At 37.8% G+C, this 70,962-nt stretch overlaps 6 protein-coding genes and 2 long non-coding RNA genes across 9 annotated transcripts; 2 read left to right on the top strand and 6 right to left on the bottom strand.

Moving 5' to 3' along the window:
- Positions 1 to 6,970: 6,970 nt before the first annotated feature.
- Positions 6,971 to 10,430, bottom strand: LOC145480468 (uncharacterized). Its single transcript, XM_081458721.1, has 6 exons — positions 10,293 to 10,430; positions 10,056 to 10,170; positions 9,642 to 9,749; positions 8,970 to 9,148; positions 7,898 to 8,222; positions 6,971 to 7,014 (listed from the first exon to the last, which is right to left on the bottom strand). Exons 1-6 carry the CDS (start codon positions 10,428 to 10,430, stop codon positions 6,971 to 6,973), a joined length of 909 nt encoding a protein of 302 aa, XP_081314847.1.
- A 7,011-nt stretch (positions 10,431 to 17,441) lies between these two features.
- Positions 17,442 to 25,068, bottom strand: LOC145481737 (uncharacterized). Of its 2 annotated transcripts, none has more exons than XR_014048675.1 (2): positions 23,028 to 25,068; positions 17,442 to 20,583 (listed from the first exon to the last, which is right to left on the bottom strand). It is a non-coding gene; the product is annotated as an uncharacterized LOC145481737 (long non-coding RNA). The 2 variants fall into 2 exon arrangements; XR_014048674.1 differs by having other exon boundaries at positions 23,376 to 24,768.
- Positions 25,069 to 26,056: 988 nt separating this feature from the next.
- LOC145480467 (uncharacterized) lies at positions 26,057 to 27,332 on the top strand. Its single transcript, XM_081458720.1, has 3 exons — positions 26,057 to 26,460; positions 26,896 to 27,045; positions 27,202 to 27,332. Exons 1-3 carry the CDS (start codon positions 26,151 to 26,153, stop codon positions 27,330 to 27,332), a joined length of 591 nt encoding a protein of 196 aa, XP_081314846.1. The 5' UTR covers positions 26,057 to 26,150.
- A 1,264-nt stretch (positions 27,333 to 28,596) lies between these two features.
- Positions 28,597 to 30,149, top strand: LOC145482895 (lactadherin-like). Its single transcript, XM_081461539.1, has 2 exons — positions 28,597 to 29,319; positions 29,975 to 30,149. Exons 1-2 carry the CDS (start codon positions 29,056 to 29,058, stop codon positions 30,113 to 30,115), a joined length of 405 nt encoding a protein of 134 aa, XP_081317665.1. The 5' UTR covers positions 28,597 to 29,055; the 3' UTR covers positions 30,116 to 30,149.
- A 7,929-nt stretch (positions 30,150 to 38,078) lies between these two features.
- Positions 38,079 to 49,790, bottom strand: LOC145482794 (uncharacterized). The gene is made up of 5 exons (XM_081461429.1): positions 49,458 to 49,790; positions 48,133 to 48,813; positions 46,528 to 47,067; positions 44,939 to 45,252; positions 38,079 to 39,236 (listed from the first exon to the last, which is right to left on the bottom strand). Exons 1-5 carry the CDS (start codon positions 49,642 to 49,644, stop codon positions 39,096 to 39,098), a joined length of 1,863 nt encoding a protein of 620 aa, XP_081317555.1. The 5' UTR covers positions 49,645 to 49,790; the 3' UTR covers positions 38,079 to 39,095.
- A 2,538-nt stretch (positions 49,791 to 52,328) lies between these two features.
- LOC145482879 (lactadherin-like) lies at positions 52,329 to 54,007 on the bottom strand. Its single transcript, XM_081461519.1, has 2 exons — positions 53,499 to 54,007; positions 52,329 to 52,469 (listed from the first exon to the last, which is right to left on the bottom strand). The coding sequence occupies exons 1-2, from the start codon at positions 53,904 to 53,906 to the stop codon at positions 52,329 to 52,331; spliced, it is 549 nt and encodes a 182-aa protein (XP_081317645.1). The 5' UTR covers positions 53,907 to 54,007.
- A 9,993-nt stretch (positions 54,008 to 64,000) lies between these two features.
- Positions 64,001 to 66,818, bottom strand: LOC145482925 (uncharacterized). The gene is made up of 3 exons (XM_081461567.1): positions 65,494 to 66,818; positions 64,587 to 64,917; positions 64,001 to 64,220 (listed from the first exon to the last, which is right to left on the bottom strand). The coding sequence occupies exons 1-3, from the start codon at positions 65,662 to 65,664 to the stop codon at positions 64,177 to 64,179; spliced, it is 546 nt and encodes a 181-aa protein (XP_081317693.1). The 5' UTR covers positions 65,665 to 66,818; the 3' UTR covers positions 64,001 to 64,176.
- A 59-nt stretch (positions 66,819 to 66,877) lies between these two features.
- Positions 66,878 to 68,674, bottom strand: LOC145482908 (uncharacterized). Its single transcript, XR_014048832.1, has 3 exons — positions 68,401 to 68,674; positions 67,883 to 67,997; positions 66,878 to 67,382 (listed from the first exon to the last, which is right to left on the bottom strand). It is a non-coding gene; the product is annotated as an uncharacterized LOC145482908 (long non-coding RNA).
- Positions 68,675 to 70,962: the final 2,288 nt, after the last annotated feature.

Below are 70,962 nucleotides of genomic sequence, written 5' to 3'. Positions count from 1 at the left end.
ATGACTCCTTCCGTTAATTCAAAATATTTTTGTTCAACGTTAAAGAAATTTAAAGGGTATGGGTATTGGTCAAATTATAGTAAGTCCAGAACTTAAATTTCTTTTGAGGTGAGCAATATACGACTATGGCGTTCTATCACGTGATAATTACGTCACGAATAAAAACAACAGCCATGCTGGATCCGTCATCTTGGATTTCTTGATCTTTTCCAAACGTCAGAAAGGAAAAATGAAGAAAAAAATTAGGCAAAATCAATAATACAATACTTTGATGTCCTAAAAATGTAAAAATTACTTCATGAATGTTATTTTCTAAAAGCCAAAAAATTCAAGACCTAAGGAAACATTTCTCAGGTCATGCATCAATTTCACCCTGTAAGTCTACCATCAACTTCCGGATACAATGAAATATAACGTCAAATTGGTCTTCGTCTATGGTAATATTTTGATATAATGTCGCAAAGTCTAGCAGCTTTCTCTTGAATACTGTAAAAAGTTGTCAACGGTTAAAGTTGACCCAGGTACCTGACTTCTGTCAGTGAAAAGAGCTAATATGAAAAATAGCTAAGATAATTTTACTTTTTCTTCCTTTTCTAGCTGATGTTGGAGTTGCAGAAGTAATGGTAATATACATTCGCTGATGGTTTGTTTACACGTAAACAATAATAGCAATAATGGCAAAATTAAAGTTACCAAAAAAACCTCATAGCTGGTAATGTTTTGAATAAAAGTAAGAAAAATGCATCGAGAATTAAGCTCTCAAGCTGACCCTGCGAGAGAAAACTGAACGTGATCAGGTTTTCCATATTTCAATTAGAATAGAAGTTTTGCGTTAGTTGAAAACACAACAAAACACGCATTAAGCACACTTAGAAGGTTTGACATTAACTTTCTGGAGGATGCTTGGGAATTTAATCCCGAGAAATTAGTTAAAGTGAGATTTCTAAATAGTATTCAAAAAGCTACCGTGCTGTAAGTAGATTTTTAGTATTTTTATATTTTTGCACTTATTGCTCGAACTCTGAGCGGAATCCGTCTGAAAAGCATAAGTGTAGGCAAGAGCATAAGGCTGTTAATAGTTGCTTTATGCAGTTACGTAGAGCACAAGACGACCAATGCAGGAACTTCACATTTTGGTATGCCAAGATTATTCTTTCCCAGATTGTTTGGGGTGTATGTGGAATCAAGCTCTTGGTAGTCGCTGTGAACCTTAACACGGTTAATAGCCGTTAGGAGTTAAAGATGAAAAGAATTCACAGTGGTGATAGGTGTCGAAAAGAGCATCGATCGTGCTACACCGTGTTGGTGCTAACGCAAGATCGCCTGCATCGGATATACTTTGTTTGACGAAGTCAGCGCATATTGGGAGAACTACGAAGAAATTAATGGCTTTTTAGAAAAAAAAATTAACAGCAAGAATGCTACAATAGTGGTAATTGGAAATCCATGGCGAACGGAAGGCAGAAAAGCCTACAACTATTCTTTTAGACCACCAACGTGTGACACTAGATTTTGCAGGTTCTAATTTTTGCGATTTCTGTTTTTTTTTTTTTTTTTTCCGATCTGCAAATTAAAGTCCTGCAACAATTTTCTCCACAAATGCTTGCTCCACTGGCAAAATTAGTCATACAAACCTCACATGTACAATTTTATTGAGGCTATTTCCTTGTAAAACGTCTATTTAAATAAAAGGATGAAATTGCCCATGGTATACACTACAGTTGCAGCCACTGAAACGTTTACAGACGAGCGGTTCCGAACGGAAAGTGCGAAGTCAGCAAACCTCAGTTAATGGCAGCAATAGGGCTAATATCTATTGTGAGGGGAGAATCTGCCAATATTCATGACCTTAAAAAATGCCAACACTTAGCAGTTAAGTGAAAGTCCAATAACCATGGTAACCACCGGTCTATCTGTATTATCGCGTAACACCTTGTAGCGAGAGCTACCTGAAGTTGTAAGTTGTTAATATTTAAAAGCAGAATAACTGACTGCCTATGATGGAATAGCCTAGAACAGCAATGAGCTCATTGGCAGCCAATAGGGCTTTAGGATTACTAAACGAAATATTAGATCACTTGTTTAGAGTCTAGCATAAATACAGGTGTTTTGCAAATTGTTCTTCGGTTACGCCCCCGGTGGTGGGACGCCGGATACCACTATCCCGTACTGGTTATGTTTCACGTTCTGACTGCGTTGTTGGATTAAACTCTACTGTTGGACCCAAGTTACTGCGTATTCTCTGTCTTCCCGTTGGTTTGCTTTGCTGTAATTGATCCCGAGACCTCTAGGACTCTGACAAACTCCGTCACTGCAAGCGTGTTTCCCTCTGGATTGCTGTAACAAGGATAACAACTTAAGCGGCCCAAAAACCTGTAATCACACTACAATAGGACAATCACATGACTTTTGGAGGGCATATAGTTTATTTGTGGCCCGAGTAGCATCATTTGCGCTCGAGTGGAGCGAGGGTGCAAATGATGCTACGAGGGACAGAAATAAACTATATGCCCTCCAAAAGTCATGTGATTATCATTATTATCAATACACACGGCCAAATCGTACAAATTCATTTAAATTAATAAGAAAAAAATGTTTAACAGAGGTGTAGCATGAAACTATGATATGAAAAGTTGTTGCCACAATACGATCAGCTAAACAAGAGCCAAATAAAATTCCTTTCTGTTTACAATAAAAGTCAAATATGATCTAGTTTTAAAAAGATTAATGACAATGATTAGCAAAAATCAAATGACTGCCTTCTAAGCTCCCGCCATTCCTCTCTGCCGCGGCGAACAAAATGAAATTACAACGAAAACCAAATAAACTCAACTCACTTCTCCGCATCTTTCCAAACGCCGTCGGTGTTCTGCCCTTCCATGAGGTATCGATTAAATTTCTACCTGTCTCCTGACTGAATAGATGATTTGTGTTCTGGTTTCGCCTCGTTTTCTTTCGTAAATAGCTTGGCCTTCGCTTCAAACATTTTGTTGGCAGACTTGAATCCGCTGTTTTGCAAAATGTTTATGTTTCGGCTGAGTGGAGCACAGGTTAGATGGCGATGAATGGCCGATCTAATTCCAGTCAATGCACTTGGAGTAATGCTTAGCCTTTCTCTGTTTTCCCTTAAAGTGCACCTAACCCCCAAATTTTTTTTTCACTAAAACGAATCTAGACTTTATTTGAAGCATTTGGGTGAAGAAATTTTTGAATTTGTTTGACTCCTCTATTTTCTAGGCCCTTTCAAAGTCGCGCTTGAAGTGTTTCACGACCGCGTTTTAGGGAGTCTGGGGCGGCGGTACCTGATGACGTCTACCCAGGAACCAAACACAATGGCGCCTCAGTCAACTCTCTGTATTTACTCGAGGAAATGGAACACAAAACTAATCATTCCGATGTATTTTGGGACTAAAACGTCCAAGTTTTGTCTCAGAATCATTTCTTTTTCGTCACTGGAGTCAGAGTTAAGTTTCGATTCGGAAGACTCCGAAATAAACTTCGATCGAGCACGTTCGACAATTCGACAACTGTGAACTCACTGCTTAGAGCTTTGAGAGCAATTTACAATATTTCAAGCGACGAAGGGGAAGACTTCTTTGCGGACGAGCTGCTTGTATATTAGGAATGGAAAGCTAGATACGAAGTGGAGGAGCAGGCAAACGAAAAGCAGGAAAGAAAACTCAAGGACTGCTTTGGATGGTAATTTCGTCAACTAAACATAAGATTCCCACGCGTGTTTATAGCCCGTTTACATTTGTCCTTAGCGAGAATGTATTTCATCAAGGTGTGATTGTTCTTTCAAATCCAGCTTGTGTTTTACTTTCAGTTGAATGCTTCATGTTTATAAGAGCGACGTACGTGTCGCAGTTTTCGAGACTTGATGACCTCCAAAACATTGGCTTTGATCGATTGAAAATCGTATTGTTTGAACCTGTATTTTTGAAGCTGCGGGAAGCAAGGCGGAAGGAAACATTTCATACAATTACCGATTTCACATTGTCACACGTTTTAAGTCGTAACTCCAAATAACCAATGTAAATTGTTCTCAAAGTTTGCAGCGAAATTCGTCGGATAAGCGAAAAGGATGTGCTCCCTAAGCGGTCCGCACATAATGTTACGCGGTCATATTTTCGACGCTATTGCACAGAATCTTTGTCGCACTGCTGATTTCCAAGCCTTCGAAAACTCTGTGAGTATAACAATTTTGTTATCATGTATTCTAAAGGATTAATCTTCGACTTTCATCTAAATCGAAAGAGAAATAAGTGTTAGTTAGCGGCGTACAGTTGCGATCTATTTACATATCAGTATAACGCTTCTTGATCATGATCGGATCACACAACTTTGTATGTTATAAATACTGCGGGATTGGAAGATATAGATTGTAGGTAGTATTTCTACAAATTGCTGGTTAGCTTTAAGCAGAAAATTTATGAAAATAGCGTTCGAAAGTCTGCGGAACAAGTTCCAGTGAGAGTTCTTCAATGGTTCTCACAGATTTAGTTCGCTTGTTTCGGTTCGACAAAATCAACCATCGTTTACGTCTTTGTTGCACCATTAGCCGATCATCGTCAGTTAATTGTACAGTATATCTTTTTTTTAAATCTGGAATATTGCTGCAACAGCCGATAGCACCTCTGGAAGGCGTTTCTGCGCACTTTTCGAATGTGTATTGCACCATCCTGAAGGAAATGAGAGGATGTGAGATATCCAACCTTCCTGGGTAGACGTCACAAGAGCCGCTAGACCCATTCTCCTCAAACTCGGTCGTGAAACAAAATGGCGGTGTTTTGGAGCTATTTTCGAGATTTCGTCGGGGCACAGAAAATCGAGGATTTAACGGAATCCAAAAATTTTTTCGCAGAACTATTTCAAATAACAAGCAGATTCGTTTAAGCGAAAAAAAATTTTGGGGGTTAGGTGCACTTTAAGCGAAGAACTTTCGCAGAATCTCACTCAAGTCCGTTGGACTTATAAGCTTACTGTTTTGAGATCCACTGTAATTTTTCTTTTCTCGCACCATTTCTCGAACTTTCTTACTTCCCGCTCAGTTGTTTTCTTAGTGTTTTTCGCTTGAGCTTTTTAGTCAATTTCATCCAGTTGTTCGTTGTCGAGTTTTGACTGGAAAAAAAGCTGAACATTTGGGACTTCAAAATATCCAAACGTCAAACGTTCACTACAGAACTACAAAGTGAGTAAGTGCAAACTCATCCACAAAAATTCGCGCCAACTTTAGCATTGAAATGATATCCTTAGGATATCGTTGCTTGACATCTCTGCAGCCAATCAGAATCAGGGCGGCAAATGCATTTTCAGCCCGCGCATTTCCCGTTTGGCCCGAAAAATGGCGCGTTTTACAGAGGGCAATTTGTCATTTGGCCGCGCGTATTGATAATAATGTTGCATAATGATAAATAGGTGAACGACATGAAGATCGTGTTCATGCAAAATAGTGACTTAGATGTAAGCGTTCTCCAATAATATATTTGTGCTATCCAATTAATTGTTATTGTCAATCCGTTGAGAACGCAAAAGTCAGCTGAAACGTCTATAAATAACACCAAAAAAAATTCCTCTAGAAGAGAACGCTAATTTTATAAGCGATACATTTGGTTGAACTAGTCCATTTTAAACTTGTCCACAGTGTTCCGTAGCGCGGTTTTGGTTTATATGTATTTAGGAAGACCCTTGATTCAGACCTCCTTGCAACCCAAAGGGAAAAAAAAAGCAGTCTTTCACTTTCGACCTCAACGTAAACTATCAACCGTTAATTACACAATGCCAAAATGGTAAAATTAATAACGGCTGCAAAGCTTTCAATAACAGACACTTATATTTGCACCTAGCAATGCAGCGTTTGAACTGTAGATATCAATATTAAAGCTTCTAAAGCAGGCTATCACAGGATACCAACAATTTTGAAATAAACTGAATAGTCGAATTTTTCACGACCTCTAAACGTGATAGTTCCAATCATCTTTTGGGTCCCTTTTTGAAAGCTACAAGCAAAAGGTAATTTGTTCGTTTGCCCTCAAACTTGGACGGGAGCTATTTTGACACATAAGCAACAAAAATCTCTCTGCGAATTGTTTATTTCCAAGTATTTAATCTCCTATAGCGATTTTTCTACGGTCATTCCATATTTTTTGAATCCAATTTCAAAAATTTTTTTGTAACTTTTCACTGAAAATTAATATAGCAAGTCTCAGACACGCTTTTTTTAGAGGTCGTTAACAATATGACAATTCATTTCATTTCAAAATACTTTGTATAGATTGATAGCCAGCTCTATAAGCTTTAATTTGATACGGGGTGTAGGTATCTACAGTTTAAACCGGACGCGCTACATTGCTTATACGTAAGACACCTCGAAAGGTAAAGAGTAACCATAGCTGCTCTCATAATGAATGTAACATATACCTTTTAATATACATGTATTAGACTCTGTTTATTTAGTAAAAGTATTCAATTGTTTTATTTTTGTTTGTTTGTTTGTTTGTTTATTTGTTTGTTTTTTCTCAGCCCAGGCTGAATATTCTTATTTTTCTGCCGATTTTAGGCTGAAATTCTTCTTGTGAAAGTTCTTAGATAAGTTAAAGAAAGGGACACAAAGCGATGAAACGTCAGATTATCTGTCCTTTCATGACATTGATGGCGTTGAAGACTACCTGCAATAAGGTCTTTCTAAAAAAAAAATCATTGTATACTTTTCAAAATCCCAGCTGAGTTTATTCTTAAAATGGTTTTAACATTTCGCAGATTTCAGCCTTATAATATATTTTATTATAATATATAGAAAAAGAGTATATTAATTGACTAAAGGTTTAATTAAATTAACTTGGCAATGGGCAATTGTCATGTTATCCGTCTGTTGGTCTGACCAATATAAGAGAACTCCTCATCAGCACACAAATAACTGATACAGTGCTTGATAAGATATAATGACCGATGATGTGCCTTCTTGGTGCCTTCATCTGGCAAAAACGGCTAGTACGTCAGCGATACCAACATCGCCTGGAAAATTAAAATATCAAACAACAATAAATGCATCACTGGCTCTTGACTTCTTAAACTGGAGTTCGGTACGGTATAAAATGGTTACTTTATGGATCGTTAGTCAGAACAACCTAACTTTGAACTACCTCAATCATGGTCTAAAACAAATTATTTAATTTTTGCAGATTAATCAACAATGCCTGGTATTCTGGTATCTCGTTCTATTTACCGGGCGAAATGAACGAAATTTGCATTTGATACGTTCACTCTCGGACTTTATCACAGTAATATTAATAAATCTATTTGAAAATGTTATATCCTCCCACGAGCCAGTCTCACAAAAACGTACAGTCATACCTCTTTGCAATCTATTTAGAAATTTCCTCTTATTTTAACCTCTTATTTTAACCTTTTAACAATAAATGGCCACCTCTTCACAGCGACCAGTAAACTATGTCCCCAAGGCAGTCGTTGGAAAGAGGTTCCACTTTATTTTGCTGTGTGACCCTATCCTAGATCTGCTGACATTTGGCCAGTTATGTGCCTTCCAATGTAAAATGCTTCTCCTAGCCGCATCGTTCTTGTGTTAACTTTCAACAGAGGGTTGTTACCTCGTGAGGCGATTAGCCTCAGGAGAGGACATTATAACTCCTTGCATCAATAGTGCTTAGTTTAAGAAACTAAATAAGTTAAAAAATATGAACTGTTACAAGATAATCAGTTCTTCTTCAACGCTTCCTCGGTCCGAAACTGCGCTTTTCCTTCATTCTGCTGTGATACGTTTGTACTCGCACGTGTGTGCAATTCAGAATGTAGGACTAAATTGTAAGTAAATTGTAATGAATCTACTGAGAGTCACATGCATTACTAGAAATAGTTAACTACGAGACCTTGCACTTACCATAATTCTCCCAAAATACAGCATTCGCCAGCTTGCTGTATTGAATACTTGGTATGGCGACACGAGTTTCCCAAGGGCAAGAAGCAGCGGTAATAACTAACCAACCAACATCAGCATTACAACCTCCGTAGGACTTGCTAATCTCGAAGGAGCGATTCCACCCTCCATTCATGTCAAAAAACAGTAAGTTTGCAGCGGTAGTGAGGTCATTCCATGGAGACGAAATAAGGTTTGCCTGCGAAAACCAGTCCAACCTGTTTGCGCCAGTAGCATTGAGCTTAAGAGAGACAACTTTATTTCCTTTCTCGTACAACACTACACGAACCTAAAATCACAATGTAATGACATCATTCGCGAAACAAAGGGGTGATTGGAACTCCCTCTCTGGGTTTTCGTTGTAAACAGATATCCTTCGGCGTCATCTACAATTAAGGGGATATATATTTTGCTGGAAATACGTGAATTGAAATTAACCAAAACTGATAACAGAATGTAAAACGTTACTCCGCAATGTTGCTCAAGAACACTGAAAGAAAGAACAATTATATTCTGTCCAAAAAGGCAGAATTTCGGCTTAAAGTATACAATGTATACCAGAAAAATTGTATACGGTTGGTATGGCAATGTCAAAAAATAACGTTGACACAGCAAACGCGTCAAAATCTTGCTATAGGATGAATGAGCAACTTCCTCCCCCCGCCCCTTCCCCCTATCTTGCAAGTCTTAGGGACAACGGAACAGCAGTCGGAGTGGGGGGGGGGGGGGGAGGTGGAAAGTTTGGAATATGTTAAGAAAATATCGAACTTAAGTTACCTTTGGTCATGTTCATTGTTTTTTAAAGACGAAATTTAATTCTGTAACTTAACTCTCGAGTGTTCCTCGTTACGTCAACCTTGCTTATTATAGAAAGAAGACTCGAGGACCAGGATCATTGAGTTACTCACAGAAACTACTAATGTCAGTTGCTATCGACCGATATAACAGGAACATAATTATGCAAAGCTCAAGAGATTTATTCAAGTTGTTCTACGATTTATCCCAGCTCCGTTTGATAAGCTACCCTTACGTTTACCTCCTGAGGATTAAATGTTGTCCAGTTCAGAACAATTCGGTTCTTGTAGTGTCCCAGATGCGTTGTAGTTATATCAAGGGCACCACTAACATTCTCTGACAGTGTAAAGGGTGAATTCCACAAATGACCCACTTCTGGTGAAGAAACGCCGCTCACTGCCTTGAATATCATTGTCCAACCTTCACAAACACAATAAAATTGTTCACATGTACAAATTCCTTTCATTTAAATATAAAGTTTTATAAGAATGCCACCAAATGGAAAGGGTACATCGTATACGGGTTATAATTGGTGTTTAAAGAACAAATAATTGTAACCTATTATCTTTAACCCAAAGAAGTGGAAAGCTTTTCTCATTCCACATCTTTTTCTGTCTATGTACTCAGACTGTTTTAACCGAGCTTTGTTAACCATAGAACAGCACAACACAACAGAGCACATCACTCGTCAAAACACCGCATAGCAATTAATTATAACATAACACACATCGTAAATACTAACACAGCGTAGCGGGACGAATGGTAAGTTAAATATTATTAATCATACATAGACGGAAACGTTTGCCACTTGCCGTTTCTCTTCCATGTCCTTAATTTGGACTGAATAAACAACAACAACAACAATAAAGTAAGAAACACTGACCCACGATTAAAAAGGAATAAACTTAATTACCTCCTTCGTCGTTTTTTTGATCGCAGTAAACAGGAAATGGATCCAGGCCGCGGTTAAGAATCTCGACAATTCCAGCTCTTGGGAACGCGTCCACGCAATTATTAACAGCTAAAAATAGATTTATAGTCAAAAAATTATTTTAGTATAAAATAAACCGTAAACACCTGTAATCTGACTTTCAGCTACTTCAGAAAAAGAGAAGCACCACCACATGAAAACTACATGTATAACGCAAATATTTAAAACCCAGAACTATCGCCGATATGTCAATGTTTTGCCATTGAATTGAAGCTTAAGAATGAGATTGTTGTAAGTAGGCTTCTGACCATTGTGGCTGTTTGTTTGGGCTGCTATCTCAACAACTTAAAGAAGATCTTAGAATCTATGCTACACATTACTGTTTCTTTCCTTTACCTTTCTCGCAGTTTTCTCCGGCATAACCAACGTTACATTCGCATAGATATCCCTTGTTTGTAAAACCATTCAAACATATGCCATTATGCGTGCAAGGGTCACTGTTACAAGGGTTCTGGTGAGGTAAACAAGCAGCCGATCACAAACACATATTGACACATTTGGTGTTGTTGTTGTTGGTGGTGATGGTGGTGTTGCTGTTAAAAGAAAGCCAAGCACCAGGTTTGAATTTCTCACCTGTGTAGCCCTGTACATAAATCCCTCTTTTGTTTTAAGATCTTCAGAATGCCTTTTATCATCAGAATTGCTGAGCTCACAAACTATTTTGCCGTTGATTGGTGGGCCAATGTTAATCGAGACGCACTGGCTTTCCATTGTGCATAGGTTCTTACAGGAGGCGACTATTCCAATAGAGAGGTTTTTTATCACATGACCAACAAGGGTATAGCCTTCCACTGGTGTTTTAAACTTTAGAGATCGACACAGACCTGAAAAATTGCACCCGTCAATAGGTTTGTGTGCCAATCCTGACAGTCTTTTTATAGAAGATTCGGGTAAGAGAATGGGAGATAATGGATCAAAACAGGCATGGTCTGGGTAATAAATACTTTTTTTTTTTAAATGCAAAAATGTATTGCAATGTGGTGTGGACAAGACTTTCCTACTTTATTACTTACTTTTTGTATTTTATTTTATTTTTTTAGAGCACGGGATAACTATCAATGAGATAAAATCTTCACTCACTTGTTGTTCCATATATACTGTGTGTTAAAATTCAAAGTTTTAAAAATGATCGAATTTATTGATGACTTTGACGGTTTTGGGAAAATTGGATCTTGATTGTCACTCAAGGTCTTCGAAAGGAAAATACAACAGTTTTCTTGCCGTCAACCAAGTTTCTATCATATAAGCTCCTTCTAAGTACGACGCTACGAAATGATAACTCAACATCAGAGATGTATGTTCCCACACCCCACCATTCTGTTTTAATCATACTTTTACCGCGAAATTGGTTGTTTCTTTCAATCTGGATTACGGAGAGAATCAGCTTTCAATTTCATGGTTAACTCCACAAATATAATTAATAATCGCCAGATGTCGTGAATTGTAAAGATAATGTAGCATACGTTCTCAGCTATTGAGATGATTGCAATTGCAAAAATGAATTATATTTCCTTTTTTCCAGTTTTTGACCAAACGATTTTACGAAGCCAAAGTTCACTTGTTGTTATAAGGGGAAAAGAAAAGTAATAATGCAAACAAAATTAGCAGTTTTCATCAATAATAATACCGACATACGCACAGTTTTATGAGGAATATACATTCCACCCGGTACATGGAATGAATTTACTAACCTTGCTTGGCATCTGTGATACAACTTAACAAAGCCCCGCAAAGAATAATCGTAAACAGGCAGAAGGAATAGTCTATCGTAAAAAACATCACGGAAAACTGCATGTATATCCTTCTCTCATGTTTTATGTATCTGCAAATCACCTGACAATAACAAGAGAGTTGCTATGCTGTTCGCTATGTTTGACTATAGTACATCTAAAGGAGTTTGTTGTTAATTATTTATATCATTTGTTAATTGAATCTTTGGTTAATGGAAAACTTGGCGCAGAGGAGGTATGTGTCTATTTCAAACGATAATAGTATGGGCGCGGAGTGTACTTCTCTCACTTTGTTATGGATAAGAAACAAATTCAAAATACTGAAGTTGTTGTTGCCCAAGAAACAGAAAAACTTTATAAGAAAAACTGTAACTGATAAGAACTAGCGAATTAGCATTAGCCTATTAATTTTCCGGTCTAACGTGGAGTTGTTCAAACAGCGGCTCGGCAAGATATTGAAAAGTGTTGATTTTGAGATTTTAGAAAGAGAATATTGCAGAAATGAAACATTAGGTTATTGGTCAGGACAGGTTGTTGAATTGATATATGACAGAATTTCGTTGATACGAAAAATGAAACTTAATGCAAATTTTCCATATTCTATGCTTAAATATGATGCCTTTTATTATCTCATCTATCGGTTTACATGAAGGAACACATCTGACAGAATAAAATATATATCGTAGCAGGGCTGGAAATAGTATTTGCTGTAACTGAGCCAGTTTCAGAGAAAGTGAGAGAAAACAAAAAGAGATCTGCAGTGGGATCCCGTGACCTCAGCGATACAGCTTTGTTGTACCCCATAGAACTCAGATGAAACTTTTAAGCTAATTCATGAGGGCCATGTTTTATCACACTATAGGCTTTTTATTTGGTAGCCGTTTAGCTGTAGAGCTAATAACTAACCCAAATTTTGTTCCTTTAGCGATATTCTAGTTGGAAGTTTGAATACTTGAATAGTTCTATAATTGGAGAACCGGCTACAGGAGTCGCCCTGTCAGAATGGTGCCTAAAATTGAACAATCAGAGGGTTTCTTCATAATTTTGTTCAATCATCTTAGAGTGATTGCTTCTTTTAACATAAACTTGAAACGTAAGGCTAAATGTCCAAATACCCGCAGAATTACTGTTTTTATCTCTCTCCACACGCCTGCAGGTTAGAGTGTGAAGACTTAAATGAAGTATAATAAACCTCTTGTGCCTGATTTTTGCAACAGAGTGATCGATCTTATTTATAAGGAGAGCAACCCTGGCGAAAATGCCATTATCAAAGTGACCCAGCCACAGTGGAACTCATAGCATACTAGAAAATGCTCAAGTTAAAACAAGTCTGCAATTTTATGTTCTAAACAACCGAATTGCGTTAGCCCAATGACTAAAGCAACGTCAGATTGAGGCATTGAGACAAGCGATGGTTGTTTATGAACTCAGTGTCAATAGATTTAGAGAGAGAGCTTTGAAAAGCGCTGTTTCCAGTATAGATACATGTATATTTGTTTTGTTTTAATTATAAATGCCCCCAATAATTGCAATATTCACGAGGCGCTAAATAGCCTCTTTTGAAAACTGTCATTCCTCGATACTCGCGTCTAGTTGTCAAGAAGGTTCGTTGCCAACTTGTTACCTGATTGATCGAAACTGTGATATAATTTTTTCTTTTGGCAGGCTTATCTGGTGTCTTCCAACATTCACTTTTCATTAATCGTGCAATTAGTCAGTTGAAAGATTAGAAGCTGTTTTGAAATTATGACTATAATGATTAACTTCCAAAGATAATTATTCCAAATATCGTGTGCCCACCGATTGAACTGCTAGTAAAGTCGATTTTTGCTTGCCTTCCTCACTCTAATACAAAATAATGGTAGAGAAAAAGTAATAGAAATGAATTATTTTTAGCGAAGGTTCTAGGCATTCACAGCACTAGACTGACATTACGTAGCATTGTATACCAGTCGTACTCTAAAATTAAAACAACCAGAACAGCACGCTTTGTGTATGACAGGTGTTTAAATTTGCAAGCTGAAACTTCAACCAAATTTCAAATTTTTTAGGAGACGCAACGGAATTTGAGTTAACACTTTTTGCCTTGTAAAACAAAAATTGTATATGATTTGTCTCCTGATATGTCATTTACAAAACAACTGCATGGTTATTTCGTGCACGAATCTACTCAGAGGAGAATGACAAGGCTAACTTCGTATGCCTTATTCCTGATGATCGCTGCGGCTAAAGAAGGTGCGTGGCCACAAATTTTTGCTCTCTGTCTTATATCTCATTCCATTTGGTAGCTAAGAGACAACTTTGCAGCCAGTAGAAAATTTTCCTAAATGTCCAGAGTAAAGATCTATCATCCCCTTATAGTGTTTTGCGGCAGACTTGCAAACCTACTTAGTCAAATACGGTAGCGTCATCTTCCTTGCATCTTTCTCAACATGTAATTGTTCTGTGCTTTAATGTGTGCATAAACGGAACGTGAAGTTTACAAAGTGTCCATGTTAATATTAAATAGTTATTTTTCATCAGCTATAAAACAGGCATTTATCATTGTAATTTCGTCTTGTCTAGCTCATCGTACAGCGTTACTGGCTTACAAGTCTTAAGGACAGTGCCTACTAAATACAAAGGTTTTTGCGCCAGGTTAGGACCTTGCGGAAAAAGTAGATCTTTGCAAGGGCTATCGGAATCCACAAAGAAAAAAGAGGGTAGCCACGCATTTTTTCCAGATAATTAGCCTTGAATCTCAACAAAAATGCTGACATCAGCATTTTTCTGAAAATAGAAAGAGAGGATATTTCTTGACAGCTTTCTTTAGAATTCGCCTTTACATACAGAAAAGCAAACACATTTATAAAGATCTGAAAACTACATGGTAAATGGTAACATAAAAACCATTTTTGGTATGTTTTAACAACAAAACCGTTGCAACAGCACTTTTAGCGCCTCTGACAGCCTTCCTCTGTTTCAGCTAAAATACAGCCTAAATATCTTTTGCTCACAACCAGAAACTAATCAGCTGCTGAATAGGCTTGCCACTTCCATTTCATAACATAAAATAAAGGGGTAACCACGCGTTTTTTTAAAGTTATTGATCATTTTTTAAACTTTTTACGGTGCCTGTTACATTTTTTTTCTTGTCACCTCCCCAGTAAGTAAAACATTTGCGTATCTCGCACTTGTTTTGTTGTTGTCACTATTTTCTTGTTTTCGACCAAATACGGAATACATGTACAGCCGGTTTTAACGCAAACAAGTAGAGGGTGTCAAATTGATATTTCCAAAAGTTCTTTCTTATCCATCTACCACTCACGCATAGCTGCTTTCACCATCGACGTTGACTGTCAACAGAGCTCTGCAAAAGAATATATCGTTCTAAATCTAGAAAGTTAAAGAATGTGCCGGTTTCCAGCGCTGCTCTGCAGTTTACTTTAAAAATCCAGGACATCGTTTAAACGTAGTCATTAATAGTTTAGAAGTTTACATCAAAGAGCTTCACTTTGTCTTCCGACGACTTACCAATGCTATGTATTTTACTTTCCTTTTTTTTTTTTTAAATTTTGTCATGTTTTTAATTCAGCATATAGTCCTTTCTGATGATCATGACTGCAGGAAAATCCAATAGAATCCGCAAACCGTGGATAAGGTTCTTATACATCACGTGATCAGGAGTGTGAAACTTCCCAGCCAAGACATGTGTGAAATAAGATGCTACCAAGAACCAGACTGTGTGTCATACAACTACGGTCCAAAACAAAGTGAGGAACCATCGTGTGAATTAAACAACTGCACTTGTTTGCAAGTCTCTGCTGACGAGTTTGTGTCGAAACAAGGTTATACCTACCGAGGCGTTTTGGTAAGAGAAAGAACTTTAAAGTAATCCAACAACCTATATATCAATCAATCAATCAATCAGTCAGTCATTCAGTCTTTCAGTCAGTTAGTCAGTCAGTCAATAAATCAATCAGTCATTCAATCAAGCAATCAAGCAATCAATCAATCAAACAGCCACTAGTTTGACAAGATATCTTAAAGATTTAAGCCTTAACATAAGTATGTTTAATAACATCTGCCAAAATCAGCATTCATAATATCTAATGTATAAAGTCAGGCAGACAGTAGACACTGATAAAGATAAAGATCAAGTTACACCTTGCTGAAATCTATTTCAGAATTCCTGTGCAAGCAGCTCTTGCCCAAGTCACAAGACATGTCAGACAGGGTTTGGTGACCAAGGATACGATGTGTTTGTTCTCAAGGTTACCAAGGGAATGACTGTCAATTAAGATAACCTGTGTCGGGAATATTTTTTTTGACGGAGTAAACGCATATTAGGAGAACTACAAAGAGATTAATTGTCTTTTAAAAACTGTCAACAAAACGAACAGAACAACAAAAATAGGTCCGCAAAACGTACTTGTGTGGGCTTAGATTTACTTTTATTCCATTCAGTTGGAATGCTAGTTTTAAACGTCAGTATTCGGGAGTTAAAGTACTACAAGTGAATAGGCCATCACTAGAAAGATAAAGGTATAAATTTTTATATATAAGGTAATATTGATTATTAGGTATCAACATTGGTGAGTTGTTATTAATTTCATTGAATACTACTTACAGATATCAAATTAACTTGTACATGTGCTGTCAAGAGGGTTTAATTTGCTGCAATATCTAAGCCAGCTACATAATAAAGTCAGCAACTGAGAATTCAACAGTTTGTCCCAAATAGACATCTTGTCAATGATGTCGATTCCACTGAAGTTCTGCATACGTTTTGTCATGACTGCAAAGAAATGTTGTCACGTGGAATAAGAATAAACAATTTGCATACAAGATGTAGGTTCTTTTGTTGATTGCCAGCTTTAAGATGATGTAAAATGTGGTAAAATGTTACTGTAGATGCAGTAAAAACAATATAAAAAAACATATTGTTCACATAGTTTGCATGCTTCTTTTAATACATGTAGATCCTTGTGAAGTTAAATGTATATGTTGATGATTGACTAGTAGTTTGCATAATAATTTCTGGATAGAAGAGTGCATCCATGTTTGTTTCTGGATTCAATATTAATCTTCAAGTGGCTGTTAGCGTACAGTTGTACAAAGAGTTGTGTAATAGAGCTTCCAACGACCCACGTGAAAAGTATACAGTACAGGTTTATCAGCTGGAACTTGATAAAAAGTCAAATGCTACATGACAAACATCATAATTGTGTGTAAAGAAGTGTTCCACATTGCTCAGTGTGCTTCACTCTGGTTTACTAGGTTCTCATGCTCACATGACCTGGTACAGATGTCTCTCATTGTAGGTGTTATAATTATTTTGTCAAACCCAATACTACTTTGATCGGTTGGATCTGTTTTTAATTCAATTCAAGACTATCACAGTATCTACGAGAACCGCTATCTTTCATGAAAGTACTAGCAAGTAATTATGCCATTGATATATAGGGTGATGTATATCGTTAAATACATATTTCCTATTTTGTTACACCTACGATCCCTTTCTTTACTTGGGCCATTTAAATCGTGGAGAAGAGAGCCGAAAGTGAGAGAGCAGAAATGTTAGTGTAAGGGGTTGTTGACATGGCTCATTTACTAGGAAGATACGAGAGAATGTTTCGTTTGGTTTACATGCAAAACTTCGGTCGAGGTGGTTACCAAACTGAGAAGAAAAACAAGATGAAATTGTCGGCGTTAAGCAGTCGACCGCCTTGACATCGCCATGTTTGTTTGTTTTGTTTTGTTTTCGTGTTTTGTTCCGAGTGGTATTATATAGGTGCTCGGATCGTCCTAGCACAAGGATCTTCTTATCTCTCTGCTAGGAAGATCCTAGCGCTTGTGGGATCCTGGTGCCAGGTAGGGTCTAATGTAAACGGAATACAGAAAAGTTATGGCGCTACTGAGGACGAAACTTCTTCCAAGATCATCCTAAATGCTAAAATCTTCTCCGTGTAAACAGGACTAACATTAAGAACATTAGTTGGCCAACCACTGGAAAAGTTGAAAATTTACAGAGTATGTAAATAACATGTAATTAACATGTAAATAATCAAAAAGAGACTGTAAAGATTAATTTACATGATTTTTCCCCTTTTACATGTTTTGGAGGTTTCATGTAAAAAACATGTAAATATTTCAAGTGAAACATGTAAATGATGAAGAAAACACTGTAAATGTTTCAAAGCAAAGGGCTAAGATCATGTAAATAACATGTAAACTGTGCCTGCAAATACTGTAAATAGCCTGTAAATTTCTTGTGATTCAACCTGGAAACCCGTAAATAACATGTAAATTTAATACAGGGAGGCTGCCATAATACTGTAAATAACATGTAAATAAAAAGGGGAGGCTGTAAACAACATGTAAATAAAAAAAGGGAGGCTGTAAATAACATGGAAAATGAAAACAGGAGCCTGTAAATAACATGTAAATCGAAAAAGGGAGCCTGTAAATAACGTGTAAATCGAAAAAGGGAGTCTGTAAATAACATGGAAATCAAAAAAGGAGCCCATAAAGAACATGTAAATCGAAACAGGGAGCCTGTAAATAACATGTAACTCGTAAAAGGGAGCCTGTAAATAACATGTAAATGGAAAAAGGGAGCCTGTAAATAACATGTAAATGGAAAAAGGGAGCCTGTAAATAACATGTAAATCGAAACAGGGAGCCTGTAAATAACATGTAAATGGAAAAAGAGAGCCTGTAAATAACATGGAAATCGAAAAAGGGAGCCTGTAAATAACATGGAAATCGAAAAAGGGAGCCTGTAAATAACTTGCAAATCGAAAAAGGGAGCCTGTAAATAGCATGTAAATGGAAAAAGAGAGCCTGTAAATAACATGGAAATCGAAAAAGGGAACCTGCAAATAACATGGAAATTGAAAAGGGGAGCCTGTAAATAACCTGTAAATTGAAAAAGAGAACCTGCAAATAACATGTAAATCGAAAAAGGGAGCCTGTAAATAACCTGGAAATTGAAAAAGGGAGCCTGTAAATAACCTGTAAATTGAAAAAGGGAGCCTGCAAATAACCTGTAAATTGAAAAAGGGAGCCTGTAAATAACATGTAAATCAAAAAAGGGAGCCTGGAAATAACCTGGAAATGTAAAAAGGGAGCCTGTAAATAACATGTAAATCGAAAAAGGGAGGCAGAAACCCTGTATGATAAATAACTTGTAAATAATAACTTGAAGAAAAATACATGGAATGTACTGTTTTATTGTAATCAAATATGTTGACCTTAATTATAATAGTAGAAAACATGCAAATTTATACAGAATCAGAAATTTATTGCAATCAGAACAAACTCAGTAAAATTTAAATAGTTTTTATATGCCATGAATAAGGTTTACAATGTACACATTGCAACAAATAAAACATGTTTTCTTTTCTTTCTATCCATAACAAGACGACTTAAATGTAATTTTGTGCATGGCCAAAATATTTTAAAATACCATGACTGAGCTCCTTTAACCGAATTCAAGCACTGTTCAAGAAGACTACTAAAATTCAAGACCTTTTCAAGATTGTGCAAAACCATGTCATATTCAACTCTATTTAATTCATAAATAGTAAAATGATTAAGAACTATACTGTTGTCAGCTACAATGAGTGAAAATTTTGCAATTTAGGCGTATTACTAAATTAAAATTGTTTGCAAATGGATACCTGTCTTAAATATATACTAAATTCACAAAGTCAAATGTAACATAATGATAATACCTTTGTCATAAAATGAATGAATAAACTGTTTTTTTCTTACTAAGTAATTAATGTAGGATTAAATTAGCCTTAATAATTATTATGAAAAATGTGGGAGGCACGATGGCCTCATAGTTACATGTAGTGAGCTCAACTCCTGATCGAGCGGTCTGGGTTCAAGCCCTAGGCAGGTACATTCTGTTGTGTTGCTGGGCAACACACATTACTCTCAGTGCCTCTCCACCCAGGTGTATAAGTGGGTACCAGCGAATTTAATGGTGGGGTAACCCTGCAATGGACTGGCATCTCATCCAGGGGAAGTACAAATAGTCCTAGTCACTTCCTGCTACAGAAAGCGGGATAAGCTCCAGTCTGTTGGGCCATGTGGCTCATATGCAGACTTTACCTTTACCTTATTATGAAAATTACTGCAATGTAAGTGTGAAATATTAATCAACTTTTTTCATAGAGTGAATTGTTCTTTTGAAATAACAGAAAATAGGGAGAAAAAACATTTACCACAAGATAGAGATTGACATTTTAAATTCATCATAAAAACATTCATGCCAAAGGAATACTACATTGCATAACATAAAACAAGGCTTCTGACATCTTTTAGGCTATGTTTACAAAGTCACAGTTTCCTTCTTTTTCCAAAACTGTACAGAATCCAAACAGGACAAACATTTTGGACCCCTGACAAAACATTCACTGTAAACAATATTCAAAATTTTACTTTTTCTTTTTGTGATAAAAAAAAACTGTACTGTAAAAAAAAAAATTCATAGGGACCTGTTGAAATTGAAAGGCCTATCTAGTACCATAGTTCCCATAACACATCATAAGTTAACAAATTATTGTTCTGGTACTACATGTATGTAAACATAGCCATTGCTTTTTATGATGAAATCTTATAGCTGCTGTATTGAACAATAAGTATCAACCTAGCAATCTAAGATATTCAAATTTAATGCTAATTCACTAACACAGGTACAGTGTAGGTGATACTTCAAAGCATTGAAAATAATGTTTAACGTGGTTGAATTTATGCCAGAAAGTGTTGAAGGTCACCATGTTAGACTGTAATGCACCAGGGGCCCATTTCTTGAAGGTCCCAAAAAGTTTTCGCACCCAGAAAGCCATACCAAAATCTGAAATCTTATGCTTACAGAGCTGTTTTATTCGCTTATTCTCAATATGAACAGAGGTTTCCTTCACACAAGAAGTTTCAGGCATATACAGCTCTTAGTTTTTAGACACAGCTCAATTAAAGATGGCTTTATGGGCCCAAAAAGTTTCCAGGGCCTTCAAGAAATGGACCTCGGACCCCTTATAGAGTCATAGTTACTGTAGACTTCTCAGTGGCTGATTTTTTCCTGATCAAGCATCAATGCCAAGGAGTATGCATGTATTGACCACTCTCAATTTTACTTCATCCTACAAATAACATAAAACATTTTGTTAAATAAGATAAGTTATGTCTGAGTATGAATCAGCAAATTCTGTGTATGATATCAATCAGCGAATTTTACACTGGAGTTATTATTTTGTTTCTTATCATTCCAATTTATACTGTGACATTTGAAATCAGACTGTAGCCGGTCATGTTAACCAGCCAAAGTAATTTTAGCTCGGTCACGTCTCATTTCTGACTGGTCAAGATATTTACGAAAAAATCAAGTACACGTTATGTGAGCTAAATTAAACCCACAAATATAGTTTGTTTGTTCCAGTCACTGCTAGACCGTTTAAAGATTGGCTTAATATTTTTCTGAACAGATTGAACCCCAGTCGCTCGAATGGCATTCCTATCGATCTTGAACGCATGACAAACAGCAAGCGAATGGTCTTTAGCCGTTCGAACAGATACATGTATGCATTGGTGTATGTTTTCATTAGAGGTCATGATAAAAAAGAGATAAAAACTCTCAGATTTACAGTTGGGGATTTGATTGTTTATTCAAGAATGAACAACGTGACCGTCTCAACATGACATGACTGGTCAACATGACCGGCGATTGAAGTTTTTGGCCGGTCAAGTCACCATTCTGGCCAGACATTGCCCGTTGACCGGCCATTATTTTGAGCCCTGAATATTCATCAATCAAACAGATCATACATCTACATCTGTAGCTACTGTGTGACAAAAAATTTGCATCTCTATTTAGAAGGCACTGAATGTCAGAGGATGTAGAAGAACTAAACTCAAAATCCATGGCAGTAACTATTCAATGTTCACTATCTCCTACATTGTAATAATCATGGACAATAAATCAAACTCCTATCAAACAATGTTTAAATAATAAGTCAAGTTATTTGCAGGCACAATTTGATTGTTTCTTACGTGCACTTATGCTCTATTGGTGGACAAAGGTACAGATGATGTCATAAAAGTTTGTTTTTGTTTCTTTGTTATGTATTACGAAGCAGACAGATTCTATGTTGTTGTGCATCTGTTCAGTAATAGATCACAGAAGACATCAAAATGTGGTAAAAACATCAGTGACACACACCTGAAAAATTCACAGATTCTGTGACACACTCTAGTAATGGCTTATGTGACTATTTTTTGTTTTTACCACATTTTGATGTCATCTGTGATCTACTCAAGGCAGGAAAAAACCCAGGTCTGATTTCCTCAGCCAAGTAAATTTTGCTCTTGGGCAAGCGAAAATAGAAGTTCAGTGGCCCAATTTCCAGTCATTCCATTTCAAAACTTAACACCTAAAGATTAGTTAATTATTAGGTTGAAAGCAAGAATTAGTTTGGAATCCGAGTGTACTTCATTCGCATTTGTCCTCTGATTTCCTTACTGGCCACCACACTGGCAACTAATATTTAAGTGGGGCAAGTGAAAACTGAAATTGACTGGCCCACTGGGCAAGTGACTTACATTTTTTTTTCCTGCCCTGCTACAGATGCATGAACAGATGCATGACACATGAAACCTACATGTATTTGGTATGAGCCCAATTTCGTACAAGTAAAATGTACAGCTGTGACAGGGCTCTAAAGTGCTCTCTGGTCATCCCAGGGTAAGGTAATCGATTGAAATTGATCCATAAATTGATATGAATCAATAAATTGAAATTAATGTAAGTGTTATCAGTGCTATCAATCAATTGAAAGAAATTCGTACTCACATGCTAGAAAAGTTTCAAGTTATCAGTTTGATTTTACCAAATTTATCAGTCATTAGAGAATCAATTGAAAGTTGGTCTCTCTTTGTTAGTTCACCTAAACTGTAGAAAAATTGTCCCTCAACACAGTGTTTGATTGCAACTTTTTTTATGTAGATTTCAAAGGCAGTACCAAAAACCCCCAAAACATAGTCCCTGATACATGTATGCCAGCAAAATATTCTGTTTACGAGATACAATGTTATGTTTTTATGCAGTTGTATTCATGATTTCATATTTCACTTTAAATCTTTTGTTCATTTCTTTCTTATTAAATGTTGCTTAAAAGATAAGCTAGCATCAGCAAAATTGATAATGCTTATTGAAAATTTGATCACAATCGATGACTCATGACAAATCCTTTTATTGATTTCTGATATCATTGACTAATTTCTATTGATTGTTATGAAATAATCGATTGACTATACTGTGTCATCCAAGACAAGTAGATTTTCCTGCCTGGGCAAGTTACTCTTCCTTTTTTTCAAGTCCTGTGTAGTTTTCACGACAGTTTGAGGTACATGTATACCTCTTCATAAAGTATCATAGTATTTTTTTTGTGAAAGAAAATACCACAACATTTAACTTACTACAGTATCAGCACCAGTGGATGCAATGTCCATGTACAGTTGTGTATAACAGCATATTGTAACTTGCATGTAGGTACAACTGTAGACACTTGAGTAACTTCAGAATACTTACTCTAGCATAAGAGAAATTTCTCTGCTGAAGATGGCACATTACATTTTAGCTTACTAGCATTCACATCAGAGGGCAACATAACCTTACAAGAGCATGCATCAGAAAGAATCATGAGGTGCATATAAGCCAATAACAAATGTCGCATGCTCATGCTCAGTTATCGAGAACAGATAATAACAGATAATAAAGCTCTTTATGTACGGCAGGTAAACATCACCAAAGTCGATTCCACAAGCAATGTAACTTCTCCTTGATAATGACACATTCACAACCAAAGGCAAAACGAAATGTATACGTATCTTGACGTTACTTTACTCTGCTCGTTCAATTTATGCAAAACTTGCTTACCTGTTGTTTTTGTTGCCTGTAATCGCTATCTTCAACTTCTGGGTAACGGTAAACTTTGCCTTGAAACCGTTCACGGTGACGAAGCGAAGGTAGAGTGGATTTTGGCCCGCTAAAACAGAGCTCGAGTTCGATGCAAGTTCCAACGAACTGCCAAACATGGCGGGAGAACCGAGAGAACCTGGTACCTAACATGAAGACCGCTGATTCCTGCTTGTTGGAGATCGGGCAATCACAAGGCTGGTATGCTCTTATAAAGGGACTGGGATAACAGTGATGGCAGTGAAAGTACAAAACGGTAGAAATCACCAAAACAAAACAAAACAAAACAAAACAGAACAAAAAACAAAGAAACAGTGAACATGCAAGGGCAGACTTAGTTGTATTAATCTTACTTGTAGAATGTGCATGTTTCGGAATATTTAACGCTCTAAATCGATGATATTTCGTTCATTCTCAGCGGTTCAGGGGCACAACTGTGACCTCGAACTTTCGCGATATGAGAAGTTTAATGTTTGTTGTTTTCGGATTGTTAAAAATGTCATTTTGGGTACCGAAAAAAAGTCAGCTATCATTTTCGGAAAGGCGATAAGACCTAACGTTTTCGGGAAATGGACAAAAAAGCCCTAATAAGTTCGAGAATACTCAAGCTCCTCTAGAATAACCGAACAGATAAATTTTTTTTGCGCAACCTAAAATTAACCTACAGATCTTTGAAAGTACACCAGATAGCCTAAAACAGCGTTGAAAAGCATTCGAGAGGAAACGGTCGCTGGGTGTTCCTTATGATTCCCTGCCTAACCTAACTCCGCGTCAGTTCAAACTCGATCACCAGGGCTCTTTCCGTCTTGAACTCACACAACACGTGACGCTTTCATGGTCCTTCATGAATAAATACGTACGTGTCCGAGAATGAATTTTTCTCTTTTCTAGAGACGTAAGCTTGGGACGCCTGCATGTGCAGTAACAATTCTAGTTTTATTTTGTCGTTGTGGATGCGCGGAAAGTTCACAAGAAGACAGCTTCGTTAGTGCGGTGTCGCACCCGTGCAACTTCTAGGTTTTCCATTTACATGGTTTTTACGTGTTTCTTACAGGCCCCCTTTTTTCATTTACATGCTTTTTACATGTTTCTTACAGGCCCCCTTTTTTCATTTACATGCTTTTTACATGTTTCTTACAGCCCCCCTTTTTTCATTTACATGGTTTTTACATGTTTCTTACAGCCCCCCTTTTTTCATTTACATGGTTTTTACATGTTTCTTACAGGTCCCCTTTTTTCATTTACATGGTTTTTACAGGGTTACAAACATAACATTTCCAGACTTTTTACAGCATTCGCTTGAATTATTTACACGTTCCTCACATGGTTTAACAAAGCAATTTACATGTTTTTTACAAAGCCAGAAACTGTAAAAGTGCGTAAAATATTTTACAAGTTTTTACATGTTCTTCAAATGATCATTGTCGACAAAGACAATGTAAATCACTATTTACAGAACATTTACATGCTGTACTAAAAGCTGTAAATTTCCTGTAATTTTATTTTACAAAACCCTAACATGTAAATTGTAATTTACAAAGAATGTAAATCAAGATTTACATACTGTAAATTACAATTGACATGTCCATGTAAATTTTCAACTTTTCCAGTGAACGCCAACTTTTAAAACAGTACGAAAAAAAAAAAAAAAAACATAAACGCTAATCCGAAAGGTGAAGAATTCCACTCGATTGTTTGACTAGTTTACCAACCGTAAAACTGATATAAAACAAGCGAAATAATCTCATGAAGAATTTGATTTCAGTGACACTCGACCATACATGTGTACGTGTAAAAAATGAATACTGACAACCTACATGACAGGGGAATAAATTAGACGAGATCTTCAACTTCCCATTTTGTGATCACACTCCATTAAGCTAGTTCAAAGACTTAAATATTTTCCGATATGATTAGAAACCCTTACGCCAAAAGCTAAGCTCAGGAATGAGAAAACTAAAAAAAAAAAAAAAACATATTCTTTTCAATTTCTTGCAACATGTGTACTTAAAAGAAGTGTATGATTGATCGATCAAAACTGATTGCCAAGGCTACTGGAGACCTTCAGCGGTGACTTTCACAGAATCTCTTCCACTCGCGTTGCTTTTAACTGAAAATAATAGTTATAACAATAATAATAACAATAAAAATAATAATAAAAAGAAAACGATAAAGCTAATAAAATGTAGCATCGATTTTTCAGAGAATTTTTCGCACTAGCGTCGCTTTTAACATAGCAATGATCAAAAAAGTGGGACAAAATCGCAAAGTTTACATAATGTAGAATCAAGGAAATAATTATTTTAAAGATTTAAATTGATCTATGTGTCAGTGTACGCAGGCCTTCAAACGCAAAACTGACGATGTTTGCTGCACTAAAATGCCTGCCTATGTATTCGCGTGTGCGACCAAACAAATTGCACCATGTCAATTACCTGCATGATGGACTTTAAAAGTGTGTCAAGCATTTCCGATCTTTGTACCATGAAAGGGCCTAAGTGAGGAAGTATTTAAAATGCCAGTTAAGTGCAACAGTGATCGAGGAACATTTTGGCAGAGTTTTGTGAAATCGCTTAAATCTACGAGCCCTATCAATTCGCTTTGCTACTAAAGGTTTGCAAACTGAACGAAGCTTGAGCTTTATGAGTGTCTTATTTACATTAAGTATTTTATATTTAGATTTTATATTTAGATTAGTCTCTCCTACAGTTACAAATTGCAAAATAGACCAGGAAAATGCTGTGGACTGTTCCATGTTTCTTCTTCTTCGCCGGCTTCTTCATAGACTGCGTATCTGCCGGTGAGCAATGCAGAGAAGTACGAAGCATAAATGGGATGGCTCTACAGGGATTCGTCTTTAAAACTTTCTCCGTAAGAGCCTTTCACGAGTGTGATATCAGTTGTGAAATGGAACTCACCTGTCAAAGCTATAACTACGTCGTAGGGGAAAATTCGTGCGAACTGAGTAACCGCACCAAAGAGGCAAGACCTGAACATTTCCGCTCAGACCTGGCACGTGTTTACCTACGACGCTTGAGCAATCGGGGTATGTACGACATTTTTAGGAAGCCTTGGACGCCAATCAGAAGTCCAATGCTTTCTTTGAAGCCTACTACAAATCGACTTTTTGGTTGCGAAAATGCGAGCTTTCAAACTTACAAGTGGAGAGTTGTGGTTGCCGTTCTTGGTTCAGAATTAAACGTTTAGCGTTCTAGTAATGCCAGATATATCCCTCCCCCCTCCCCCCTCCCCCTCCCCCTCCCCCATCCCCGGCTAGGTAACAGCTTTTTCTCGAGGTTCTGGCATTGGTCATCGACTCTTAACAGGAAAACATATGTGTATGTATTAAGAAAATCACAATTCCGGTGCCATCTCATCAGCCCGTAGACCCTTGTTCGACAGAAACAAAGTTTATTATCATGATAAAAACTATTGTGGACTTAGTATATTTCGTAATATCTTTTTTTTTTCTTGATCAAAGCTCCTCTGGGTTCCATTCCGGAGCTCCCAGCGCACTCATGTCAAGAAATAAAGGCGAGCGAAGGCAAAGACACCATTAGCAGCAAGTACTGGCTTGATCCAACTGGGAATGGGGCAGCAGCTTTGGTTCATTGCGATATGAACTTAGAAGGTTATTGATAATCAGCTTTCTTTATGTCAGTTGTGGTTTTGCTTTGCGTATAGCTCGCCTTTCGATGCTATTGATTGCTTCTTTGTGTAAAATATATTTAAATTTCTGGTTTTCTCTCTGAGTATGAGAGAATTGTTTTAACTGTTTGTAATCTAGACATCGAAGAATGTATCACCGGCAACCATTATAATTGTGACGTGAATGCAAACTGCACCAACACTGTTGGCGGACATAACTGTACTTGTAAGGGAGGATTTGCTGGGAAGTGGTCGCTCGTGTCCATGTAAGCTGTATTTTCGAGTAAACCGGTTGAAAAAGCTGTAATAACGTACTGCATGTAAAACTTCTGCCATATCTGTTCTATAATATACTCGGAACTATCTCATTGAAATCATACTTCTCGATCAGCCGGAATAAGATTATGGACATTGCTTGTATGAGCCCTCCTCTGTTTACCTGGGAAGGGCACTTATGAGTTTCAAACGTATAGTGTGTCTAACATTTATTGCGTCTGAGGAAATATGGGACGTACAGACTGTTTGGTCCGTTGATTATAAAAATTAGAAGAACGTATTCAGAGTCGAGATACGTTCGTCTGCTTTTTTCGTATGGTATTTATAAAGAGAAATTATGCTTCTAAGATGTACAATGCGTTTGTTTTCTGCGTTTTTTTGTCGCATATAGATTTATACGACTCATTTTCCGTATTTACCTAGAGGCTTCAAAATCTCACCAGTATTCATTGAGCTCTTGAGGTGAGCTCCCGCTGATGATAATTGCGATGCCTGTATTACCAACTTGGTAGAAATGAGCGCGTTCGTCTAATCAAGCTTGGATTTTGTTTCTTTTTGTAATGTACATTCCTGGTGCTAAGTTTGAAGAACACCGCTTCAATATTTTTAGAGATATTCTTTATTCAGTATTTTACCGTTTTAGTTGCACAACTGATGACGTCATCAGCTTCCTAATTTGGATAATACAAAAACGACGATATCTCTAAAACGAAAAAAAGATATTCCACAAAGGAAAACGTAATTCTTCTGTATTTGAGAAAGCCTTTCAAATCCTTTCAAATAAGCAGCAATTATTTTTCAGTTCATAGGCACTTTAAACCCCACAGCTCGCTCTCGGTTACGCTCAAAATGTTCTTGAAGCACGGCCATTCCATAAGATAAACAAACACACCTTGTATCTCCTCTGCCGGTTTGAAACCTTTGCCAAGCGCAGGTTTGAAGATGGGGAACAACATGGTTGTTAAATTGACTGAATCCGACATAAAATGGTTCACTAAGGAGCACCAAAATGCCAAAAATGCAACAATTAAGAAAGGGACTTCATGAGGCTTAAAAGTAAACCAAAGATATTCCAGCCACTGAGCCGCCGAGCTGCAGTTCACATACGCCGCTGTGCTTTCGATTCACCGTTGAATAGTTTTTGTCTACATCATAAAATTAACATTGAACTCAAAGATATGAATTTCATATTCCCCTTACAAAAACAATACTCCACTAGTTCGCGTGATATTGTTTTTTGCTACTCGAAGATAACATTCATATCTTTGAGCCAACGTGTAATATCCTCTGTATATTATGCGCCTGTTCACCGGAGAGGAGACCAAGACGAGCGGACTCCGACCATATCTCCGCCGCTGACCAATCGCTGTTCAAACGTATAAGATAACTCGCAAATAATTATAAGCGACGGAGCTCTGCTATCATAACCTTGGTCTGAATATAAGCTCTAAATTCGAAATTCGAATTACTATAAGATTTGAAGAAAATGTTGTATCAATGATAAGATTGATATGCTGGATAGTACATTTGTGATTAATAGCTTGTTTAATTGATGTCCCGGACGGCATTTGATTAAAATATTCGTACGCAGTAACACGATTGTCCTTTTTATTGCTTTTTTTTTGGTTTGTTTGTTTGTTTGTTTGTTTTTTTTGGTCGTCTTTCAGAATGTGGACCTGTTGGTGTGGAGGATAGGAACAAAATACCAGATGCCAGAATGACGGCAAGCACATACTACTATAGTGATAATTATCCATACTATGGCCGGCTGAATGAGAACAGGGGAGATGGAGCTTGGTGTACAAAGACAAAGAGAAACAGAACAGACTATCTTCAAGTTGATATGGGTGCATTGCACACTGTTTGTGCAGTGGCAACACAAGGAGAAAAAGAATACACTGTTTGGACCACCAGCTACAAAGTGCATCTTTCTACAGATGGAGTAACATGGAACAGCTACAAGGAAAACAATGTTGAAAAGGTGACTAAGATAATGTACTCTCACTATCGATCTTGCCATACTATACTCTCATAACTTTAAGACACCTTTTGGTATAGTTTGAAGCAATTTCATTAAAACAGTATTCAACTGTCGGTTGATTTACTATAATGATGAAAAAAGTAGAATTTGAAATGCTTTTACGATCTACTCGAGTTCAGAAATATATAACTTTTTTAATTCTTGTATATTCTATTTGCCATACAATATTGTTTAAGACATTGGTATTAGATTTTTCCATATCACATTTCGTTGGCGCAAAATTCATGTTTAATTAGCCGGTTTTCAATGTTTTTGTTTATTGTTTCTATGGAAATATCGATTACCTTAAGAATTTCATAATACCAAACTTCAATGCATTTCCAGTCACTGGTGTAATTTTCATATTGATCCGATAAAGAGTGGACTGTTAAAAAGCTGTTTGAAAATGAGTGGTATGGTCCAAACAAAAACTGTATCGAGACATGTTAATCATAACTGACACGCGAACTGGTCACACGACTATTTTATAATTGATAATTTATTCTTATTACACCAACTTCTCTTTGATGCGCACGAGTTTATCAGCAGAGCAAGCATATTTTGCGGCCATTATTTCTGTCAGATAACACTTATAAGGGTTATTTTCGGTTTGCAGGTGTTCGCAGGAAACACAGATCAAAACAGTATTGTGAAGCATTCACTCATTCCTGTCGTTAAAGCAAGATTCGTGAGATTTTATCCCGTCACACATCACCAGCATCCCTGTATGAGAGTTGAACTATTCGATTTAAAGTAGTTACACCGAGTTGGTTTGCCATGAAAACAATGAGCCCGACATAACCCTTTCTCCAGAGATGTGCTCGGTAATTGTGTTTTCTTAATTTCGTCAAATAAATTATACCAAGAAAGTAGACAAACTGAGATATAAAACTTGTCATTACTTACACCTGAAATTGCTCTCAGGTGCAACGAGCAAAGATGAGCAAATCGAAGAATTATTGCACGGTCGAAATCCTCTCTAAGCAAAGGCATATACCGTGTGTTATTGATAAACCAGCTTATTCCGTTGGAAAACATTATGTGTTTTGTTTGTCTTTTGATTTCTTGTTTGGTTTTCGTTTTGTTTTTATCCATGTCCAAAGTGAAAACGATCAACATGTGAAAATCGTTTGACAAATGTTTAAACGAGAGAGCATAACATAGGAATGACCATTTGCCTCCCAATGGGAATTCCCCCCTCATCGGGAGGCAGCGTGGTCGAGTGGTTAGGGCTCCGGACTTGGTTGTAAATAGCCAACTAGTCTGCCTCCCTACAGTTTTCAAGCCTATTGTGTGTTTATTTGAAATATTTGTTTCTTTCAGTTTATTTGACATGCCTGAGAACTAGCAAGGTGAAGCTAAGTTTATTGACCACTATTAACCAAAATAATTTGAAAATAGTAATTGGTTTGAACCCAGGAGTATCAGTAGCTCGCATAGTGTGATCGTCCGGGCGAGGGTAGTTCTGAAAAGAACTGCTGACAACAGTTTACATGTGTTTTGCAACCAACACCATCATGGCTAAACTGACCAATAACTTTCGGCGCACAAGACAGACTTATAACACCATCGACTGACAAACACTATTCACTTGTCTCTGAGGATGACTTCTGCTCAAGTTGTCTTTCAGTCAGTCACCAGCAACAGTTCTTTTTAGAACTACCCTCCACCGGACGATCACACTACATGAACAACATTTAAGAGGCTGTCTCTGTAAGAACCGACCACTGATTTTACTTCGAAAATTCGATTTTTCTCATAAGCTGGGATTTCGAAGCCCTTACCTAGTCAATCACTAAAATTAGTTTTATTTCATTAAAAATTGCAATTGAAGTTTGCTAGGATTGATTGAAGTTCGGTCCGCTCGACACAAGTTTCATGCCCGCCGAAACTGGAAAAATGGCACATATTGCCGACGCTCTAAAAAGATAATATTCGCACAAAAGTCCCAATTCTTTTTTTCAACTATAGAGCTATTTTCGCGTTTGGTTCAAAACTCGATTTAACGGGTAGAAAATCTTCTTTTAATCGTTGAAGGAACAACATTGAATTATAATTGCAACATGGCTAAACAAACTGCTGGGATATATCTATAGTTGAAAAAAAGAATTGGGACTTTTGTGCGAATATTATTCTTTTTAGAGCGTCGGCAATATGTGCTATTTTTCCAGTTTCGGCGGGCATGAAACTTGTGTCGAGCGGACCGAACTTCAATCAATCCTAGCAAACTTCAATTGGAATTTTTAATGAAATAAAACTAATTTTAGTGATTGACTAGGTAAGGGCTTCGAAATCCCAGCTTATGAGAAAAATCGAATTTTCGAAGTAAAATCAGTGGTCGGTTCTTACAGAGACAGCCTCTTAAACATTTAAACATTTAAACATAGGTTTGTGTCATAGGTGGTCAAAGAAGTAAAACCAGCAAAGACAATCAGCTGTTAAAGGTATATTTAACAATTAGACCCGTAGCCCGCAAGGGTTACGGGTAAATAGCCCATGAAGCGAAGCCAAATGGGCTATTGACCCGTGGCCCTTGAGGGCGAAGGGTCTAATTGTTTTAGTATCACCCAACTAGTCGGACAGAAAAGGCAATAATAAAGTTAGCAAATGCAAGTTAAAGAAATATTTATTTGGGAATAAAACGAAAGAAAGCGTCGCGCTCAATTGCGCCAATTTCGCTACTCGAGGACTATTACTAATAGTGCTCTAGTAGCGTAGCCAATCAGAATGCAGGATTTGCATTAGTCCACTAGTTGGGTGATACTAAAATGGAATAGTTTTACAAGAGGACTAACAAACTAAGGAAGTCAAATTTGTAGCTGACTGTTATTGGAGCTTCTTCATAGTTTGGGTTATTAGCTAATTGACAAGACCTTTTGCAAAGTTGTCAGCTGTTATAGCAACAACTATCCACTTCATCGTCCCTCCTCTCCTCCTCCCCCCGGCCCATACACTACTCCTCCGCAGGATTCAATGGTGCCGCAAAACGCGCTGGCCTTGTCAGATGTCATCGCTGTATTTACCATAGGGGAATTCGTCATGGGTAACGCCCGGAGTGAGGGGACTTCTCCCAAGAACGCTCTGTACGGGAATTCTCCATCCGAAAAGGGTATATTTTTTCAGGCTTAAGGTATATAAAAGGGTAGGGATTTTACAAGTTGATGCATATGAAATGGTGGGGAAATCTTTCATTTGGATATAACGTGAAAGGGAAGTGAATGTTGTTAGAACGTGTTGTTAGCATCTGCTGGTAATGCTTGATGTTCTTCCGTAATATTGTTCATTGACTTCACACCAAAGGTTTAGAAAAAAAATGTAGTGTTCTGAAAGTAGGTGCGTGAAAGGGCTACTTTTTTTTTAGTTCATTCATGCGTGAAACGCAATGAATGAGATTTGTGAGGGATCAGATGTGGACGGAAGTGTTGTAGACCGTGGACGAAGGTTGTTGACCGTAGACGGAAGTTGTAGGCCGCGAACGGAAGTAATCACATGCTACCCCTCTCCTCTTAGTAAAAGTCAAAATTAACCTCGAGGACGCTGAGAGACACATGTACAAAGGAAAGACATGTTTTTTTTAAAGTTAAGTTAAAGTAAATAAAGTAACATTATTTGTAAAATTTGCAACTTGGATCGAGAAGTCGAAATGTTCAGACCTAGGGCACCATAAATGCGTTATTTGACAATACACATGCACACATCCCACCACGAGGGATTCAACGAGGCGGTGGCAGCCATATTGGTTAAACAAATAATTGCTTTCGTATTGGTGAGTAATAATTGCTGTATTATTATGCTTTTCCTTTGGAACTCTTCAACATAACTGAAACGCACTAGCAGCCAAGATACTGTAGTCGCACTAAACCATTTTTATTCGAGCTCCAATTTCGAGACTTTCGAGGCTCGCACGAACAAAAACCGTACTGCCAGACAATCTGCCGAAAATCAGCAATACATCAGTACGTGAACACATACCACGAAATAATCTCTTATCAAAAGTTGCTTGACATGGCTACCAGTCACATCAGATCAACCAGAGGCAATGTTATCGGGTTTATAACGACGAGACTGGTTTGTAAGTTTAAATTATTATGTTTAACATGGCTCAAAACAGTTTTCTACAGGTAGATTTTGATGGGTCATTATAACCACTATTTGGTATCAAAAAAACTACCCAGTCATCGGTGAACATCATTTCCGCGACACAATAGATCACCATAGCAAAAGCATGACCTGCTAAAATTCAAATACGGCATGGTGAATTTGTTTATTTCATCTAATTTTAATAAACATGATAAACGTTGCAATTGGCCATTGTTGACAAAATTTTAGAACCTTTCATTACACAGAAAATAGACTTTTGTGCAAAAACGAATAAGAAATTTAATCCTCCGTACAGTAGAAAAGTTTCTTGTAAAGCTTATTCAAACTTTTACATCATAACATATGAAAACTATCGCCAAATTAAAATATATTTTTATAAGGAAGTAAAGCAAAAAAATTTCTAGCAAAAACGGTTAAACTCAAATTGAGTCATTATGTGAATTATTGAATACTTATTGTGTCTATTTGTTTTTATTTGAGGGGTCACTATGGTGACATCGAAAATAGCCATTCTAATTAAAAAGACATGAAAATAAAAACGAAGCAAAAAGAAAAAAAAAAAGAAAGAAACGCAAATAATTTCAAAGCCAGGGTAGTTAGTCAATGAAAGTTTGTGTGGATGTGATTTGTGATTTCCCATAAAAGTGTCTCAGTCAAATTTAATTGACCCCGAATTTTACATCCAGTTAAACCAAAGCAACTCTTCCTTCTCAGAAAATATATATATATATATTTTCATTCTCTGTAATGAGACATTATCAACTCCTTTGAAAACCCTTCCCGACAAAAGATTGCAGGGCGCAAGCAACCATTTATGATTAAGGTGTACATATATGGTGATCTTCGATAGGAAAAGCTGATACTAGGGTGATTAAAAATACCTGGCTTCATTAAGATCAGCGTTTACTCGAGGTTCAGTCCCATAATTGACACACACAAAAAAAAATTAATAAAAGCACCTTTCACTAAGGGAAAGATCTATTAGCAGAGGACAGCATATGATTATGGACCGCCAATAGTACATCTTGTTTTCGCGATTGATGAAAAAGGAAAAAAAATTAATAAACAGCCAGAGAAGATCAAGGTAGTTGCCTAGATCTCTTCTGGTTAACAATCATTCCCAGCAGTGGAGGTGGCTTATAGGTGGATATTACATCCGCCACTAGCTAGTCAAAGCAGTATGGTAAACTACCTAAAGAAATGGATTTAGAAGAATTCAGAATGCCCTTTGTAAGTAAATTCGCGCACAAAATGTGCAGCAGTGAATGAGCGCATGATGCAGCAGGTAATTAACAAGGGAAATCAAACATGGCTTGTGTGTTTTGTGAAATTGCAGAACGGTTTCAAACTTTGGTTTTAAACTTTGGTTTTAACTTTGATTAATGGCAGAATTACTTGCCAGTACCTTCTTAAAAGATAGCAGTTCCCTTAGAGACTGTGATAGTCTTGTATTTAATTGCTTCCAGTCACGTAGGGGCCAAACCACCCCCCTAATGTTTCATGAAGGCTATATTTGCTTGGTTTATCTCTTTCTGAACCAAGTTTGGCAGACGAGATTTATTTGTTCTCCAGTTTATTTTAATTTGGAAGTTGTGACAAAATGTCAGATTATAACGTCATAATTGATGACGTCACCAAAACGTGCTATAATTTTTTGTAAAATCTGATGTAAAGATTATGTCATTGGAAAGGCCTTAACTTGAGGAGTAAAATGCCGGAAACCGTTTTTTGCTATGATGATTATTTTTCGAGATATGGTAGATTGATATTTTTTTGCTGTCCCCCCCGGAATTTGCTTAACCATACTGTCCTTCTTAAGTCAGTCTCGTGGGCCGCTTTGCTTTAGTCGTGTATCTGTACTGTGTGCGTGCGTGCGTGTTGCTTTAGAGAATGTAATGATAACCGCGCTACAGTCATTATGTTACAACCTGGTGCAAGTGATTCGTGTAAGTAAGATTGATAACGTATTGTAAGTAATATAACAGTAACTTCATGTAACGCCTTGTAAGTAGTTAATGTCATACGTAGTAAATAATGTTTGTAAGCAAGAAATATGATGCACTTTAAGTAGGTAAAATAGCATTTTGTAAGCGACGATCATAAACTTGCACTGTATCAAGTGATAAGTCGATGTTAGTACTGTGTTGTAAATTGTAAGCTTTTAAGGTTAGTATTTTGTACTTGTAACGTAATATATGCCATATGTTAGTAATGTAAATAACGTTGGCATTGTAGCTAACGTTAGTATTGTAAAGCACATGGATCTTCCAATAAAAAAAAAAAGTCAGTCTCTCTGGTTTATTTTTTTTTTTTTTCTGTTTTATTTCTAGGAAGGCTAATAATCTAGAAAAATAGAAAGCTTGATGTTGTCAAAAATCGTATGGTTTTAGAAATTTGATTTTCGGCTTTGTTAAGAAAGTATTAACAGTAAAAAACGGGTGACGTCACAGGTTTTGACGTAACAAAACTTATTTTTATGCAATAACACTAGAGGAATAATTTTTTCTTCCGATTTTCCTCTTTATTTTTGCTTTAGTCATCTGGCACATCACATATGCAACATAGCTGCATTTGCCGGAACAAAATTATGGCTCCAATTTGGGGATTTTTCTCAAGGGGGGACCCCATATTTTGCAGAGTTTTTTCTCATGATTAAAAATTCCATATTTCATTTAATGTTTGTGATATGGACAAAATTTTTTCAGGTTTCAACTCCCCTTGATGTGCTCTTCCGAACACATTGTAAAAAATATTCATATTAAAAACTTCAAAAGTGGCAAAAAAACATGACGTCATCACTGCGACGCCACAACTTTGACATTTACTGACATTTTTCACGTAAATATAATTCGCAATAGGTCTCCTGCTCATCTGCCAAGTTTGGTGTAGAAAGAGTCAATACCTTTTAAATAATGCGAAATAATGTGAAATACCCAAGAACTCGCGAAACATTTGGGGGGTGGTTTGGCCCCTACGTGAGTCGCTCAGCCTTAAATGAGGATAAGCAGCTGGCACCAGCTACAATAAGCTATTGTATTGAAGCCTAATACTTTTTGTGGGCGGACGGTTTTGAGACAACGCAATCATAAACGGGAAGTTGAGTTTTCCCTTCTCTGGCGTTTAATGTCGTCTTTTCACGAAAACAAAAAAATTAAAAAATATATTGAAAGGAGAGCTTCGCAACTCATTGGTGGAACTGGGTTGAAAATGTGCTAGGAATAAAATCACTAATCTAGTTGACGTCCGTGATTCTAAAACGTCTGCACCCATAAAAAGCTCTATCAGGAACCCAACTCTGACAAGTCAAAATACAGAAGACATTCATGATACCGTGATTCGAGACTGAAAGAAAATTATATTGAAGACAACAAACAACATGAGTGGAAATCAGAGCAATTATTTCCTGAGTTGACACTAAAAATTAGCAGCCTTGAGATGTTTCAATTAATTTGAAACTCCTGGATTACGCTGAATAATAGATTAATCTCATTGAGGGCCAAATCTAAAACAATTCATTGAGTGTTTTTTTTTTGTTTTTGTTTTTTTTTTTTTTAATTCCCGCCCAATTTAATAATTTTAGGGGCAAACTTTGATAGAGAGCAAAATAACACCGCCACACAGGTTGATATTCAAGCCAATGTTTCTGAACGTCAAACGGAGCGATTTTTCTGACATTTTCACCCGAGGTAACTTGATGTTATAAGATTCATTTAACACCAGAATATCATTTAGTCAATTCTTGTGGACGTAGTTTCCAATAACGGCTTCGTTTTTGTTATATTTTGACACCTTGAAACTTCACCTGCAATTTTCTCGAAACGCTCTTACAGATATTTTTTTAAAAATTTGCCATTGTTAAGACGACTATGTCAAGTTCGAGATCCTGACGTCGTATTTCCTATTATCCCTGATTTCGTATTATCCCTGATGGCAAGTTATTCGGTCTTATGTATAATGGGGTATGGCGTCAATTCGTTGCTATGGTAACTCAGACCTTCCTAAGACTTACGTAATTTAAAATTTGCAACTTTCTCTAGCACACTAGTAACGTTTGATTTTCCGTTCGATTGATAATGGCGGTGCTCTAGTCGCTCAAAGTTGAACGGTATCGTCACTCAAAAATCCGATCGTGCTACCTTAATATGATGCACAGAGACGATACATAGCTAAAATGCAGAGAAGATCGGTGCTTTGATGAAAGAGGCTTAGGTTCAGACCCGCGCATGTATTCAAAAACGCCCGCGGTGTTTCATTTAAGAAATGACTTCGTCGACAGCCATCAACCTTTGAATGTGCTCATTAAACTTTAGTTCAATTGTAATGAACCCAGCGATCTAAAAAAAAAAAAACGAACAAACAAACAAACTAGTGACAGTGCCGCTGCCTGGAATATCGGACAACTCGTTGCTTTTGAAGACATACTTGGCCAGGAAATGGTCGAAGAGTTCAAATTCGTTCCGGAAAGACACGTTTGCTACTTCTTACTTCTTATAAAAACTGAGATTTCTCCTTTGAGTATCAGAATGTGCGGAATGCGAACAACAACAACAACTTTATTTGTACTCAGCTAGAAAATAGAAATTACATGAACAAAAATAACTTACATGTTACAGCAATGCAGAAATAACAGAGAAAAGGCGGGGGGGGGGGGCGGTGGTATCATTAATTATGGAATTATGCAAGCTGGTTTACACAAGTCGTAAATAGTTATTTTTCCCAGCACAGATATCAGTTGTGATTTCAGTTGTGTTTTACTTCGATTCTTACCCTGACGGATTGTTCCTATCGAGGCCCATGTCAATTAAAAGACAAGCAATTAACTTGACATTACAAGTGACCAATTGCCCTTTGAAAAAATAAACGAAAGAAATATCATAAAAGAAAACTTGTGAAAAGCTTGAGGGTTTTGCCGCTCCCATGAATTCTGCGAAGTCTGGAGTGGTGTATAGGTTTTAGGGGAGAATGGAAGTGAGCTACAGTGTTGAGAGTATGGCAACTAGCTGAAAGCATTGCAGACGATCTACCCATTTACTGATCATTATCCAAGCTCAGAACAAGCTCTATTAACAGTCCACTAAAAATTTGTATTGTTTTAGATTATTAGGCTTCTGATAAAACTACTGATTACTTGTCGTTAAAAGCAGATTGTCTTTTGCCGCTAGTGCCGTCTTTAGGCACCTGTAACAAAAACCTATTCCTAAGTTATGCTATCTCGTTAAAACATTTTGTCAAAAGATTATCATATGTTGTTAGATTTCACTTACGACAACTGGCACCTATCCGTTTAACTGCACAATCCTTACCTACAAGTAGGGTTAAGACTCTTTCCTTTCTTCAAAAAAAAAAAAGCAACTCGCCCTATGTTTCCCAGTGGAATGCAAGCCGTTAAAGCTGGCTAATTAATAATATAACGTTTTTTACACTTCATAACGTAAGTTTAAAGCTATTGTTTCAGGAGGTTCCAAGCAGTGCCATTAAGGTTCTTTTTCGTTGAACCTGAACAATTTACAACTAAAGCCGAAAACTTTTGGGGAAAAATAATTGTAACTTTACCTCATAATAGCATTTGTGACCAAATGCGACAATCACTACCTTTCACTTCTTTTAAGCCGGTAATGAAAACAAATTTCGTGTGACTACTTTAGTACAAATATTTCAACTCTCATACAAGGATGACCATAATATGTGACGGGATAAAATCTAACGAATCTTGCTTTAACAGCAGGACTGAGTGAATGCTTCACAATATTGTTTCTGTCTGTGTTACCTGTGAAGACCTGCAAATGAAGAAGAAATAGCAGAACGCTTTACATTATCAGCGCTTTTAACTGAAATCTTCGGAGGAAAAATATCTATTAGTTTCATGGGACACAATTAAAGGCCGGAGAATTTCCCGGTTGCACTTGAGCTTGTTATATCACGCGTTTCCGAGAAGTTAGTTAAACAATTAGTTCTATTATAGTCTTCTGACTAGTTCGCGTGTCAGTTAGGATTAAACAGTAATAATTTTTCTCCTAATTTCCTTCCAAGTATCCAGTCCTAAATCATTATCAATAATACCTTCATATGCCCTTTGTCTCTAAGATACGAAGAGCTTATCAGTAAGCTTAATTACAACAAAAATCCCTTTACAGTGCAACTACTCGAACCGGGCTACTTGAAAAAGAGTTAGCCAATTAGAACGTTATCTGAGAACAAAGGAAAGCGATCTTTTTGGCGAATAAACCAACAGCATTGAAAAATACGAACACCACAAAATTGAAAACCTAACTCTCTCAGGAAAGTTTGCCATTTGTTGATTGATTGGTTTCGATCCTAAATTTTGTACGCAAAATGCGTTTTTCTCTTGTTGTATTCTCTTATAGTCTGGCAGCATAGCTCTTGAATTGTGCGATTTTTGATACAAGCACCAAACTTTGTAGGATAATGCGCATTCCCATACTGATCAATTCCTGATTATAGTGCCAAGCTCAATGTTCTAATTCCAGCTAGTTAGCGATAACTAGAGTTTTCACTCATTATAAACCACGCGAAGTTCTTGTTTATGTTCTTTTTCGAGAATTAATTAACGCTTTTACCTCACGTTTTCACTACATTAATGCAAGTATGATTAGAATTGTTATTTTTCTCCCTTTTGTTCATTCAAGTAGAGGCAATTTTACCGCCAAAAATATTCAATAAATGAAGGTCTCAATTTGCGTAAATCTGCATTTTGATTTTCTCTTGCTGTCCTTCTTCTACATTTCTGCAACACTTTCTCTTGGTTCGGATGGTAGAAGCGGCATCTTATTCTAATTTGTTTCTATGCAATTGGATGCAATAACGCACAGCACACCCCGTCATTAGAAAGAGAAAACGGCGAGCTTCAACATATAAAGGAATATATGGGTTGATTTGGGAAGATCTGGACGAGAGAATGGAATTGTTCCGAAATTTGAAAGACAGTATGCCACTTGATATAAACCTTTTGGAATTCGACAGTTCGACATGGCCAAGCAGAACCAGACTGGATCGCATGTTCAAAAGGAAACTGTCTCGGCCAAAGAAGAAGCAAACGTACAAGAAGTATTTTCCAAGCAGCAAAAATGTCTTGGAAGGAACCGACCACCGAGGTTGAATTAAGAGAGGCGTGTACAATGGTTGCCGATTCCGATCCTGTGTCCGATCTGTTGCTCACGAGTTATCCCATTTGAATCTAATATCTATGCTGCTGGGCAAACATTACTAGAATTGTCTAGCAGCGCCGGTTAACCGCGTGCGACAACACAACAATGGAAAAGTCATCAGGGAAAAAAGAAAAATAGGTCAACAACGCGTACTTGTGGGCTTATCCTCAGTTTGATTCCATTCGGTTGGATTGTTGTTTCTAAATGTCAGTATCTGAGAGTTGAATTGCTACAAGTGAGAAGACAAACACTGGAAAGATAACGGTGTGATAAAGGTGTGGAAATAACTGAATTAGGTACCACAGAGTTTTTTTGATTTCTGGTATCAACATAGACAAATCGTTACAAATTTTAAGTGGAAAATTAGTTGAAGAATACTGTTTACTTAGTTACTTTATCCTCTAATAATAATTTTTTATTCATCTCTTAGTCCCCATGGGACATAACACAATAATAACCTTTCTTCATTTTAGCCCTATTTTGTCCAGCATGTTGTGCCTTGTCCCATATGAGTTTTAACTCTCTGAGCTCAGCACTGTATACACATGTCAAGTAAAATTGTACATGTAGTGTCAAGATGGCTTGCTGCAGTAATGATTAAGCCTGTTACATAACAACATCAACAACTGAGTCCAACATACACCTTGTTAATGGTGTTAAAGTGTATTGAGGTTGTAATAAGTTCTTGGCATGGCTGCAAAAAAAATGTCGACATGCTGAATACCCATAATCAATTTGCATACACAATGTGGTTACTTTTGTTGATTGCCCAGCATTAAGATGGTACCAGATCAGGTAAAATGGTACTGTATAGTGCAGTAAAAAGAAAACAATATTGATGATACACTTTGTATGCCTGTTATTATTGACTGTTTTAGGGTTACCATGCAGTGTGCACTCCACAATGCAGTTTGCATGATATTTCTATAGTAGACTAGTGGTAATGAGTGATAAGAAAATGTATTTGAACAAAAGGGGCAGGGTACCTTTTATGGGTTAAACTTTGTGGTTTGGTAAGGTGAAATCGAATGTGCTATTACGAACTCTGAAATTATCAATTTTAGACTTATCTTAGTACCTTTAGGCCCGTAAGCCGGAAAAAATATGAGAAGGTACTTTAATTAAATTGGTACCTCTTGGGGTTAAAATGAATTTAAGCCAGGCCCACAAAGGGAGATTAATATTAGTTTCTGGACATTTTAGGGATTTCTTTTAAATTTCCCATAACGACCGCTGTCAATTTCATACTTGAGTCCTCCATTTTGGGGGCTGGGCAAAAGAAGATTTGTTGAAATCTTTTTGAAATAGGGCAAGGGAGACAATGAATCATTACCAAACAGTGCAAACAAACACCTTACTTCTTTCCAGGACAATTTATTAGTTTTAAACAAAATTCCTAGTCACTTCGTAGCTTTTGCTTGATGTCACATGAAATAAAAAGGACCTTGAAAGATTTCATCGACCTGAAATGACAACTTAACTGTCCATATCTATTTTCAAACACAATTGCTAGTCAGTTGACATAGTCTGAATATACATGCAATACATATGAAATCAAAAGGACACTGGAAAATCTTATTGTTAACAAGTCTTCAAACTACAACTTTTTTTTTCCAAGCACACGTTTATCATGATTGCCTTGACGTGATTCCATGTCCACAAACAATAACAGTCTTTTAAGCGGCTACCTCCCATTTCTCCGAGGGTGACCTCTTAAATTCAAAAATAAACACCCAGTAGCCACAAGTCTCCCAGAACAGATATCTGCGAAGTGTTGGGGAAACTTATTGTTATTTTTTTTTCTTTTACAGGTATAATACAAGACTGTACAGATCGATACGTTTAAACATTACAGAATTTACAACAATTACCTTAATTACAAACTACAAAGAAGAAAAACTACACTGCAGTACACTACAAGGGTTACATAACTTATTCAATACAAAGAGAATTTCATGAATTTCAATAAATTGCGGTTTCCACAGAAACCAGTGGACCTCCAACTTGGCACTCACCCTGAAAATGCTCGTATTGGTGACTGCTATCAGTGTGCCACATTTCACGCTTGTATCAAAAAGTGCACATTTTGCCTGAAATTTCGAGTTATACCGCCGAACTACTACACTTCGCAGCCAAGTTATAACAGAACACTGACACAACCTTTACTTTCCCCTTAGACTAACAGAATTTTTGTAGTCTTATGAAAGACCACTAAGTCAGAGACCGATCTTGTGGCTTTCAGGACGAGATGACAAGTGACAGACCTCCGGGAGAACAAATAGTTCTACAGGTAGACTGGGTACTAGTAATTGCGAGGCACTGTTTTCGAGTTGTTTCGTCGGCCATTGCTTCCGGCGTATCGTTGTTTTACTAGTGTAACGGCAGCCGTTTTACCTGTTTTGTGAAAGTTTTGAAGAGCTTTTCATCGCAAATTAGTTGTAATTGTTTAAGGCTTGTCATTTTTCTATTTCAAAATCGCTCCGTCTTGCTGTCTATTATTAGTTTTCTTCCTTTCATTTTGAAAATTAACTGCACTGCCTTGTTTTTTCTTTGTTATTTCATTCAAGTGATGCTGAGTGAGTTTCCTCGGCGATACGGGAGTTGTTTGCTCACGCAAGTCAACATAACTAGACTCGGCTTGTGTTTAGTGCGGATTGCACTGAAGCTAATACGCTTTTGCGAGCCCACATTCATAGGCTTGAAATCCGGCGCGCGGTCTACACCACAAAAGCTCTCACAAACCAATATAGTTACAAGTCAGTTTGTGGGACTCAGTTGTTGATGTTGTTATGTATTTAAACAGGCTTAGTCATTACTGTAGCAAAACACCTTGACACTACATGTAAAAGTTCACTTGACATGTGCAAACAGTGTCGAGCTCAGAGAGTGAAAACTCTCTCTCACATGGGACAAGGTACAACATGCTGCGCAAAATAGGACTAAATTGAATGATTAAGTAGATTAAATTGAGAGCTAAATAAATAATTATTTTTAGAGGATAAAGTATGTAAGTAAGTAAACAGTATTTGGCTATACTTATCCACTTAAAATTTACAATGACTTGTCTACCTTTTCACTTGTAGCAATTCATGATCAACTCCCAGATATTGACATTTAAAAACAACACTCCAACCGAATGAAATAAAATTAACCATAAGACCAAAAGTACGCATAGCGGACCTTCTTGTTATTGTTGTTGTTGTTGTTTGTTTTTCTTTCCTTTTTTGCTTTGTTTTGTCTTGTTTTGTTTTTTTGTTTGTTTGTTTTGTTTTGTTTTTGTTTTTGTTTTTTGCTTTTTTGTTTTTTTGTTTTTTTTTTAATTGTTTTTTTTTTCTAGGTTGCCTATTTATAAAGTTAGGGGCCTGGGTATAATTTTTAAAAATATATCGAAATTGACCCATTAGCGCTCACCAGACTGATTCTCCCAATTGGGTTATAGGACAAGAAAACAAGAAACGGCGAGCGGAGCTCTGTAGGCAAGTGTGGTCACTCAGCGTTCGATTCCCCTCTCCATTTTTTCGCACTCACCGGGAGCCTGATTACAAGCTAGGACTAACATGGCAGGACTTTTAGTTTCTGCTTTTTAAATAACTTGTTAATTTTACGTTTTATAATCTCTTTTCCCCTCCAAACCAACAGCCTATGGCTTGCTGTTCAAACGGCCAAACGATCGCAACATTTCAACACAACATATCCCAATATTGTTAGCCCAGCATTTGCAAGCTCCGGCCAAACGATCCTAACATTTAAACGCAACATATCGCAACATTGTTGGGCGCAATATGTTGCACGCGTTTGGCCACCCTGTGGCGACGTGTTGCGACATGTTGGGTGTTGAAAATCGAACTAGTGCGCATGCCCGGGCGCAACATTGTTGCATGAACCGGGTCAAACGACTACAACATCATGCAACATTCACAAATGTTGCATGGAAATTTTGACCATTTTCAAATTTGAGCCAACAACACCCAACATATCGCAACACATCGCAACAGGGTGGCCAAACGTACGCAACATCCTGCTCCCAACAATGTTGCGATATGTTGCGTTGAAACGTTGCCATCGTTTGGCCGGGGCTTAATACGTAGACACACAGCGGCTGCCTGTAACACGAATTTCTAGTTCTCCGAACGTTCTATATCTATTATATGCAGATACCCACAATAAATGGATTCGGTATATACAGCCCTTTTATAAGAGAACTACAGGGCTCTTGTGGCTTTAATATGTCGCAATTGTCCTGATTACTGAGATTACTTTATGATTTTTCTACAGACCGCCACTCCTAGACAAAAGTATATGATCTTAGTCACCTTTTCAACATTGTTTTCCTTGTAGCTGTTCCATGTTACTCCATCTGTAGAAAAATGCACTTTGTAGCTGGTGATCCATGCATCTTCTCTATGGGCGCTTTGAGTTGCCACTGCACAAACAGAGTGTACTGCACCCGTATCAACTTGAAGATAGTCTGTTCTGTCTGTTCTTGTCTTTGTACACCACGCACCATTTCCCCTGTCCTCATTCAGCCGGCCATAGTATGGATAATATGAATTACTGTAGTATGTGCTTGCCGTCATCCTGGCATCTGGTATTGTGTTCCTGTCCTCTACACCAACAGGTCCACATTCTGAAAGACACACACACAAAAAAAAAAACATCAAGCAAAAAATACAAAAAAGCAAGCAAACTGCGATAGCGGTTCCTTTATTCTTGACCCTTCAAGCCGCGGTCAGAACCTTCAAGTCTGTTCACAAGCTAATGATAACGGAGCTCAGTCCTTTATTGACAAAAATGATAGCAAGCTTTCTTGATTCATTTCATAGGAGTTTTCTATATTACAGTAAAGGTTAAGAAAACGGAATAACCCTCTTGTTGGAATCATCCCCATCTCAATTATCTAGGTAGAGATATTTTAGAATCGAAGGCCTTGAAATATCTCTTGCTTGGACCCCCATAAAGTAACCACTAGGGCTCACTTGTATTTTCTACGATCATAATTTTGCTTCATGTACAATTTGACGACTTCTGTACTTAGAGAGTTTAGACAGTAGACAGTTCGATAGTAAATAAAACTGACGGGTAACTTCCAGGGGAAGCTGGCAGCTACCTTTGATCTCGCCGCTTCTCTGGTTTCGGTGATCGCCCCAGCAAAGAAATGTGTCAGTCATTTGAGAACTGTAACGAACATGCGCATAACTTTATCATGACGGGAAAACTGCAGCATGTTTCCCCGCCATTTCGGCCTTGGATTCAATAACTTTTTTGTTGTTAGTACTTTTGAGCAACAGCTCTGAGACAATCAGGACTAAGGGAATGAAGGGCCAACTTTATGTCAGATTAGCAACAAGTTTCAGGCTAAAATTTTCCTGCTGAGCGTGGTGAATTTCATTATCTTGGTTGCTCTACCAGGAGGATAACGAAGCTGACACGTTTATTTTGCAGTTGAAATTTTAAAGTTCATTACCTCCCATCATCACATCGACGAAATATTTCTTTTGCAATTAGTCTTCTCTAATTTCTATGGAAAAGAGAGATCTCGAACTGTTTCATGTCAGTGTGCCACCAAATATCGCGAAGCCTCCGAATTTAAGTCTTTAAGCTATTTTTTAACTGTTCAGTTGTATATTTATTTGTATATTTCTTTTTTTATACCACTATTACGCGGAAATAGTGATATTATCAATCAATCAAATCTCTCAAATTACTCGGCTTATATTATATTATAATAGTATTCCATAACTTCTGTGCTCAAACAGTGTAAACCTTCGTGGTTTTTAGGGCCGTTGCGTCTTTAAAATTCTCTATACATAGACTCAAGATAGACTCAAGGTGAAGAATTAGAATGGTGAAGAATTAGAATGGTACTAAGAGTGACTTAAATCATGATAAGTACAAATCTCACCTGTCACTGTCAGTTTCATAACAGAAAACGCTCTAAAGACTTCAGCCGATGCCGCCACACAAGTATATCTCCCCGAGTCCTCTTCTTTAGTGTTCCAAACTTGAAGTGTTCCATCAACACTAACTTTTGATCTCCCTAACGGTAGCTCGCCGTTCTCTTTCACCCAAGTGACTGTCGGAAGGGGGTCCCCAGTGGCCTGGCAAGGGACTCTTATATTGCGGTTCGTAGACATTTTAAGTTGCCCAGGCGGCCTGACTGTAAACTGCGGCAGCTCCACAACACTTAGATGTGTTACAGCCGAGTGGTAACCTAAGATATTCGTTGCTTTACATTTGTACAAGCCAGAGTCTTTCTTTTGAGCATTTGTTATTGACAGCTGTCCATCTTTCGAAAGAGCTCTTGCTTGTACCAGTTCACCGTGCACTTTAGACCACATGATCACCGCTGGAGGATAGCCAGTCACGTGACAAGTTGGTAAAGTGATGTTCTTGTTCCTTTCGACGTAGGATGTTCCAAACGAGAGAGAAACTTTGGGCTTACCTGGAAGGAAATAATATAAATAAATAAATAAATAAATAAATATCTTGTGTAACAGCACAGGCAATGGGGACACGTTCAATGTCACCATACATTAGTACAGCTTTTTGCATTCCAAATGAAACTTCACTCACAAAAACCATCTTCAAACTCAATCAATCTTAATCCTATCATTAACATTCAATTGACACGAAAATGGTACCCTAGGAGTACTCTAGAGTGATGTAACTACTAAATATCGCAAGAACACAAAACAAAAAGACAAACAAACAAGCAAAAACATTCTTAAACTTCTAAATACCGACATAAGAAAACATGAAATGCGGTAGACTTGCAATCTCGTAATCACTGCTTAGACGTCTAAAGTATTTCTTTGTTTTGTCAAACCCACGCCCCTCTTTCTGAAGACTGTTTTGCACGAATTTCGCAAATGCATTTATCTTAGAGAATGCACAGAATACTCAGAGCTAGAATGCCAATGGAAATGGAATATTGATACAGAAATACGAACCTAAGTTGCGTGAAAGAACTCAATTTCTGTCATTCTGTTAAAAAAAAAATGGAAAATGGAACGGAATAAAACGATCTACCTCAGTTTATTAAATTACTAGAGATAAAAAACAACTGTTATTGCGCACAAATGAGATTGCAAAGAAGATCCAGATCAATCGATATTTTGTCGCCTGACTGGCACCAAGCCCGAGTACGATAAAAGTAAACATGGACCCGTCAGCTTAACGCAGTGACATTAGCCCATGTGCTTACTTGAGGTTTCTTTGTCACAAGTGACTCTGTGATATTAGAGTCTTGGCTGTACGTGGCGGTAAGTCCACGTACTTACTTGGGGATGTACCTCAAGACTGACCAATAACAGCAGATTTATAGTAAATTTTCCCACATTTTCAGCCACAGAATATGTAATTAATTGTTCAAAAGTGTTGTAGAATGATTGTTTTTAATACATACGCTGCATATTCAGGTTGATTCTGGCTAGGCCCTCCGTAAATCAAGTTATTTGGCTTTGGTTGTGTAGGTGAGACAAAATAAAGTATTACAATTTCAACTTACTCTGAACAACAAGGTTCGCAGCATTTTCGTCCTGTCCCAGAATATTGCTCGCCATGCATTTGTATTTCCCAGCATCCTCCAGGCGAACGTCATCAATCTGCATCAGGCCGTCCGAGGTCAGTCTGATCTTGTTGCTAGGTAACGATCCAGCAACCCTAACCCAAGATAACTGGGGAGCGGGATTTCCAGTAGCAGAGCAAAACAGAGCAGCAGTGTTGCTTTCGTTGACAGTCAGTTGTGAAGCAGGGAAAATTGTCACTTTAGGTACAGAAATAGATTCTCCGGGCTCACCTTTAATCCCTGGGATGCCCGGTCGCCCGATATCTCCTTTAATTCCCTTTTCTCCTCTTATGCCCGGTGGTCCATTAATTCCTTGTTTTCCACTTCGACCAGGGGGTCCCATAACTCCTTGCTTTCCACCTGGACCCTGTGGTCCCATAATTCCTTGGGAACCTTTTCTTCCTCTCCTTCCCGGAGGTCCCGGGAGTCCTCGCGGGCAAACTTTAAGGTCTCCACTCTTCTGACAGATCTTTTTGAAACTCGAGGTGACAACGTCTTCCAAAGCTTGCTTCATGTTGGCGGAATTATTAAAGGTTGGATTGTTGACAATGCTACGTGTGATTCTGTGGAGCTTTATCTCACTATTTGTTTCTTTCTTCCCAGAATTAAGCTGTGAAATTTCTAAACAGTAATAAGACAGATATACTTCAGTACCTCGCGTAGAGTCGCACCGTAACCAGAAAAGATCTGTTAAGTTTCAGGGCCGTTTCTGTGTGCAATGTACACCACCTAAATGGCAGCTAATTTGCCTATATGAATGTTTTGTTTTCAGATCGGAGTGTCTGCATAACTGATAAATGAAAGAGGTTTTGTGACATAATATTGAAAGACCAGCTTGAAGTCGTCTGTACTAAAGGATCTCTGCATAAGGTCAAACGTGCGATTGCATGGGAAAACATTACTTAAAATTTATCAGCTAAAATGCACCATCTTTCTTCATTTATAACGCAAAATCAACTCAATAAAGTGCTTATAATAAAAGAATCCTTCCTCGAGACCCTGAGATCAACTGGAAGTGCTAGAGTACGTCTTTTGCTTTCCGTTTTCAATCATAATATGAACGGTTATTTGAAAGAAACTAAGAGATATTTTAAATATTTGGTTACTATTTCTTCACCGGAAGAATTAAAGTCTAAAATTGAATTGAATAATTAATCTGCTCACGAAAGCTCTTTTAGTACAATATACAGATACGGTCAATAAGTGAACTGCTGAAGAGGAAGAGGTTTTAGTTGAAACAATTACCCGACACACCAATGCCTTACCTTTATTCCAAGTGTGCGCCATTCCATGTTTCATCTGAGAAATGACTTCCTCGACAGCTATCAACCTTTGATCGTGATCATTAAACTTCAGCTCGATTCTAATGAATCCAGCGGAGTATAGAAGCAAACAAACCACAGACAACACTGTTCCAGGGCTCACTGATAAACCATTGTTTTTCGAAGACATTTTTGGAAACAGAATGGACGAAACCGATCGTACGTGCTCAAAAATGACCCGCAAAGACACGTTTGTAATTTTGCACCGATTATAGCTTGACCCGTCCTTTGAGTATCAGAATAAACAGGAAATTCTTAAAGATCCTTGGTATCACTTTCAACGTTCCTCACTGGGTTAGAGACTGGTTGCGTGACTTCGGTCCGAGTAACTGCGAAGGAGACTAATGTATAACACGACTGGAAATATTTTCAGAAAATCCCGCAATCACGAACTCTTCAGATGTAGAGCCTCGATGTTCATTTTTTAAGAAGCAAAGGAAAGTTGTGGAAGAAAAAGAAAGCCAATATTTTATGCGTAAGTTAATTCGTTCAGAAAAGTAAACCTTACGGTGCCTTATTCAATACTTGGAAAATAGAGGCAGTTGAGAACTCTGATTGGTTAGTTTTAGTTACTGGCTCTGTGAACTAACGTAATCGTGCAACAGAGCTATATATTCAAAAACGTCTTTCAGCTCTTATAAGTACGTGAACATCACCTTTACAAAGCGAAGTTGAAAACATCTTTATTACGACTTACATATGATTATCTGTACATTGAAAAAAAGAGCCTCTACAAAATTAAATGTATACAAACTTTATAAGAATACGATGTGAAAAACTACTATACAGTTAAAGATGCGACAGAACCTGGTATTTATAATAATTCACTGGTGAGATTCCAGTACAGTATCTATGATGTAAAATAAACGTAGATCAAATATAAACCAAATTAACCATGTTTTGCGCAGACAAACTGAACTAAATCTACAAAACATACAGTTTTGATGTACAATTTCCTATTTTGTCACTCGAAATTCGAAAATCGAAAAACCTAACAGTAATAGAACGTCAAGTCCGAAGAATGATCAGAATATAACTTCTCCTTCGGGTATCGGTAACAAAAGCAGTAGAAACAGGCAAAGATATCGTATGATGCGCGACATTATGAGGAAGAAGCAAATGCAAGATTGAAAAAGTTCTTCAAAGTGTCAAATAGTTGGTGTAAACAGATAAAATGGGCTAAGCCCTTTATTAGCCGGTATTTTGAAGTCTTTTTCAACGTAGTGGGGGAAGGGCTAAGCCTATATTTTGCACGAACTACTTTTAAAATGCTCAAAAGAACTTTTACACCCTTGTATTTTACAGCTGTACAAAGAGCACTTTAACCAAGATTGGGACCACTAGGGCTAAATTAAGAAAAAACACAACACTATTCAGTTACACTGCTGCGCATGCGCCGTTGACAGGCGACGATTTTGGATTTATTTTTGACAAATGTTTTTTTACTTTTTCTTTTCGACAATTTATTGATGTCTTATGTTTCAACCGGCAAGTCGATAGGCAAGAGCCTCACTGTTCTTACATTTTCTGCCAACAGACAGTTAATAAAAAGTGTCAAAAATTTTAATTTTAATTTTTTTTGGATTAAAATCTAAAACATAATCAAGTAGCAAAGGTACGGAGCACTGCAGCACTGTAACTAACGAAGTCAACGTAATAATATTGACAATATTGATTAAGTAACGTATTATTAGTATAAGTCTATTTACTTAATTTTTTTTTTTTTTAATGATTAGTTAGTGAGCGCGGACTACATCACTACAAGTTGCATTCACATATATTCAAACCAAACATCGAATAACATGTACAAGAACGAAGTTATGAAATGGTCACGAAATAACTCGATCATGATTTTTTTAGTTGTTGATTATTCTTCCTAAGTAAATTGACTCAAAAGCATCTCAATATGAAGTACATTTTTTTCGTTAGCAATTGTATTTAAGGATATCACATCTCACTTCCAAGGCAGGACTAAACGCTGACTAGTCAGAAAGAGTTCAGCAAGCTAGCTTGCTTCTTAGTTTATTAGTTTTCTAGTAAAACTACTCATTATATATCGTTAACTGTAAACTGTCTTTCGCCGGTGTCCCATCTTTGAACACCTATGACACAAACCTGCTATAAATGTTTAGTTGGTTATTCCTAAGTTATGCACTCTTGTTTAAAGATTTTGATCAAAAGACTATCCGGTAATGTTGTTAGTCTAAGTCTATCGCTTAAAAGACGAACGTAATCAGCAAAAGCGAAAAATTTTGTGCGAGAAATTGTAAGACGTAAAAGATAAACAATAGAAACAAAATACGAGTCTGTGGATGGGATGGCCGTGAAAATTGTTACTGCTCAACTCAGTGGTTGACGCATTGGCTTATCACAGTTTGCGGATCGTTGACTTGTTTGAAAACATCACGTTTTTGTGGATAACTCGCTGGGATTTTACGATTTTAAAGTCTTGAAGTTGGCGTGAACAAAAAACCAGCCCTTGAAGATGTACAGTAACCTTAAATCCAAATGCATTTGTGACGAAATAATAAAAAGAACAACAACAATAACTGACAAAAAATACTAATACTAATAATAATAATAATAATAATAATAGTAATAGTAATAATAATAAACATAATAACGTTAATGATAATGATAATGGTAATGATAATGATAATGATAATGGTAATGGTAATGGTAATGGTAATGGTAATGGTAATGGTAATGATAATGATAATGATACAAATAATAATATACTAATAAAATAAACAATTAGCCACGATATCACTGGAGGGAAGCTTTAATCTGGTTATGAAAGCAAATTCCCCGTGGCTACTTTAACACAAATATTTCAACTCTCAAACAAGGCCATGCGTTATGCGTTACGGGATAAAATCTAACGAATCTTCCTTTGACGTCCCGACTGAGTGAATGCTTCACAATGCTGTTTTCATCTGTGTTTCCTGCGAACACCTGAAATGAAAAACAAATAGCAGAACAGTTTGCATTGTCACTTATTAACTTAAGTCTACTGAAACTAAAATTTTCATTGGGGTCCTGGAACAGAAATAAAGGCCGTAAATATGCCAACATAACCTATGAACAGGATCTTGATTTCCTTGAATGAGTTAGAGGGCTGAAAAAAGAAAGGAAGCCTCCGAGGTGAGCTAGCGATAGCTGAGCTGAGCTAACTGGCGTGGCCCAGCTCGCTTCGAGTGATAACACTCGCCGAATTTTGTTTTGGTTCTTGTTGGTTTGTTGTTGTTGTTGTTGTTGTTGTTGTTGTTGTTGTTGTTGTTGAGAGGCTAGAACTAAGATGGTCGAGTTTTAGTTTCCCCTTTTTTTACAAAAATTCTGTAAATATATTTTTTATAATTTGTTTTCTCTTCGAAACTTACACGAATTTCTAGTTCTCCATACATTTTACAGTTATATAAAGCGATACATACAATCTTCATATGCGAGGACCGCTAGGCTTGTGTAACTTAAGCACGACGCAACTCTCCTGTTTACTGACGTAACTTTATGATTTTTCTATAGACCGCCACCCCTAGACTTAGCTCTTATTAACCAAGCAGGAAGTCTGTATGGGAGAATCTTGACCGAGGTCGCGGGTACAGACTGAACGCAGTGAGGTCTGTACATACAACCGAGGTCAAGATTCTCCCATACAGACCGACTAAGCTCGGTTAATAAGATGTTTATTATATGGCAAACAAGAACGATTTAATTCGTTTAATGTAACTGGTTTGCACTAGCCCACATTTTGCTTGCGAACGGCGATGAGCTGAACTTAATTCCGCCAAAGTCTGCTCGTCCACTTAACTCTTCTTTTCTCATCAGGCTTTTTGGCACTTCCATAAATAAATAATGTTAAAAGAAAATACTCAATATTTTTGCCTTTCAATATCAATTTCACCCAATCAAATTCGTGAATTCGGTAGTTCCGAGTCCTTGTGAGAAACAGCCATATAATAAAAGAGTACAATATATCTCAGTCACCTTTTCAACATTGTTTTCCTTGTAGCTGTTCCATGTTACTCCATCCGTAGAAAGATGCAATTTGTAGCTGGTGGTCCATTCAGAGAATGCTATTTCTCCTTGTGTCGCCACTGCACAAACAGAGTGTACTGTAATCATATCAACTTGAAGATAGTCTGTTCTGTCTGTTGTTGTCTTTGCACACCACGCTCCGTCTCCCCTGATCCCATTCAGCCGGCCATAGTATGGATAAAAATCACTATTGTAGTATGTGCTTGCCGTCATTCTTGCATCTGGTATTTTGTTACTGTCCTCTACACCAACAGCTCCACATTCTGAACCAAAAACAACAAACAAACAAAAAATTAATAAAAAGGACAATCGTGTTACTGTGTTACGTACATTTGAATTAAAGGCCTTCTCGGGCATTAACTGAACAAAATTTTAATCAAATATGTACTATCCAGCATATAAACTTATTATTGATATAAAATTTTCTTCAAATGTTATCGTAATTCAAATTAGGAATTTGTGACTTATATCGACCAAGGTTATGATAGCCGAGGTCAGTTACTTTGTATCTGCGACATATCTGATATGCAATTTGACCAGAAGTTGGTCAGCGGTGGAGAGATGATCGGAGTCCGCTCGTATTGGTGTCTTCTCCGATGAACAGGCAAGGAACCGAAGGGTTGCCTTACATCAAAATTTTTGCAAACTCCTCGGACTATTTCAATAATGCACCGCGCGAAATTTCGCTTAGAACTTTTGAGAGCCTGGAACAGCAAGAAGGAGAAGAAGCAAACAACCTTGACTGCACCCGAGCTATACTACTCAAAACAACACAGATCTGACATGAAAGTTGATTGTCAGTATAACTTTACATCAGTCATTATCTTATTTTTTATTTATTTATTTATTTTTTTGAGCCAAACAATGACGTAGACCTCGTGACAAATTCACTTCATCTTTTTCAAATGCAATGTCCATAATCCTTTTCCGGCTGATCGGCCATTGTATTTTTGTAATTAAGTATAAATTTTTCTTGTATAAAAATGTTTTTCACTGCTTATGTTTTGTGTAGTTTGAGATTATTCAAACTCAGAAGGCCAAACAATATAAGCAGAAAACCTCACCGCCAAGTTAAAACAAAAAACTAAAATCAAGATTCTCACTTATCATGGGTTAGCTTGATCAGACTTTGAACAACCCGGCTCAGGAGCTCCGCTTTTAGGCTTGGCTAAATCTATATATTAGTCCTGATTCCAGTTACGCACTGGAAACGATTAATTAACTGGCCGCGAGCTGGGAACCAAAGCCTGAATAAAACTTTGCTAGACAAATTAAGTTACTTTTGATATTCATGGCTGCATGGCCATTAAAAGATGGGTGCTACTTAAAAAAAATGATGTATGTTTGTTTCCTTGAAAAGAAGATCTCTTCATTCCCATACGACTAGGTGTCTACCTTGCACATTTCACCCCAGATCAGTCCTTACCTGTACAATTACGTCCATCACCAATGTAGCCCAGACCACAGGTACAACTAAAAGATCCCTCAGTGTTAACACAGTCAGCATTCACATGGCAATCATGGCCGCCATCCAGATTGCACTCGTCGATATCTAGATTACGGACAGAATCGTCCTCAATCAAATCAAATTTTCTAAACACGCGGGGGTTACTACTTTAAGGACTTAATTAATATTACAAAATCCCGAAATTTTCGGCGCTCTTTTCCAATGCATGGAGCAGGACTGATACGCGCCAAGGCATTACTACAATGCAAAAGAGAACCATGTCACTTAGACTCTCGTTATTTTCACTTCTACCAGGAGAATATGGATCACGACCTCTTGCTTCTACTCGTTATATCGCTGTAAGGGAAGTTTGAAACTTTTACAAAAAAGGCTATTCTCCAATCACCTTGACTGCAGCTCGATCCAGTGAATCCTGTCGGACAGATGCAACGGTAACCTTTACTGGTGTATCCAGCTTGACAAGTGCTAGTCTCTACACAAGCACCAATGCTACAAGGACTCTGATAAAGTAACCAAGGAAAATCAAGATGTCAACTTAGTTATGACGTAGCTGGTAATTTTGTTCCTATGCCTATTTTGATAATCTATTTTAATAATCTTTAATATCTGGCATTTAATTTGTTCCAACAAAACTCTGCAGGTATACCTGGCTGATTTGAACTTTTGTTGATTTAGCCCAGTGTTTGTCGTTTATATTGATTACACAGTAAATTCACATACTTAGCCCGAGAACGAAATCAAATTTAATAATACCTGCGTTCCCTGATACGTGAATCCCATACGCGGGACCAAATCTCCTGGATGCCGTGCCTCATTCGAGTTGCTTATCTCACACAAGTATTGGAAGTTATCGTCGAGTGGCCCAACGTTAAAAGACAAACAATTTGGCTCGATGAAACACTTGATGTTGCAGATGTCTTCTCTTGTTATGTTGATTCTTATAATCTCGTGATTAGTTAGAGCTCTGTCCTGGACTGGTTGGGAGTACTCCAGTTGACGGCATTCTTGAGCTGAAATGGAATGCAGAGACGTTTTCACCTCATGTTTTCCATGTTAGTTTTACTTGTTAGCAAAAAGGTTCGCGTGATTTTTTATCGTTTGTGATATGCTTAATGCAGTGCGGTAACGCCAGAAATATGACATTAAAATAACTCCTCTTTTACGTCCATCGCGACCAAACAATCACGTTCCTGAGACGCAATCCTCGTCGAGGTGCAGATCCCCCAAACCTTGCCTGTCTCATCATAAATTCAGGTTTACTCAATTACTGCAAAGCATTTGAGGAGCCTTCCAAAATATATTGGAGCAGCGATGGCGCAGTGGTGAGAGCGCTCGCGTCCCACGAGTTCTTGCTCTGAGGGTTTTTCTCCAGGTTCTCCGCTTCCCTGCTTCCACAAGACGCAACATCAAATTCCAATTCGACCAGGATAGAGGACCCGCATGAAAACCAGGTAGTAAGGCGGATGTGGCTTTCTCTTAAGATTGTAATTTTTTCTTTATTTCATTTATTTTCATGGTTACTTTACACGATTTGTCCTCGAACAACCTCATCTCTGAGAACGTCATCGCTACTCGGTAAATCAGGTCTTTATTCTGCCTTAGTGCAGACACCTCCACAGATAACACGACCTTCTGAGCCTAGCTCAACAGTTTGTAGAAAGTTTTTTTTTTTTTTTTAATTTAGCCTGATTCAAAATGGTTACCACTTAACGACCACTGTAAGAGAACGATGAAAACTGAACATTTGTAGCCATAGAAAATGTAACATTCCGCTACGAGAGTACAATTAAATGGCCCAGAAACTTCCTGAAACAAGTTAGTCTTCCTCTCCCTTAGTGAATCCTCATTTTAACCCAAAATGTCTTCCTACCTTCACTCACTGCCAAACATGGAAGATACCAAAACATCAATATCATCATAATCGTCCACATCGTTGTGTCTGTCTGAGTAGATTTTAAGCGACCCAACCGTCTTCTTGAATGCGTTAGCCAGCCTTCATTTACTAACTGTAAGAAAGGGGAAACCACATCAACTCGCCTTAATGGGGTGCCGCAGTAAACATCATGAGAGAACACGAAATAAACAGAGGAATGAGGCAAGGACGACAACAGCAAAACCGAGATGAAAAGAAAAGACAGTTGAGAACTTCTTACTGCCTTCATTTACTTGTGACGCTCATTTTAGCTTCAGTTTTGCTTTCTAACCATTGATAAAATGGTGAAAATGAGAAAAACAACTCCTAAACAACACTGACAACCGTCACCTGCCATCTCGAGTAATCAGTTAAGTACCCCCTACCCCTACCCCCCCCCCTCCGCCCTCCTTAAAGCGGACTATAAAATGTGCTTAATTATACGTTGTGTCATTAACGCTAGTCACTACACAGAAAATATTACTTCAGTATTCAATGTTACAGTGAGGTTAATTTTTCCCTCATTAGAGAATTCGTATTTCAGGTTTGGAACTGAACGTTGAGTAAACACTGATCTTAATGAAGCTAGTTGCTTTTAATCAACCTAGTATCGGCTATTCTTATCGAAAATCACCATATGTATACGCATTATTCATAAATGGATGCTTGCGCCCTGCAAATCGTTTGTCAGGAACGATTTTGAAAGGAGTTGATAATATCTCATTACTAGGAACTGAAAACATATTATTTTGAGAAGATAGAGTTTTTGGGGATTTAACGAATATAAAGTTAATTCCGGGTCGAGATTTTTATGGGAAATCACGTCCGCGCTAACGTTCACTGACTAACTACCCTAGTTTTGAAGTTCTCTTTTGGGTGTTTTTTTTGTTTTGTTTTGTTTTGTTTTGTTTTGTTTTGTTTTGTTTTTGTTTTTGTAATGTTAATGAACTCTCAAATAAAAACAAATAAACATAAGACGAGTTTAAATCTATGTGAGTTATTCGCTGTGTTAGAAATTGCTTTTCTTTGATTCAGTTATTTCTTTATTTACTGCCTTCATTTACTAGTTACGCTCATTTTAGTTTCAGTTTTGCCTTCTAAGAAAAACAACTCCCAAACAACACTGACAACCGCCACCTGTCATCTTGAGTATTCCGTTACGTATTCCCCCCCCCCTCCCCTCCCCCCAAGCGGACTACAAAATATGCTTGATTGGAGGTTGTGTCAATAACGTTAGTCACTGGCCAGAAAAGATTACTTCAGTTTAATTTTCAATGTTACAATGAGGTTCATTTTTCTCTCATTAGAGAAGACATAAGACAAACTCTAAAGTTTCCAACTAAACCTCGAGTAAACAATGACCTAACTAAAGCCAGGTGTTTTTAATCACCCTGGTATCGGCTAAGATCACCATATGTATACATCTTATTCATAAATGGATCCTTGCTCCCTGCAGTCTTTTGTGAGGAAAGGTTTTCAAAGGAGTTGGTAATATCGTATCACTAAAAACTTAAAATAAGTTTCTAAAGACGGGTGATTTGGTGATTTGAAAGGAGTTGATAATATCTCATGACTAGGAACTGAAAACCTATTTTGAGAAGGTGGAGTGTTTGGGGGTTCAACGAATGTAAAGTTCATTCTGGGTCGATTAAAGGTGATTTCCAGTCCGTGCTGCACTCTCGAGAGTTTGTTTGCGTTTTTTGTTCTGTTCCATGTAAGACATCACAAAATGTAAACATTTTGCAACTACTTACATGAAGTAAATTCAAAGTTTCAAAACAACCGCCATTATGGATGCGAAGCGGTCGAAGCTTTAAGCTTCGTTCTTTTTCTCATATCACTTGATGAAAAAGCCTCGCAGCGGTAAAAATCAATGAAGCTGTTGGGAAAAGAATTTGAAAGGCCTCAAAGATAAGGTATGTGGTTCGTAACGAGTAAAATCGATTTGCATTCCATCAAGTGAGATCTGTAATGTAATGCCGAGACTGCACAGTACGGACTGGAAATTTTCTTTAAAATTGAGACATTTTTATGGGAAATCACGTCCACACTATCATTCACTGACTAACTACCCTAGCTTTGAAATAACGTTTTTAGAGTGGGTTTTCTCTTTTCGTTTATTTCTTTTCATTTCTTTTTCTTTTTCTTTTTTATTGTAATCTTAATGAATTCTCAAATAAAAACAAATACGCTTGAGTTTAATGCTATGTGACTTACTCGCTTTATTAGAATTTTTTTTCTTTACTTCCTCATATAAATAAATTTCGAGTTTGCAAACATAAAACCGATCGAGGCTAGTTTGGATAGGTTGTTGTGTAAAAATTGGAATTAGCTTGGCGAGAAAAGTTTGGGTTTTTTCATCACCTGATGAATCATGTGACTTTTCTTGCATGCTGGACATTTTACGCGTGAATTTGCTTGCGATCGAAGGACACTCTACATTCTTCTGAGGCAATTTTTTTCGGGTATTTTTTCATACTGCTTTGGTGTGTACTCCCCTTAGTGTCTCTAGCTGGCTAATAACGGATATAATATTCAACTCGCCTCCACTGCGGGGAATGATTGTTGAGGTAACTGTAGACCTTCAAAGGCCGATTTTCTCCAAAGCATTTTTTCTGTCACACCAAATTCAAGACTACTACGAAATCTAAATTTTCTTTAAAAAATATTTTAAAAACTTAAAACGCGAACGAGTTATCCACAAAAAAGTGAGTCTTTTACGCAAGTCAACTTGATAAGCTTTGATAAGCCAATTACAATCTGTCAACCATTGACTTGAGTAGTAGAAATTTTGGCGGCCATCTCATCCGCGGACTCGTATTTCGCTTGTTTTGCTTATCCCTTGCGTCTTACAATTTCTCACACAGAAATCTTCGCTTTTCTTGATTGTTTCCGTATCTTAACCCTCGGACGTACAAGCCCCCACGGTGGTACAAGGGGTGGAGGGGGTTGGATGAAATCCCCCTTTGGGTTTTCGTTCTGTTAAGGCACAGCGAAGTAAATTTACATTGATCAGATAGCCCTGAGCTTGTTCTACAAAATGATACCATATTTGTTGGTTGTGACGTCAAATGACGTCATTTCACCCGCCATCTTGGATCCGTCATCTTGGCCACACAATTGACATAACAATATTTCCGCGAAGGATGAATGAACAGCTACTGAAAGTTTCAGCCCCTTGAAGTAAATCGTCTTTTCAAACCTTTGAAAAAACCTTACGGGGTACATCCAAGGGTTGAGCGATAGACTAAGCCATTCTGCACGGTCTCCGCGTTCCCTAATTTGGACGGAAGCGTAAATCGCAAGCGAATGTTTCGTCGCTGCTCTCTTCTGGCACACACGTTGATTGCCGCGGAATTACCAGCGAATTTAATCGCTGATATATGGTATGGCAACCTCGCGTTTATCATCTTCAGACGCTCCTTTCCTCATCTTCAGACGTTGTCCTTTTCCTTCTTTTCCATTAATCCACTGTTTGTTTTATAACTGGTGAATGTTTCAGGGCAGACTTAAGAATTGTTTCATGCTTAACGTGCGTATATCGAGTTATGGATGCACGCAGGAAGTTTGGAGAGCACGAAAGAAGCTTAAGAGTTGTTCGAGGCGCAGCAAAAAGAGGCACAAACAAAAGTGCATCCGATGTGAAGTTTTATATGAAATAATTCATATATGAATTAATTTCATCTACAACCGCAGTTCATATATGAATTATTTCATATAAAATTTCACATCATTTCACTCCTCACGGGAGGATATGAACTCAACTAATTGACCTCGCTCCCAATGTGTGGCTTCATAGCTCATCAGTTGGTAGAGCATCGCACCGGTATCGCGGAGGTCACGCGTTCGAATCCCGTTGGAGCCCTGATTTTTTCAGGCTTCTTCTTTCCAATTGCTTAAATTGGAAAAATTAACTGCGATGATCATTCTTCACTTTCAAAAGTGCATCCATAACTCGATATAGGCACAGCTAAAAGCGTGAAACAATTCTTTTGTAACATACGACAACAGCGCGGGTGCTCAAAGACGTTTTATTTTTTGATTCATTACAAAGTTCTAACAATGCACGACAAAGGATCTCACTGGCTGTTTATAAACACGCCACAATCAGTTGAGAGACAGTTGAACTCGAACGATTCGTCGAATTAAGTGCCGGAAAATGTAGGCAAAGAAAATCAAACTCCTCGATCAAAATGTAGACAAACAAAGTCAAAATACTTCAGTTTTAGTAAACAAATTAGGTTGGTAAATGCCAAAGACCACAAGTTGCGGGGTTTAGATTAATGAAAACGATGTCCACATTGCAATTTGCAGTTTTGTCGTGAGCCACCACCATACCGTTATTTTGACGGACAGTAGTCCCTGTGGAGGAGGACTCGGTTGTGCCGTTGAGAAGGCTGTTTCACAGAACCTCACTGCGAAGCTGGGACGTGGATGGGCGCGTGTTGCAATGAGCAAGGTTTTGCTCATCTCTGTGACCGGAGATCGCCATGATGTGCCTGTTTGGGATTCCTGCATTAGACCACCGAAAGGTTTGGCTGTCGTCCTGACGCTATGGTTGGTGTAGGGCTTCGACAAGGATACCAAGGATGCTGCTTCGCTGATGTTTTTCATCATGTAGTGGCGCGAGTTTACGCTGACTGGACGCGCTTCATACCAGATGTTGTCGTCGAGACTCCAGTTTTTTCTTGGATATTGGAAAAACGACTCGCACTTCGGGTTTAATTTGGACATGTACAATTTCAAGGCCTTGTAGCTGTCGTTCACGCCGTCTGGTTCTCACATTCGGGGCAACTTTTCGGTGCTGGAAACATCGGCAATTCCACCAGGATGGTTTTTTGGTAGCCTCATCATGCGCCATCGTCGCGTAGTTGCGGTCAGTTGGGTCCACTTCAAACTTGAAGCTGGTCGTTTTGGGGGTCCTCGGACCCAGTCGAACTCTTGTACAAAAGAAGACGACGACGTGGAACAATACGTTGCTTAGAAGAGAAAGTGAGCGGCTCAAGGCGAGAACTTTCGACGATTTTAGTCGCAGCAAATCTTCGTTTTCAATCGCAGGTTTGTGTTTTACTTTTTCTTTTCCTTGACGCTTCAAGCTAACGACTGTCGCATTCAGCATTTCGTTTGACCTTTTAAATCTTGGGTCGGAAAGTGAGCTTCAGGTGCAGGTGTTCAGTGGCGGTCCATTCTGATATCTTTCAATTCCGTGACGAAAAACAAAGGGGTGAAGATTTACTGTACACATCTCTGGACTTATTTCTAGCCTCTGCGTAGAATCTGCTAAGGTTTGTATCTAGTTGGCCAAGCGACATATGTGTCCAGTGGTGTCGGTATTTGTTTCTCACTACACCAAGCTAAATTCAGAAACGAAATAATGGTAATACCATTTAGTTTATAGACAATGGGTGACTGATGTTTTCAATTAACCATGTTTCAGTGTAGTTGTATTGTTTTTAAAATGAAAGTTTCGCGAAAATGTTCGCGTCTGCGATTGTTTTGTTGATTTTGTAATTAAATGTATGGTTTTCGGTAGGTTTAAGAAATGCAACAAAAAACAAACAACAACATCAACCGAGATGTTTACCTTTAAAAGCTGTCACAGACCAATTTGTGACTGCTTGATGGAAAGTCAACGCCAAGAGAAACATTTGGCTGGTCTTCCCTACTTTCTTCTATTTACTGCATTCATTTCCGAGACTTTTACCAAAGGAACTCGCACCTGAAACTCGACGAAAATTTTGCAGCTAAAATGAAACTGCACATGTCATGTTATTGAAGCACGGCCGTGCGTAAAATAAACAAATTGACGTCAGTTTTTCATGCGTCTGTCGTGTTGTTGATCATGAATTTCGTCATAACATTGTCAAAGCACGAGGCGATGCCGAGTGAATCTGCAGACTACTAAAAGATTAAATCCAACTCCGAAGCAATACCTTACATTACTATTTTTTCTGAAGTCTTGGAAGCTACAATCATTGAAAAACGTCTTGGGACAAATTTGCACTTTTGGCGCTTTTGCACACGAGTCCAGACCACAGGCGACCCAAGCTCATGATGCAAGGAGTGTTATCATAAGCTTGGGCCCCCTGTGCCCAGAACACAACGTCACCTTCAACTCCAGGTCAAAATGACTGTCGACAAGTCCAAAGTCTCGGCGAGGGAGGAATCAACAACTTTTGAAAGTTTCAACCTCGCCTCGTACATCCTCTTAAAAATTCAGCAAATCACCAATGGTTGCATCCACCCTCTACTTCCCACTTCCTCCAGAAAATGTAACATGGGAAATTACCCTGGCGAGGGAAAGAGTGGTAATGTCTTCGGCAATAATAACACCATAAGCTCAGTATGCCAAAAAAATAAACTCCGTTCAGTTTGAAAGTCAAAATGTTAATTACATTTATTTCCTCTTGTCTTTGTAATATTATTATACGGTTAGCTTAGCTCAGCGTAGGTGCAAGATGAACGAGATCTGCACTGTGATTGGTTACCCAAGTAAAATATTGCCCATTTGGAATTACACATTTATATTCCGCAAGAAAATGGTCCTCATTATGCTAAACGAAATTATTTTGTGCTCACTGATCGCGAGGACAAGACGGCCACGTATTGACCAGGTCCCTCTTTTTCGGACCGAGACGTATGGGGGTCCATAATGATGTGTTGTCCACTGCTAATACACCTTCCCCTGAGTAAAAGGTGTTTTAATTTTGTGTCAATTATAGGACTACAATTATACTTGTTCAGCACCTTGTTTTCATTCTTTAGAGTAGAGCTAGATATTGGTTTTTATCCTTGGCAAATCATACATGACTGGATTTATGAAAACCGTGACAATACATTGCACCAAATCACCCATATTCATTTTGATTTCACGGCTCCTAAAGGCCTGAAAATACCTTTACGAGATTAAAAAATAGAGAAGAACAAGAAAAGGAAGATAAGAGAGTGAAGGATAAAAAAAGAAGACTGACATTCCGTTTAATTTTTATATTGTCTACTTCGGAGAAATTCGCTTGATCAGGGCGCGATATCTTGAACACTGTTTTCATAAGTCCAGACATATATACCCGTGTGTGGTACTGTGGATACAAAACATGAAAAAGTATTACTCATATATATGGTTCGGGAATGTGTATATATTCACTTCTGGCCCGCCTGTACAAGGATGTCAATCACATGTTTACAAAACCGAAATATGTGGAGATACATATCAACGCCAGCAGCTCCAGACAAAGTATGAGATGTCCTCAGCGGACAAATACGGCTAGCACGTCAGCAATTCCAACATTTACTGCAAGATAGAAGAAAATAAATTAACACCGGAACTGAACGATTGAGTGACCGAACCCTCATCTGCATATCCTTATCTGATAAAGCACTACAACTCGTAAATTGCTATGGCAATCACAAGTTAAAAATGGAAAAATTAATTTGTTCCTAAAAAGGCAGCCTTTGCCTTTTCACATGGTTCCAATGGCATGTACATGTAAGCCGGGGAGAATTCAAGACGGCAATGCAAGTAAATGAAACATTTGCTTGGGCGGAGAAAAATTAATGACGAATTACCTGACTTTATATTACCTCTTGGATGAGCACCTTCTCAACATATCTAACGAAATTATTTGTCACTTCAATTTCATACAGTTTATTTACGTACCGTAATCGATCATAAACGAGGCTGTCGCCAGTTTGCTGTATTGAATATTGGGCTGAGGAGCGCGTTTATCCCACAGACATACAGGGTGACTCGTGACCAGCAACCAACCTGTATCGGTGGGACAACTAGTGTACCATCTGAGAAATTCAAAGTAGCGATCAAAAACTACTGGTCCGATGATGCCAAAGTTTACGAATGGGGCATTTTTGAGGTCATTCCAAGGAGACGAGATAAGGTTTGCCTGTGAAAACCAGTCCATGTTGTTTGTGCCCACAGCACTGAACTTGAGTGCGACGACTTCAACGCCTTTCTCGTACAAAACCACGCGAACCTGAAATTGCAGAGGAATTCATATCACATTGTTTTTCCAAGAAAAATCCATTTGCTATCATTCCACAAGCATGGTGCAGTCTCTCTCTCTCTTTGCGATAACTAAGCGGATGGCTTTGCGCAGGATGACAGCTTACACGCTAATCAAGCGCTGTGCTGTACTGTTCACACGTATAAGCAATAAATAGTACCTTGGGTTACTGGGAATGTTAGGTTTGCGTAACCAAAAAGCAGTAGGCAGTCGTGCAAGAGAAGCGTATACACGTAATATATCAAACAAGAGAAACCTTGTTTCACCAGATTTAAAAATACTCAGAAGTGAGTTCAAATTACGGTGCCCAGCGGAAATGTTTTGACGAACTGCGGGGTGTTTGGAAATAAAACGTTATTTTGAGTGTTTGACAGATCTTCTCAATCAAAAGTAAAACTAAGGAGAAAACGGACACACAAAATCATAAAAACTCTAAGCCAATTAGGAGATCAGCCATTTAAACACTATCGGGCTATAATCCTTTGTTCAAACGTTTAAAATTCTTTACGATTTTGAGAAATCTCCTTTACTATTATAGTTCGTTACCTGTTGGGGTTGGAAAGTTTGCCAGTTCATAACAATACGGTTTTTATAATGTCCGTTATAGGTTGTAGTTGTGTCTAGTGCATCATTGATATTTTCAGAATGGGTGTGAGAAGACGCCCACAACTGACCCACGTCTGGCGGAGAAGCGCCACCGACAACTTTGAATACCATTGTCCAACCTGTCAAAGTGAGATTTTCCAATTCCAAAATTACTGTATGGAATGAATACAGAGAACTTTAATATTGCCAACCAGTTTGTTTACTGTAGGTGCCAACGTAACCTCCGAGTATGGAGAGACTCGCAGCGGGTGCTAGGCCATTTACTAAGGTCTTAAGTGACACGAGTCCTGCATTCTGCTTTGATCGACAATGAAAACCATGTAAACCATGTTTCTTGTCTAAACATATGTTGAAATTCACGGAAGACGGAAATGAAATAAAGAGCTGTTATTGAGATTAAATTTGTTTTTGTTCATCATGTTTGGTCAGGGTTAACAGAGAGAGAGATGGTTATGAAGCACGGTAAACTTCAAAGCAGAAAGAAAGATTTGGTATGACATCCATTGTGTTGCGCCGAATGTGTTTCCATGGTAACCACTAATTCCAAGAGCAAGTGACTAGATTATCATACCATACTACAGGGACTCACAGCTACTGCATATATTCCCAACCAGAGTGAATAAATGGTTAAAATAGGTTTGCCCTTGGCGATTAGAACATGGAGGGAAAGAAAATCTTGTTTGCCCAGACTAGATAATCAGTCACAGTCCTGAGTTTATTTGTAAATGAGCCCGTGTAGCTATAGCCAAGTAAGCCTGATTAGTGCTCTAGTAATCCCTCAATAATGACAATGGTAAAACGACATACATGGTATGTACTAATATACTTGAGTTTTGGCAAAAATCAGCAAGTCTGCATTTGTCGCATAAGTCTACAGGCCTGAATGTCTGCAAGCTTGGTGCTCTACCGGTCGGTGTAGGTGCGTATCAACAAATTCACAGGTTTGCGGCCTTTATTTGTCGCACACCACATATTTTCTTTCCTTTATTTTCAAGCCGTTTCGACGTATTTAGAAAAAAGGGTTTTGGCAATTCGGTTTTAAATAATACAAATGGAAAAGTGGTTGGAGACCTTTTCAGGTATCTAGAGCAGACAGTGATAGTCTAAGATACACTGATCAGGTCTCCTCAGGTCTCAATTACTAGGGATTTGTATCGATGATTGTTTTGGTTCATTCATTTGTTTGTTTGTTTGTTTGTCTGTGTTATTCATCCTTGATAAGTTTACTAACGAACACAGAAACCGTTTTGCAAAAAAGATGTTAAAATACCTCCTCCATCATTTGTCTGATCACAGTACACAGGGAATGGTGACAGACCGTGGTTGAGTACGTTGTAGACTCCAGTTGTTTGAGGAGCATCAGAACTGTCATTTACAGCTAAAAAAAAAAATTATTCAATTGGTCAGGAAAGGCTAAATTAGGAGAAAGAAAGGTGGCAATAAATGATCAGTGAAGTATTGGTTGATTTTATATTTTTGATTACCTACGAAGTAGAAAAGCTTAACTGATTGGCTTTACGACGAGCCTTACAAAAATAGTAACAATAATGAAGTCTTTCCCAGACAAAAGGTCACTTTTATTCGTGATCGCCTACCTATATGAGTGCCAGTAGATAATGTATATTTGTTTCCTTGAAAAGCACATCTCTCCATGCCCATATCAACTGGTGGTTACCTTGCACATATCACCCTCTATCAGTCCCTACCTGTACAATCACGTCCACCTCCAGTGTAGCCCAAACTACAGGTGCAATTAAAGGACCCCTCAGTGTTAACACAATCAGCATTCACAGGGCAATCATGGCCACCATTGGTGCATTCATCAATATCTAGATCACAAATAGGATGGCTTCGATCAAATTATCTAAACACGAGGTGGTTACCTCTTTACGGCCCTGGCTATTTTATGAACATTAGTTAATCGGCGCTTATTTTTGGCGGGAGTATGACTTGCTATGGAAGAGGAATATTTATCGAATATGTTGGCGTCTTTTTGATCTGAATACGACAAATTTGATTGCATTAACAGAATGCCGTGTGATCATATCAAACGGTGAAAAAAGCAAAAATAAAGAGTCTGAACATAACAAAACTTGAACACTATACAATGAATCACAAAGAGCTTACAAGTCCAAGCCAAACAGGTAACCGGTGGAAAGAGAAGGTTAACCTCCGCTTGATTGGCAATTATTTTGCTTCTCACTCAAGTCTCTTTCATGATCTCTCCTGTCTTCAATGTCGCCGTATGTAAAATAAGTTTGAACTGAACTGTCTTCAAAACTCATCTAACCTGAAACTAAGTCAACTAAAAAAGCTATGCTCCAATCACCTTGACTGCAGCTCGATCCAGTGAATCCTGTCGGACAGATGCAACGATAACCTTTACTGGTGTATCCAGCTTGACAAGTGCTATTCTCCACACAAGCGCCATTGCTACAGGGACTCTGGTAAAGCAAGAAGAGAAAATTAAGGTGAAAACTCCATACTGACGTAGCTAACAACTTTTTTGCGTGGAAAATGCTAGTTTTACCATCGACCCTTTTTGGCTTTTGTGGTTTGGCATTTAATTTCTTCCAACAAAACGCAGATATACCACGACGACTCGAAATTGGGTTTTTTTGTTCAGAACTTGTCGTTTATATTGGTAAACAGTAAACTCCCATACTGCCCAATGCCCGGGGACAAAACAAAATCATTGTTCTAAAAATACCAACGAAACTCAGATAAACCTTGATTACTCGAGTTTTTGTTTGTTTTGCCCAGAGCCTCTCGTTTTCATTGGTGAAATAGTAGACTACCATACTGCCCTTTGCTTTGCCCGGGAACAAAATCAAATTCTAAAAATACCTGCGTTCCCCGATAGGTAAATCCCATACGCGGCAGCAAATCTTCCGGATGCAGTACCTCATCCGAGTTGCTTATCTCACACAAGTATTGATGATTATCGTCCAAAGGTCCAACGTTAAAAGACAAACAATTTGGCTCGATGAAACATCTGATGTTGCAGATGTCTTCTCTTGTTGTGTTGATATTTATAATCACGTGATTAGTTAGTGCTCTGTCCTGAACTGGTTGGGAATACTTAAGTTGACGGCATTCTTGAGCTGAAATGGAATGAAATACCGAGACGTTTTCACCATACCTTTTGCGTGTTGGTTTTTACATTGTGTAAAAGCCCCCGTTATTTTTGATCAGTTGGGATTTGTTTATGAAATTAATTCACGGGCCAATCGTGATATGAAATTAAAATTCCTTACTTGTATGTGTATCGACCAGACAATCGCTCTCCTCTGACACAGGCCTTACAGAGTGTTGATCTACAAAGCCTCTAAAACTCGTGTGCTGTCTCATCATAAATTCAAGTTTCCTAATTACTGAAAAGCATTTGATTGAGGAGTCTTTCGAAACACATTGCTGCTTTACACAATTTGTTGCTATTTGTGCTTTAACAAAGTTTGTTCCTCACTGAAGACAGTTGATTTGTTTCTCTCCACAAATAACGGGACCACTTGAACCTAATTTACTCAACACTGCATAGAAAATTGTTTTATTTAGAACGATTTTTTTATTTAGCCTAACTCAAAATAGTTTAGCACTGAATATAGGCAGTGTTGAGTGTTCGATGAAAACTGAACAGTTGTAGCAATAGAAAATTAAACGCGTCACTGTGGTGTGAGGGTGCAATTAAGTTGATTCCTCTGAAATAAAAATGCGAACAATTGTTTTGAAACTTTCCCTCAGTGTTCCCTACCAGGCACTTTATCGAAAAATACAATAAAAAAGAAGGTCACCATTTTCGCTAAAGAGTCATGATGGGCCAATCTTACCCCATTTATGCCTAATCACGCGCGTTATTTCATCAGTTGACCTTACATTTTGCGGTAACTGAAAGCAAAGGTTATTAAAGCAAACTTGAAAAAATCTTGATAGGTAGAAAGTGTCGGGCGAATTGAACAATGTAATATATAATTTATTGCAAAATCACACAATTCTAAACAACATTGATTCAAAACGTTCCTGGAACCGCTGTTTTCGAGGTCATAATTGGCATCCTCGCGTATTGGTTTTGTGCACTCTTTTAGCCAGGGCGAAAAGAGGCGCCCTGCTTTCAGCTATATTTCTTTTCCTTTCGAACAATGTTTTCCTTATTTTTTCAACTTAAAGAGGATAATTTTGCACACGAAATTATGCAATAAAAAAATGTAGATCACCATGCTCGTTTAAGGGAAAACGAGCGTTTATTTCACTGTCGAGCTTAGCTTGTGGGATATCTCTTACTTTGTGCACGTGCACGCGCATGAGCGCGCGCTTATGACGCGAAAATCGTGCGCAGTAGGGATGCGCAAAGTAATACTGAGCAATCACCTTTTTTACTACAATTGCTAGTAATCTCGCAATCTGATTGGCTAATTTGCCGTTGTCGATAAGAGTTCAGGCAACGCTGCTCGCGTCAATGCGTAACGCAATGTCTTTTTGGACTCACCTTTGCCTTTTTGGACTCGCTCTGCTACGCCTCGTGAGCCCACAACATTTTGACCACTGTGAAGACGCGTATCGTCGTCGATAAGAGTAAAGACCACGCTAAACCACATTCGATTTGTTAAATCTCCCTCTCTCTTAGCTAACACTCAACGTAATCCAGAATATCTTCCTACCTTCACTCAGCGCCGAACAATGAAGATGCCAAGCCATACATATGACCATAATCGTCCACATCGTTTTGAGTAGATAATAAGCGACTAACCGTCTTCTTGAATGCGTTAGCCAGCTTTCATTAACTAACTCCAAGAAAGGCGAACACCTAGCAACATGTCGAAAGGGAAACACACCCTTTGTAAACCTGGATCAGTAAAAATCTTCAGACAATAAGATTCAAACAACAGACTGATCTCAAGGCAAGGACAACAGCAACAAAATGGAGGTGAAAAGAACAGACAGGTCCAAACTGCGTATTGCCTTCATTTACCAGTTACGTGCATTCTAATTGTAACTGCGAAAACATATCCAAAACAACACTTTCCCGCCACCTGCAAACTCGAGCATCCAGTTAAGTACCCCCCGAAGCAGGATAACTATGTTAAATTAGGCACCTTGCCTTATTCAGTCAATAACGCTAGTGCAGGGAATAAGTTTGCTCCCAATTAGAAAGTCACTGGCCAGAAAGTATAAGTTCCGTTTTCAATGATACCTAGAGGTTAATTTTTCTCTCATTAGAGAAGACATAAGACAAACTCTAGGCTTTTGAACTAAACCGTGAGTAAACACTGATCTTCAATGAAGCCAGGTGTCTTTACATAAAATCGCAGATCACCATACGTCATAAATTGATGCTTACGGCCGGGCATCTTTTGTTAGGAAAGATTTTCAAAGGATTTGACAACATCACATTACTAAGGACTAAAAATATCT

Source organism: Orbicella franksi, chromosome 3 (assembly GCF_964199315.1).
Source record: "Orbicella franksi chromosome 3, jaOrbFran1.1, whole genome shotgun sequence".
Classification (NCBI taxonomy): domain Eukaryota; kingdom Metazoa; phylum Cnidaria; class Anthozoa; order Scleractinia; family Merulinidae; genus Orbicella; species Orbicella franksi.
This window is presented reverse-complemented; position numbering and strand designations above follow the sequence as displayed.

Coding starts and splice junctions, on each gene's coding strand:
- LOC145480468 (XM_081458721.1), bottom strand. CDS start 10,430: ATGGAAAGCCAGTGCGTCTCGATTAACATTGGCCCACCAATCAACGGC. Junction 10,171..10,292: donor TTATGTACAGGGCTACACAG/GTGAGAAATTCA, acceptor TTACCTCACCAG/AACCCTTGTAACAGTGACCC. Junction 9,149..9,641: donor TCAAAAAAACGACGAAGGAG/GTAATTAAGTTT, acceptor GTGTTTGTGAAG/GTTGGACAATGATATTCAAG.
- LOC145480467 (XM_081458720.1), top strand. CDS start 26,151: ATGCTGTGGACTGTTCCATGTTTCTTCTTCTTCGCCGGCTTCTTCATA. Junction 26,461..26,895: donor ACGACGCTTGAGCAATCGGG/GTATGTACGACA, acceptor TCTTGATCAAAG/CTCCTCTGGGTTCCATTCCG. Junction 27,046..27,201: donor TTGCGATATGAACTTAGAAG/GTTATTGATAAT, acceptor TTTGTAATCTAG/ACATCGAAGAATGTATCACC.
- LOC145482895 (XM_081461539.1), top strand. CDS start 29,056: ATGACGGCAAGCACATACTACTATAGTGATAATTATCCATACTATGGC. Junction 29,320..29,974: donor AGGAAAACAATGTTGAAAAG/GTGACTAAGATA, acceptor TTCGGTTTGCAG/GTGTTCGCAGGAAACACAGA.
- LOC145482794 (XM_081461429.1), bottom strand. CDS start 49,644: ATGTCTTCGAAAAACAATGGTTTATCAGTGAGCCCTGGAACAGTGTTG. Junction 48,814..49,457: donor GGCGCACACTTGGAATAAAG/GTAAGGCATTGG, acceptor ATTACTGTTTAG/AAATTTCACAGCTTAATTCT. Junction 45,253..46,527: donor TATGAAACTGACAGTGACAG/GTGAGATTTGTA, acceptor TGTGTCTTTCAG/AATGTGGACCTGTTGGTGTA.
- LOC145482879 (XM_081461519.1), bottom strand. CDS start 53,906: ATGCCCGAGAAGGCCTTTAATTCAAATGTACGTAACACAGTAACACGA. Junction 52,470..53,498: donor AGGAAAACAATGTTGAAAAG/GTGACTGAGATA, acceptor TTTTCATTTCAG/GTGTTCGCAGGAAACACAGA.
- LOC145482925 (XM_081461567.1), bottom strand. CDS start 65,664: ATGGTATTCAAAGTTGTCGGTGGCGCTTCTCCGCCAGACGTGGGTCAG. Junction 64,918..65,493: donor AAACTTTCCAACCCCAACAG/GTAACGAACTAT, acceptor CTGCAATTTCAG/GTTCGCGTGGTTTTGTACGA. Junction 64,221..64,586: donor CTCGTTTATGATCGATTACG/GTACGTAAATAA, acceptor TCTATCTTGCAG/TAAATGTTGGAATTGCTGAC.